The sequence below is a fragment of the Gastrolobium bilobum genome, unplaced genomic scaffold (assembly GCF_033153095.1).
Source record: "Gastrolobium bilobum isolate Gb01-03AN ecotype WA unplaced genomic scaffold, APGP_CSIRO_Gbil_v1 utg35049, whole genome shotgun sequence".
NCBI classification, from domain to species: Eukaryota; Viridiplantae; Streptophyta; class Magnoliopsida; order Fabales; family Fabaceae; genus Gastrolobium; species Gastrolobium bilobum.
This window is the reverse complement of record NW_026896872.1, coordinates 1-68,673: the sequence shown is the minus strand read 5'-3', so window position 1 is coordinate 68,673 and position 68,673 is coordinate 1. Positions and strand designations below refer to the sequence as shown.

Genomic DNA, 68,673 nt, shown 5'->3' with positions numbered 1-68,673 from the left:
ATGTATCTCATAGGTGGCAGTCCATGTGACATCTCCTCAGGAACCACATTGGCAAAGTCTTCTACTAATGGCTTAACCTGCAAAGAAATGTTAGAAACACTAGAATTCTGTTCCATCATCATACAAGCAAATATCTCAATGGTATCGACAGATTCCTCTTGGAATATACTCTGGACATAGTATTTTTCATCTTCTCCCTCAAATCAAAATGACCCAAGGCCATAGTCAGTCCATCATTCTTGAAAGTGTAAGTATTTTTGAAGTCATCATGTTGTGTGTTCCTATCAAATTGCCACGGTCTCCCCAACAAGATATGGCACGCATCTATTAGAATCACATCGGTATACTTTTTATTGATAGAAAATTGCACTAAACACCTCTTGTTCACCTTCACCCCACTTCATTTCTTTAGCCAAGAAAGCTTGTACGGTTGTGGGTGTTCCACCATTTTCAGTCTTAACTATTCGACCATGGTATTAGAGACTAAATTCTCGTAGCTCCCTCTATAAATGATCATATCACACACCTTACAGCTGCTGGTGCACTTGGCGCAGAATATATTGTGTCAGAGCCATAAGTCATTGATGTGCCTCTGGCATGTTATATTTTTCAAGTCAAAAATAATAAGAATTTAGTCATAAAAGAGAATTTTCTGTATATTAATCATTTTTATTATTTAGTTTTTTTATTTCAGTTTATTTTTTATTTTTTATATTATTTTACAGGTTAAAGCAAGAAGAAATAGGAAATTGAGGAAAAATTCAAAAAGGAAAGTGCGCTACCCGCGCGGAAGGTGGTGCTACCCGCGCAGGAAAGCAACGCAGTGCAAATTCCAGAACTACAGCGCGGGTTCAGCGCCACTGTGGCGTTACTCGCACGAACTTCAGCATTGCAGTATTGTTTCCAGAGAGTTGGCGCGGTTGCAGCGCCAACTTGGCGCTACCTGCGCGAACTTCTGCGGAAGTCAACTTCTGATCGTTTAAAGGACGCGGGCACATCGAAATAGGGGCATTTTTAGTACGACAAAGGAGATATTTTCTAGCATATTTTGAACTTCGTTTGGGTCACAAACCCTATGTGAAACCTTTTTACGGTGGATTGATTATTTTCCCTCATTTATTTTAATATATTTTATTTTTACCCTGTGCGTATTGTTTATTATTTCTGTTAGACTTGATCAACCTAATAGGAGAAAATAATTTGGGAATTAGTATTCGTAATAGGAATATTGGGGTTTTGATTTCTGAAAGGGGGTAAAGTGACAATTTATGCATGCTCTAGGGATAGACTTGTGTGAGCTGCAGTCGTTTAATTTATCATGGTTAATGATTAATTTCATGCGAGATTGCAAAGGAATTAGGGTTCTAATTGGATTGAAGGGTTAGATTACCAAGGGATTGAGATTTAACTAATTATGTTTAGATGATAATTTGTCTGAGTTATTAAAATTAATGAACATTTTTAAATATCCAAAGTTTAAAGCAGGGATCATATGGTGCGTGTACCTTAGCTGCAATGTCTTTTATTATTCTCTCAAAAATCCAATTTATTTTTACCATTGCTTATTAGATTGAAAATTATATATTTTAAATATTTGTCTTTTTTTTTTTTTTAAATATTTGTCTTTATTTTATCATTTATTCACTATTTTCCAAAACAACCGAATCTTCCAACTTAAGGGGACTGATTATTGTGGTACTTGGATTACAATCCCTGTGCAGACGATACTTTACTTATTCATTATATTACTCGTACTGTCGGTACACTTGCCGGTGAGCATCAAGTTTTTGGCGCCATTGCCGGGGATTGTTAATTCCAATATTATAAATAATCGTTTATCTTTGAGATTGGATTTTTATTTTTATTTTATTTTATCTTGTTCTATCTTGTTCTGTGTTTTACAGGTGCTACTAACAATTTTTTTCTGAGTTTTATGCGAGGTATAATTGCTCCTAAAGACTTTGTGATTGATCCTGAAATTGCAAGGACTGAGAGGAGATTGAGGAAAGTTGCCAAGCAGATAATTTGGGAGGAATTCAAGAGCGTACCTGTACAACCAATACAAGAGATGGCAGATAATAACAATGCTGATGGAACAGACCACAATGCAAATAACCCACCTCCAAGATTGTTGGACACCATTCTGACTCCGATATTCAACAGGCCAAATTCAAGTATACTTAGGCCGGCGGTGGAGGCAAACAATTTTGAGCTGAAGCTAGCTCTAATTACTTTGGTGGAGAGAGCTCAGTTTTTTGGTGCTGAGGGTGAAGACCCTCATGAGTTCATAGATCGATTCCTAATGATTTGTGATACTACTAAGCACAATGGAGTGTCTGCCGATGCTATCAGGCTCATACTGTTCCCTTTTGTTGTTAAGGGAAAGGTTCTTAGATGGATAGAAAGGCATCCAGCCAATAGTATCATGACATGGGAAGATTTGTCAACCAAATTCTTCGCTGAGTTCTTTTCTATGGAGAGGTACAACCAGCTGGTGAATGAGATCACCAACTTCCTCCAGCTTGAAGGAGAATCATTGTGTGCAACCTAGAATAGATTCCAGGAACTTATTAGAAAATGTCCGCACTATGAGGGAGAAGATCATAGAAATGTGGCAATCTTCTTTAATGGCATCTCTCCTGAAACAATGTTGGTGCTTAATAGTGCAGCTGGAGGTTCTATTCGGTAGAGTACATCTGAGCAAGCTCTTGATTTAATCAAGAAATTGGCCAGAAATGAGAATGAGAGCTTACCGGTTCAAGCAAGAAGAAGAGTGATAAAGTTGGAGAGCAATGATGCAATGCTTGCTGAACAAAAGCTGTTGTCCAAGAAGTTTGATAGTCTCAATGAAAAGTTTGAGAAACTGCGAGTGTCCAAAGTTCAATCAACTTCGGTGGTTTGTGAATATTGTAGAGAAGCTCATGAGTCTAATGAGTGCCCTACTCTAATGTGTGCTTATCCACAACATGTGCAAGTGAATGGGGTTTGGTATGAACAGAAGTCCCAACAAAATTTTCAAAGAAATCAAAACTTTGCCTCTGGGAATAATTTTCAAAGAAAAGGTCAAGGAGGTGGTCTTGACTATGGTTCCAACAACTATTTGCAACCTCCTCCTATTCCACAAAAGGAGCCTTCTGAGCTGGAGAAAGCTATGTTACAGCTTTCTAAGACTACAAATGACCACATTCTGACAACAAATGATTTTATCAATGAGGCTAGAGCACACAACAAGAATCAGGATGCTTCTATCAGGAACCTGGAGGTCCAAATTGGTCAATTGTCCAAGCAAGTTTCTAAGAGACTTACAGGAACATTTCCTAGTGACACTATTGTGAATCCCAAGGAGCATTGCAAGGCTATAATGACCAGAAGTGGTAAAGTGCTTCCATCTCCTGAGGTTGAAAAGAAGCTTGATGATGCAGGTGAGCCTGAAAAAGAAATTGAAAAACCCGCTGAAGTGGTGAAACCAGTTGTAAAAGAAAAAGAAAATGAGAAAGAACAGAATGTGATTGTTAAGAAGAAGCATGAGATGAGTCCTGGTTATGTGAGAGCCATGGCACCTTATCCTGAAAGATTCAAGCAGGATGCTCAGAAGCAGCAATATACCAGATTTCTTGATATTTTCAAAAAGTTGCACGTTAATATCCTTTTTGCTGAGGCTCTGGCTAATATGCTAAATTATGCCAAGTTTATGATGGACCTTTTATCAAGAAAATACAAGTTGCAAGAATACCAGACTATGACACTCACTGAGGAATGTAGTGCCATAATACAAAAGAAGTTTCCTCCTAAACGTCATGATCCTGGGAGCTTCAATATTCCAATTGTTATTGGTAACACTAATGTTGGCAAAGCTTTGTGTGATATTGGGGCGAGTATAAATTTGATGCCCTTGTTTGTGTGCAAATCTTTGGGGATATCTGAGCTCAAGCCTACTTAGGTTTCCTTGCAACTTGCTGACAGATCTTTGAGGAAACCCACTGGTATAATTGAAGATGTACTTGTGAAAGTGGACAAGTTCATTTTTCTAGCATATTTTGTGGTGTTGGACATGGAAGAGGGAACTGAAAAGCCTCTTTTGTTGGGTAGAGCTTTCTTGGCTACTGCTCGGGCTATGATTGATGTTGAACAAGGGAAGCTCGAGTTAAGGATGAATGATGAGACCATCACCATCAATGTCTTTGATTCTATGAAACAAGCTTCTGACAAAAATGATTGTTTCAAACTTGATGTTTTAGAAGAAGAGAAATCTTCAAGTCAGGACCTTGATGAAGAACTTGAGGAATGAGATATTGTTCCTTTTGAGGAAGAAAAGAGTGTTGTGTTTGAGGTTCTTGAGAAGAAGGATTCTGACAAAGAAGATGGTGCCCTAAAAGTAGAGTTAAAGGAGTTGCCTGAAACTCTTAAATACATCTTCTTGGGTGATGAAGAGACTTACCATGTCATCATTAATAAGGAGTTGTCTTTTGAGAAGAAAAGGAGGTTGATAGAAGTGCTGAAGGAACATAAGACTGCCATAGGGTGGTCTATTTTTGATTTGAAGGGTATAAATCCCTCTTTTTGTACTCACAAAATTCTCACAGAGGATGATGTCTAACCTGTGAGGCAACCTCAAAGGAGGCTTAATCCTACAATGAATGAGGTAGTGAGAAAAGAAGTGGTGAAACTTCTTGATGCTGACATGATCTACCAGATTTCAGATACTGCTTGGGTGAGTCCAGTTCAAACTGTTCCAAAGAAGGGAGGCATCACTGTGGTCCACAATGAAAAAATGAACTAATTCCGACCAGAACTATTACTGGTTGGAGGGTGTGTGTGGATTACTGGAGGTTTAATGTCGCCACAAGGAAGGATCATTTTCCACTTCCTTTTGTGGACCAGATGTTAGAAAGACTGGCTGGGCATACTTATTATTGTTTCCTGGATGATATTCTGGGTACAACCAAATCCCAGTAGCACCGGAGGACTAGTAGAAAACAGCCTTCACTTGCTCGTTTGGAGTATTTTCATATAGATGGATGTCGTTTGGTCTATGCAACGCACCTACTACGTTTCAGAGGTGCATGCTCTCCATATTTTCTGACATGGTGGAGAAAAATCTTAAGGTATTTATGGATAACTTTTCAGTTTTTAGCTCTTGTTTTGATATATGCTTGCATAATCTAACTAATGTTTTAAAAAGATGCCAATAAACTAATCTTTTACTTAACTGGGAGAAATGTCATTTTATGGTACAAGAGGAGATTATATTAGGGCATAAAATATCTGGGAATGGGATTGAGGTTGATGAAACAAAACTCATGTTGATTGAAAAACTTCCTCATCATGTTAATGTGACTAGTGTTAGAAGTTTTTTAGGACATGCTGGATTTTATAGGAGATTTATCAAAGACTTTTCTAAAATAGCTAAACCATTGAGCCAACTGTTAGTAAAAGATTCTGAATTTAATTTTGATAATGCATGTCTGAAAGCTTTTAATTTGTTGAAAGAAAAGCTCACTACAACTCATATCCTTGTAGCTCCTGATTATAGTTTACCTTTTGAGCTTATGTGTGATGCTAGTGCTTATGCAATTGGTGCAGTCCTTGGCCAACACAAGGATAAATTGTTACATGTCATATACTATGCTAGTAAGATTTTAAATGAGGAACAAGTAAATTATGCCACGACCAAAAAAGAAATGCTAGCAGTAGTGTATGCCCTGGACAAATTTAGGTCTTATCTGTTGGGTTCCAAGGTAATTATTTTTACTGACCATTCAGCTATCAAGTATTTGATGACTAAGTAGGATGCCAAGCCTCGTTTGCTAAGGTGGATGCTCTTGTTTCAAGAGTTTGACTTGGAGATCAGAGATAAGGCTGGTGTAGAAAATAAGGTGGCTGATCATTTGTCAAGAATTCAGGAGAAGGAATTGCAAGATGGTCCAAAAAAAGAAATAAATGACACCTTCCCTGATGAGAGAGTGATGGTTATTTTGTGCCTCCTTGGTTTGCAGATATTGTCAACTACAAGGTGATAAAAGAGTTACCTCCCAACTTTACTAGGCAACAACAAAAAAAGTTTTGTGGGATGAAAGGAAATTTCACTGGGATGACCCTTACTTGTATTTCCAATGTGTTGATGGAATCATACAGAGGTGTGTGCCATAGTTTGAAGTACATGAGATCTTGTGGCATTGCCATGCATCAGATTACGGAGGCCACTTTGGAGGTAATAGAACTACTCAAAAAGTTTTACAGAGTGGTTATTATTGGCCTACATTATTTAAAGATGCTAGGGACTATGCTGAGAGGTGTGACAAATGTCAAAGAGCTGGAAATATTTCCCGCAAGGATGAAATGCCTCTGAATAGCATATTGGAGGTAGAACTTTTCGATGTGTGGGGAATAGATTTTATGGGGCCATTTTCCTCATCTTATTCCAACAAATATATCTTGGTGGCTGTAGATTATGTGTCTAAGTGGGTTGAAGCTGTTGCTCTTCCCCCCAATGATGCTAAAGTTATGGTGAACTTTCTGAGGAAGAACATCTTCACTCGGTTTGGTGTTCCTAGAGCCATTATCAGTGATAGGGGGACACACTTTTGCAATAAACAGTTTGATAGTTTGCTTGCGAAGTATGGAGTGAACCATAGGGTGGCTACACCTTACCATCCTCATACTAGTGGGCAAGTTGAAGTATCAAATAGAGAGTTGAAGAGAATTCTTGAGAAGACTGTTGGAAATTCCTTCTAGGATTGGGCAAGAAAGCTAGATGATACGCTTTAGGCGTATAGGACTGGATTCAAGACTCCAATAGGTATGTCTCTTTATCAATTGGTGTATGGGAAGTCTTGTCATTTTCCTGTGGAGTTGGAACATAGAGCTTTATGGGCTACAAAGTTCTTGAACTTTGAACCAACAAAAGCTCTTCGGAAAAGATTACTGCAACTGAATGAGCTGGATGAGTTCAGATTATTTGCATATAAGAGTGCCCGAGTTTATAAAGAAAAGATAAAAAAAGTGGCATGATAAAAAGATCAGCCCAAAGGAATTTGAGCCAGGCTAACAAGTGTTACTGTACAATTCTCGCTTGAGACTGTTTCCAGGCAAGCTTAAGTCTAGGTGGGCTGGTCCATTTGTGGTGAAGAAAGTATTTCCTTATGGATCAGTTGAGATATCTCCCTTGGATATTGATAGACCTTTCAAAGTTAATGGAGCTAGACTCAAGTTTTATCAAGGAGGACCTGTGAGGAGAGACAGTGAGACTCTGTCTCTCAGAGGAAACAACACTTGAAAGAGGTAAACGTCAGACTCATGACGTTAAACAAGCGCTCATTGGGAGGCAACCTAATGTAGAGTTTAATAAAAAAAAAACGGGCGCTACCCGCACCAGTTTGGCGCTGTTGTAGCACCAGAATATGGGAAAACCAGAGATTTGGCGCGAGACCCGCGCCGCGGAAAAGAAAAATTCGCGCGACCCGCACGAATTTCGCTCCGGCTATAAAAAAGGTGCGCACCAATTTTTGTCTACATTCCCCCCCCCCCTCGTTTTCCGTTCAAATTTTCCCCTCTCCCATTTCTCTTTTTTCTTTTTCCTTTCAACTGTCAGTTTTTCGTTTTCTTCGCATGGCTTTATGGGTAAGTCTTCTTTATTTCTTTCTCTTAATTAGTTTTATGATTAGTTATTTATTTAAATGTTTTGTTATTTTTTTTTTTAGTTAGTTAGTTAGTATTAGTTAATTGTTGTTTTCTAGTTAGTTACTGGTTTCTCTTGCACTTCTTGTATGTTGACTATTTAGTTTAAAATACTGAGTTGAATGCTAAGATGAGTTGACATTCTGTTTTCTGAATTTTATTCCAACTATTGAATTTTTCTATTTTTTTTCTTGAGATATAGTTGGAATCAAATCTGGGAATGGTGGTTTGCTATATACTTCCTGTTTGATTACTGGTGATCTAATTGCTCTATTGTCATTCTATGTGTATTGGGAAACTCTTCTTGTTTTCAGGGCTCGCAAGCTGGAAAGTCTAAGAAAAAAATTGGTGGTACCAAGAGAGCTAAGACTTCTGCTTCTGCATCTTTTGATGATTTCCGGTTTGTTTCTGCGGAAGCCCAGGAAAGGTATTTTGACAAATATGCGAGCAAGAATTTGATCAGGGAAAGAAATATTTGTTTGAGCATGCATGAGGATAATCCATCATGAGGACTATAATCAGAAGGCAATAGGAAGTTCTGGTAACTTATGCTGAGCCTGCTTCCAGTGTCATTATTAAGGAGTTTTGTGCTAATGCTAATCTGGAAGACTTGGATCACACCAGGATATCCCGAGTTAGAGGGATTGATGTGTCATTTTCTGTTGAGGCGATTGAGAGATTCTCGCAGACTAATTATGGTCTTGCTGCTGGTCCTTGTGAGTATGTTGACCTGTTCAACAGGATGATGCCAACTGTCGGGCGACTGTTGTATAGAGAGGAGATGCATATGCTTGCTGATATGACTAGGAGAGGGATCATTACTCCCTATTCTAAATGGAAGCTTAAGTCCGCTACTGTTCCTGACAAGCTACTAATGAAAGAGTTGACTGTTAAGTGTAGGTTTTGGCATCAGTTTGCGAATTCTAATGTCTTTCCTTCTTCTAATCTCACTGATGTTAATATGGAGCGGGCACTATTATTAAATATCCTGACCGGGGTTGAGAGGTTGGATATATCAGCTGTGTTATCTGATCGTATTTGCAATATGGTGCGGGATAGCAGGAAGGAGCACCTTATGGCATATGCTTCCTTGATATCTCATTTGTGTGTCCAGGCAGGTTTGGAGATTTCTGACGAGGAAGATTTAGATATCGCTCCTGATCCTATTATGAATTATAACACTTATATCAATATTTGTGCTAAGGCTGATCATGAGTTAGTGGCAAAAGCTGGCACTATAGGACTTAATGTTCCTGCATCTCCTAGAGCACCCCGAGTACCTCTTCCACCCCGTGCTCCTGAGATTCCACCAGTTGCTGCTTCCTCTTCATCATCTTTTAGGGTATCTATTCTACCACATGAGCTAGTTTACGAGGATTCACCGAGTTACTTGCGCATGCAGCGCAGATGGAATTCATGTCCATTCATCACAGTTACCAGACTCGCATCCTTGAGGGATTAGCTCAGGCTGGGGGCGTGGATTATGCATCTTACCGGCCACAGTATCCGTTTGTGTCCCCAGCTCCATATTACCCAGTACCTGATGCTGCACATGCACCGATGCATCCAGTACCCCCAGTTCCTCCATTTGCTAGTCATCCCATGTTGCTGAGGGAGATGACATGGAGGATTGATTATATCTCCTTGCTGCTGGAGATTGTTTTATTTTCTTTGTTTTAGTTTATCTTTTTAGAACTCTTTGCTGTTTTATTATGACCATAGGTTGATGTTAGGGTCATTTAGATGATGTAGGTTGGTATATATCCCATACATTCTGATATTTTTATTGTGCAGATTATAGTTTATTCTATATACTGTTGTTTGTTCCGTAGTGCAGATATTTCGCTAATTTTTGGGTTTAACTATTGCTGGGGACATCAATTCTTTAAATCTGAGAATGGTAGGCTTTGGGAAAGCACTTTGGAACTGCAATTCTTTCTATCAGGGGAGATATTCTAAACTCTTGGCATTCTATTTTTAGTTAGTTGTTGGTTTGTGTTGCTCTTATAAAAAAATAAAAATAAAAATTTGGAAATGTATTTCTGAAGCAATTCTCAAGTTTAAATGTGCTTACCCATTTAACTTGCTTGATTGAATCTTAGGAAGTATGTTTGTATGACATTCTGGCATGACATTTCATAGGTATAATTGGATTACATGATTGCTCGTTTTTCTGAATTGGTGTTGTGAAATTCTCATAATGTCTGAGGTTAATTTTCATGAGTCTATATTGATACCATAGCTGTGAGGTTTGAGCTTAAACACTGAATTTTCTTGTTGAGAGACCTCACTATTGTAACACTCTAGAACTTGATCTGTTTCTCTGTAACACATGCATTGGTTGAGATGATTAAGGCATTTTGTTCTTGTTAACCTATGAAATTTTTCCAATGTTAGCCCCTTGAGCCTGAGCTTATGTTGTTGATAAATGACCTGTTGGCCTGATTAATGGCTTAGCTTATATCCATGTGACTTAACCTGATTGAGATTGAATTACTAACGTGTTGAAAATAAATAAATAAATTGAGGTAAACTCCACAAAGGTTAAGTGATTAGGGGATGTATATTTCATTTTTACCCAAAAAGAAAAAATTTACTTACGCATAAAAAGGTGGCTGAAAGGAACTAATTCCTGAAATTATGTGGGAATGTTAGTGGAACAAGACCATTGAATTGAATGTGCTAAATTGTAAGAGTATCAGTTTTTCAATCTCATTGTTGTTTTGAGCTACTATCCATATATTCCTACCCTTTAATCCGGCCAAGATACAACCTGTGAAGTCCTTTTAATCAATTGGTGCATGTGTCTGATTCTTCATTTTTGAGAATTTTGAGAATATGATCAAGCTTATGGTAGTGTTATAGCTGTGTTGGATTGAGTGCTCATGATACCCTAAACACTGAGTGTTGAGTGAATATTATTTATCTTTGTGAGGGGTAATCAATGTAGACTGGTATCTTTAATAAGCTGATGACATTGTTGGAAATTTGTGATGTTAGACCAGTCATGCTTAGTATATTGTGTCTGAGAGTGCCTGTGTATTGTTATGCTGGATTAATTGTTTATTTCTTGGGTTGAGTCTTGTTCGTTGCTGGGGACAACAACGTTTAAATCTGGGAATGATTTGATGTGCCTCTAGCATGTTATATTTTCCAAGTCAAAAATAATAAAAATTTAGTCATAAAAGAGCATTTTCTGTATATTAATCATTTTTATTCTTTAGTTTTTCTATTTGAGTTTATTTTCATTTTTTATATTATTTTCATTTTTTATATTATTTTTACAGGTTAAAGCAAGAAGATATAGGGAATTGAGAAAAATTGAAAAAAGGAAAGTGGCGCTACCCGCGCGGGAAAGCAACGCAGTACAAATTCCAGAACTATGGTGCGAGTGCAGCGCCACTGTGGCGCTACCCACACGAACTTCAGCATTGCAGTATTGTTTCCAGAGAGTTGGCGCGGTTGCAGCGCCAACTTGGCGCTACCCGCGCGAACTTCTGCGGAAGTCAACTTCTGATCGTTTAAAGGACGCGGGTACAGCGAAATAGGGGTATTTTTAGTACGACAAATGAGAACAAGGATTCCAGAAAGAGGAGAAGAGCAGAGGATCGTTCTTCGTTTTCTCATAGTAATTTTATTTTGAATTTCTCTCTTTTATAATTGTATGTCAGCTATGTCTATGGCTGGCTAATTTCTTTTATTGTAGTTAGGGTCACAAACCTTATGTGAACCCTTTTTACGATGGATTGATTATTTTCGCTCATTTATTTTAATATATTTTATTTTTACCTTGTGCGTATTGTTTATTATTTCTGTTAGACTTGATCAACCTAATAGGAGATAATAATTTGGGAATTAGGATTCGCAATAGAAATATTGGGGTTTTGATTCTGAAAGGGGGTAAAGTGACAATTTATGTATGCTCTAGGGATAGACTTGTGTGAGTTGCAGTCGTTTAATTTATCGTGGTTAATGCTTAATTTCATGCGGGATTGCTAAGGAATTAGGGTTCTAATTGGATTAAAGGGTTAGATTACCAAGGGATTGTGATTTAACTAATTATGTTTAGATGATAATTTGTCTGAGTTATTAAAATTAATGAACATTTTTAATCAATCCAAAGTTTAAAGTGGGGATCATATTGTGCGTGTACCTTAGTTGCAATGTCTTTTTTTATTCTCTCAAAAATCCAATTTATTTTTACCATTGCTTATTAGATTGAAAATTATATATTTTAAATATTTGTCTTTATTTTATCATTTATTCACTATTTTCCAAAACAACTGAATCTTCCAACTTAAGGGGACTGGTTATTGTGGTACTTGGATTACAATCCCTGTGGAGGCGATACTTTACTTATTCATTATATTACTTGTGCGATCGGTACACTTGCCGGTGAGCATCAGTCATCATAAATGATATTAACATTCAACACCCTATAAACAACCAAGGATTCACCTGAATCACTGTAAATAATCTAACCTTATTCAAACCCATCCGTTTTATCTTCTTCGTACTCATCATAGGTGAGGCCTATATCATTGGTTGATGTATTGACAAGAGTAACATATTGTCAGTTCGAACAATCAGTAGCGAAGTCGCCTAAACCCTGACACTTGAATCACCTCTTTACCGTAGCACCTATATTTCCTGCTCCATCACAAATTGATTCTTCTTTCCTCGTTGGTTTAGGGTTAGAAAAAGGCTTCCCTCTTTTCTTTTACATTGCCCTTCTACCTTCAAAGACATTCGATATACATCCTTGTATGACCAATACTGTTGTAGTATAAGACATCCGAGGTCTCAGTTCACAATCCTCCCAAGTAATGAGCAATCAATTGTTCGTCCTCCTCTGTGATATCACATCACATCCGAAGAGATTAAATTCAGCAGTGTAGTGTTCAACCTACAGGTCTCACTGCTTGAGATCGAGGTACTCAATAAATGACTTTTGCCAGTAGCGAATATGCAAGAATTTTTTTTTTGCAACAATTTCTTAATCTTATCCCAACTCTTGATCTTTGACTTCCCTTATCTGTTTCATTGCTTCTTAACGTGTTCCCACTAAATTGAGACATTCTTCCTCAGTTTGATAGCAACTAGTTTTACCTTCTGGTCTTGTATCAACCCTTTGATTTCAAAGACCCTTTTGATAATGTGTAACTAGTCGATAAACTCATCTGAATGAGTGGCACCTTCAAGTTTTGGGATCTCAATCTTCATCCTAATATTGGCAAAAAATGATTGATTGCCAAGTCGACTTCGTCAATGTCGATCCTGATTACATAATGGGTTTTCACTCATTTCTTCAGTATGAGACTATCTTTCAGACTCCATTCCTTCATCTGACTTATCCAAATGCGTTAAGAAAAATAGTTGTTCGAGCTCCTAAATTTGCCTATCTTTTTCTACCAATGTAATGTCTCGTTCGTTAATGTATGGTTGCTAGTTGTCGTTGGGGCTTTTACCACGTCCCCTATCGTCGCAGCCTCGACCTCGCCATCCATGAGCTCAACCTTGTCGGCCGATGTTCTATTCAACCATTTATGCGACAACCAGATCTCTGATTACCAAATAATGCTGAAGCAATAACCAATTGACTAAACAAAAAGAAAGACTTAACACAAGGATTGGAGAAAACTATTTCTCCTTTCTGAAATTTATTTAACTAAAACAACCAAATAAATATAGCGTTCTTAATGCCTTAAATAGCCGGAACAAAATAAAATAAAACCCAAACAGAATCAAAGGGATTATATGCAATCAAAAGAGATACGCACAATCAATGTATACTTAAACAGAATTAAAGACTTAACAAAAATATAAATAACTGAAAATTATTGAAAATTCCTAAATTATGAAAAAACCCAAAAACTATTGATTGCCATGACAAAGCGACAACTCATGCTCAGAAGCCCATTTCGATTCACCTGTCTTAATTTGAGCCCGATCAAAGTAAGTCACCCAATGCATCAGTTTCCATTATGGGTGGATCCAGTGAACACAAACTCTTTCTTTGGTATCGGGCTAGGTCTCATCTCTAGCCTATTTATATTGGGATTAAGCCCCATGAGTCATCATGCTCCCATTGCAAAAAGACTGTCATTTTGGAATAGGTCGTAGAGAGGAAGATCCTAGAACATCAAGCATCAAGTTGCTTAATTTCTTTCGACTTTGTGAAGGCCCAATAAGATACGCACATTTAGGGGTGTAAATGTGTCTGAAGTCCTATTAAGGGCCTATGGCCTTACCTACGTCGGGTCAGGATTGGACTATTATATATAGTAAAATAGAATAAGCTCATATTTTTTAAAAAGGCTTTCTAGAAAGTAGATCATAAGCTTTCTTTTACAAGGCTCGACCTATAATCCTACATGTTGACTTATATTATATTGTTTATTTTAAATAAAGTAAATAAAATTATTACTTTAATGATTTTGAATAATAAAATAATTTTTTTTTTAATTATTGAATGCCTAATAGGCTTAAGTAGGCTATCAGGTCTAGACCAAATCTTTCGTTTTTCAAATATAGGTATGACCAGACTTATAATTTGAGCAAACACAAAGCTAACAGATTAGACTAAACCTAAAGTATTTTATACAATCCTGACCTATTTAAGTCAAAGTCTAGCCGATCCTAGTCTATTTTTAACCCTATGCACATTTACACATTTGATTCAATTATTATTTGGTATTTCATAATCATGTCTTGTCACCCATAGTGTAATAAATTAGTCACGAGCAATCAAAAAAAGTAATTAAATATCATAAACTCCTCTTTGGGCAAAGTATATAATATATAATGGGATAGGATATTGTGACACCCAAGTTATGTTACACCCATGTGACACCCAATCAATCTCACCGTTAGATCGCTTATGTTGATCCAACGGTTATATTTATTTCCATTTTTGTATGGTCATGATTTCCCAAATTTAAAGTGGAAGCATTAAATATGGGAAATCATAACCATACAAAGGTAGAAATAAATATAAAATATTAAATTTGGAAAATCATGACCATACAAAGATGGAAATAAATATAACCGTTGGATCAACATAAGCGATCTAACGGTGAGATTGTCTGGGTGTCACATGGGTGTAACATAACTTGGGTGTCACAATATCCTATCCCATATATAATTATTTTGAAGAGAATTATATATAACTGTCTAAAATTTATCCCATTTGGAAAAATAAATTTTATAAATTATACATCTCCATAATTCTAACATAAATGCATCACATGTAAATTCAAAAAAAAAAAAAAATCCCCTTTAGACGAATGAAAAAGTTTCAATTACATGTTCCATCAACACAATTTTATCTTCATTTGTATATTAAAATCCCCTTTGAGCAGATATTTAATATATAATAATTATTAAAAATAACAACTCTTAAATCAAACATGCTTAAATAACATGAAACATTTTTACGACATGTGTTTCACAAGATTATATTGCAATTGTCAATCAAAAAAAAAATCTCATTCAATATCAACCACAATTATTAAAATTGTGCACCAAAATATAATAAGTAGGAATGTCTTTGTTTCACCAATGATATCACACTAACTAATATACGCGAAAGCAAGTTTCGTACTATTATATTAAGAGAAAATAAAAAAATAAAGAATGACACTATGTGACACAAATTTTGGTTACTGTTCAAATACCATCAGACATACGAGAAGATGCTCTTTTCCCTTCTTCTTTTTTAAATAATGAAAAGAAAAAATGTTTATCCTTTTAAATGACACAACTTATATCATTTCATTCTCACAAAGAGGTGAGACTCACACTTATATTTTTTTGTCAACACTCTCCTCCTTTATCTATTTCTCTCTCTTAAAATGACACAACTTTACATCCTTTAAAATGACACATACTTTACCCATAATAAAAAGTGCTTTGTGTTTGCGACAAATCAAAAATATATTATTAAATTCCATAGTACTTTTTAAGCACCCAATACGCAGAATTAAATATATTACACAAACTTAAATATTACATGATTAATAAGGTATGCACATTTATATATTTAATGTAATTATTATTTGATATTTTATAATCATATACAATAATTCAGAATTTTTAATTTTTATCATGCTAGGCTTCCTTTTTGTAAGATTTGGCCCAATCATGGAGCCGAACTCATAAATCATAATACTACGAAAGGAAATAAACTAGCCATAAAATCAAACGTTTCTTATATAGGAGGCCCAAAATCTTGATTACACTAGTCACTAAGGTGTGTTGCGTACAAGAGAAATTTTTTGGTGGCCGGGAATCATGATTAATGGAAATTTAGTAGAAATTGAGTTTACTTGGAATCTTACGAAAGAGGTGTTTGGTTCGCCAAAATATTACCGGGAATATTGGGTAAAAATTACTGATTCCATATTTGGTTTAGAACGAAATATGACTTGGAATATGAGGTTATTTTACAAAAATAACCCCAAACTATTTTTACTTTTGTAATTGATAGATTGGGTCTAGATTTTTATGTGTATTGGGGTATTTTTGTCTCAAAATTTATTGTTGTGCTTTCTTTTTACTTGGTATTCTGATTGGTATTCCGAATTACCATATTATTTTTGGTAATCTGAATAGTGACTTTTCTTTATAAATCAAATTACCGGTAATCCTTGAATATCCGGGAATCGTAATTTATTCCTTCTACCAAACGTGATAATTACATTTACCAAAAAAGAATTACCGATAATCCTCTTTAAAAACTTGAAACAAACACCCCTGAGTTATGATCAGAAGGTTGGTCCTTTTTGCTTTGGTATATTTAAGCCGTTTGTGAGCTATGATCGACTGCAGTCCCTAACTGGGCTGATATATGTAGGCCTTCAAGGCTTTGAATACAAGATCTATTCTATACTACCAGGTAACTCCATACTCCTTTTGTGAGTTAAATAGCAAAAGTAATTTTTTTTCTTCTCTGAATCAATCCCTCTACTTTTGTTAAGAGGTAAGATTTGATCTCAAGTCTCTGAACCAAATACAAATGATTTTACTAGTTTATCCTTATAAAATAAATTTAAATTCAATATTTAAATTAAAACAACAAAATCAAATATGAAATTATAATACTAGGTCCTCGCACCTCTGATGAAGATGATGGACTTGGTAAAACAAGTATAAAAGAAATACATAAATATGGGGACAAAAACCAAAATAATATATTTTTCTAAATAAATTATCCAAATACTAAGTTTCACAAATTTTGTATAAAATGTCATGTCTTAGAATCCAATGTTAGTTTCAATTATTACTGACAGTGAATTTCTTCCTATGCAGCACGTGACAAACTCATCCCCACAATAGGTCATAAAACGTGATATTTCGGCATGGTATTCGAATAATTTATTTTTAAAAAATGTCAATTTCATCTTTGTCATGCGGTGCATCTCGCCTTAAGTTTACCTATGCCCAAGAATCCACATATTTATGGACAAAACAACCTAGCTAATTCATTCTTTTAGAATTTTTTTCTCAAATAATACAATTTCCAAAGATAATACTAATGTAATGGAGTGAGTCCCACACCCTATTCGTGTGAGAAGCTTATAAGGCAAGTGATTCATTTTGCAAAAAAATTAGCCCTGGTTAAACCATGGTTAATTTTTATTTTATTTTTTTTCAAATATGCAAGATGGTAGTCCAACATGGGAGGCACGCGGGGTTAGTCTCGCATGGTTAAGCTGATTCGCTGCGTTAGATTGATATTATCTTTAAAAATTGCATCATTTCGGTTTTTTTTTAAATAAATAATTTGGTCATTTTTGGGATTTATATTTTAGAGTAAATACCCTTTTTAGTCCATGACAATATCTACGAAATTATTTTTAGTCCCTGGCAAGAAAAAAGGACCAAATTAGTCCCTAAATTTATGAAAAAAGGGTCAGGTTAGTCCTTATGTCAACTCTTCTGTCCCTAATGTGGCCCTTTTTACATACTGTTAGGGACCAATTTGGTCCTTTTTTATTGTCAGGGACTAAAAAGGATTTCGTAGATATTGTCAGGGACCAAAAATGGTGTTTACTCTATATATAAGTTACCGAGTAAGTAATAAACAAGCTTTCGAACATCTATATTTCAAGCTTTTTTGTAAGAATAGTAAGTCTTATCTTTTAGTCACTAATTTATTTCTGTCTAACGATTCATGTACTTAATAAATTAAAACTATTATATACCAATGAAATTAATGACCAAAATTTAGAGTATAATTTATATCGGCGTAAAAATAATTTTGTCCAAAAAACATTAAAAATATACAACTCACTTATTTAAGGGAAATATATTTCTGCAGTTAATGCAGATAAGTTATCTGCATTTATTTTCAAAACTACGTCGTTTTGGTATTGAAATCTTAAAAAATTATGAATATAAAGAATATTATAACCCTGAAATAAATTAAAATTACAAAAACACCATGATTTCCGCCCCAAAACGGCATTGTATATACTTACAGCAGATAAGTTATCTGCAGTAACTGCAGAAAAAACGAACTCCTTATTTAAATAAAAAATTAGTCTCAAGCTAAAAAGTATCGTAAATTTTTTTTAACCTTATTATATATATATATATTGAACTGCAGGGAGTTTATAAATGTATCCTATAATGCGTGAGAGTGAGAGTGACTAAGGTGACTCCACGTTTGTGCAGAGTACAGCGGCTCTGGGGCATGGAAACCTCTATCATGGCGCCTCTTCTGACTCGGGTGTTGCTGCTGTGTCGATCTTGGATTGCACTGCCATGTTGACCGGTAAGGCATTTTGAGGGGTTTTCAAGACCAATTTCTGCTCCTTCCCCGTGAGGTAGCTTGACCGGTCGATCACTGTTTGTCCGCCTGCCCGGTGATGCTTGGTTTTGAATCTCTGGTCGATTATGGTCCTTTGTTTTAGACAGTGCTTGTCCATCATGTGATGGTGCTTGGTTCTTCTGGTTGGTTCACGCTTGGCTTCATTTCTGGTTATTTCTTCTGGTCAGTTCATGAAGGTTGATAATGGCAAGCAAAGCTGGTGCAAAAGCTCTTAGCATGTTGAAAATTTACCGGGTAACTATTAGCTGGGCGAGTAGCTTTTGGTAAATGTGGATCATGAAGTGAAGACCGGTCGGTATGAAGATCACCCGATTGACTTTCAGTTGCTGGAAGTGCCAAAAGAAAACTTTATAAGCTTGAGGAAATGTTGAATACTGGGCATGCCCTTAATTGCTTCATTAGTGAGGAGCAGTGTTTCGTCCGGATTTGGTTTGATGAAGATGCCTCCGAATTGATGTCGCTCATTTGAAGGTAAGATTTTGGTGCCAACAAACTATCAGTGGCGGATTGGTTGAATGGTGGTGTTGATTCGTTGATTTGATCGACCGGATCGATGTCTCTCCTGGTTGAAGATTGAAACTGGGTTAATGGTTGAGCATGTCTGGTCTATTTTTATTCCGGCTGACGGTTGAAGATTGAAATTGGGTTAAGGTTGAGCATGTTTGGTCCTTCTTTTTACTGGTAGAAGGTCGAAGGTTGAAACTGGGTTGAAGGTTGAGCATGCCTTCCATTTCATTTATGGGAAATGAACTTTGCTTTGAGACACCAAGATAGTTTTGCGGAGCGAAACTTCAGAATTGTTATGAAGTTGGTTGGATATTTTCTTGTTGGCCATTTCTATTTAGTTGAGGATTTGCCGTTCTGAGGTTGAACAAAACTCTTCTGGTGTTTTTTTTTTTTTTTTTTTTGGAGATCTGGGTTTGGAAACTTTCAGAAAAACAAGTAAGGGGTCTTTTGTAGTTGAGTAGATAAATGAGAAGTTCTTTGTGGAGAAACATTTCTCAGAGACTGAACATAGAGGGCTGTCTCCGCCATTCAATAACTTCAATAGAGAAATGGTAATCAAAGTTTGCCGTTTCTCACATAGAGTTCATAAATGTATCCCATGAAGAGTGAAGTATGTCAATCTAGGGGTACTATATGCAGCAATGGTAGAGACCAAGGCTCAACATGCGTTTCCCGTGGTGTTGTGTAGGTATATTGCAAGGGAGTGGATCCTCTCATGTGAAAAAGTGGTCATGTTATTTGATCACAACCACTCATTTAAAAATTATACTTTTTTCTCTCTCTTCACTCATCATCAATGAGTGTGGTTGTGATCAAATAACATGACCACATGACCACTTTGTCACATGAGAGGATCCACTCCCATATTGCAACGAGGGAGTGTGTGAAAGTGGCTAAGGTGACTCCACATTTGTGTAGAGTAACAACTCTTGATATGAGGAAGTGAGAAGGTGCCCATTCAATGTGTGAGGGGATATTTAGAGCGAGGTGCCCCTATGAAGCGTGTGAGAGAAGGTGTGGAGAGTCGTCACCTAGCCAGTCTAGCCTTTCTAGGCTAGCATGTTGAACCCGCTGTCTGCGCACAGGGGCAACAACGCGAAGAGAAAAGAAGGGGAGGTCCTATGTGATGCCTTCTATAAGGCTCTAGATATGGACTTTGATATTGGACCTAATGAACTGGACCTATAGATGTGGGCGGAACAAAACACACACACATATAGATATGGAGAAAATAAAAGAAATATAAAAATGGCTTAGGTTAGATTGATTTTTGAGATTAAATTAATGATTTTTGAAACGACTAAATGCATTTTTAAAATTAAAATTCTTAAGCACCTTAACATGAGCTCTTATTAAAATTCCTTTTAAAAATTCTTTGCATGATACTAAACAAAGCTAGAGTAATCACCCCGTAAGCAGACTCTACTTTTGAAAAGCCTCCAACCACCATATCAATTCCTAAATTGAACCCTCATGCTTGCAACTTTGATTAGAGACAATGTATTACTCTCTTGGATGAAAAATTTCTGGGTGGCCAGCCTTTTTGCTTTGTAAACCTCCTCCTATATATGTGAGTAGACTGACTAGCTTGCTTCTTTTTATTTAGGTGGTGTTTGGTTTGGAGCTTTTCAAGAAATATCTATGTTTCTCAAGTATGACTTTTAGAAACACCATGTTTATTTCAACATATTTTCACCAAAAACTCATCTATCCAATTTGTATGGATTTATGAGAAACATAGATATCCGCACTGTTTAGAAACCCAGTTTGAAGGTGGGATTTTTTGGAAAATCGGTTATCTCACTTTTAATGCACTGTTGATTTCATAAAAGTTACCTAATTTTTTCAGTAAAGTTTTTCCCACCAAACAACTTTTTTTTACATTTTTCTACCTATCTCACTTTATCTCACTTTTCAATCATTTCTCTATCTATTACATTTTTTTACTATTCCAAAAAATTTTCCTCAACCAAACGCCCCCTTATAGTCTTATACACCCCTAGATGAAGAGGTGAGACTTGAGGTGGCAGTACGTACTAAAAGATTAGTAGGGTATCATCAACAACTTACTTTACACAAGAGTCCATTTTTCATGAAATAGATTGCCAAACACAAACTAGGGTTTTATAAGAGTTATATTGTAGGAAAAGTGATTGTGTTATATTATAGAGATTCGTTTTGCGTGCCGAAGTTTTTTTTTTTTTTTTGCTGCGGGCCCCACAAAATATTGTGTGTGTAGGAAACTTTTTGTGGTCATGTTAAATGATAGATAATAAACCCCACAAACTAACCAATTAAAATGCTAAGAGATATGAAATCAGCCCTTACAGCAAAACGCTAATCATGGATTGGTTACCTAAAACACACACACACACATATATATATATATATATATATATATATATATATATATATAGGTAAAATCATTTCTGCAACCGCTTTACGTACAACAACGACAGGTGTATGGTTATGATTCCCCACATTTAATGCTTTCATCTTTTGTATGGTTATGATTCCCTACATTTAATGCTTTCATCTTTTGTATGGTTATGATTCCCTGCATTTAATGTTTTCAAGTATATATATATGGCAAGTATTTGATTGCTGCACGTACATCAGCTGCAGAAATATATATATATATATATATTATATATATATATATATATATAGAGTTTGCTTTTTCTACAGTCAATATAGATAACTTATTTACATTGAGCCCAAAATGACGTCGTTTTGAGGTAAAAATCAATGTATTTTTAATTATAATTTTTTTCAAGGTTATAATAGTCTTTTTCATTATAAGTTTTTAATTTTTTAACCCAAAACGACATCATTTTGAGAGAGAATGTATATAACTTATCTATATTTACTGCAGAAATATTACAGCCATATATATAATGAAGCCAAATCATTCCTCAACTATTTCGTGAAAGTAACTTCCCGAATAATCAACATTTCTCCTTTCAGAATAGATAACAAGAAAGATAAAATTCTCAAAATGTTAAGTCACTAAAAATATTCTACTGAAGCTACTAGTCTTAACTTACCAATAACATATATAGGTTCACATATAATTTTGAGGGGAAAAAAATTAAAATATTATTATTTTAATAAATAATTATGAATATTTAGCTTTTGTGAAACTATTTACAGATATATAGCATTCATTCACACTCAATTTGGGCGTCAATGATCACGCCTAAGCTAGGGTTTAGATTTTAGAATTTTATGCTACGTGCCAATACCAGACGATTCACGCCTAATTTAGGAGTGAATCATCTGGTGTTGGCACATAGCACAAAAAAATCAACTTATGAACCGTAAAACTTTGGAAGATCATAAGTTTTAACTCAAGTATCTGAATCAGGTATTTTTTTTTGATTCCATATAACTTTTCGAGTTCTATGCAATGACACCTCATTTGAAATATTTTATCTCTCACAAACACAGTTTGAATTTGCAACAATAGTATTATAAAAGCGTTTAAACCCAGAAACCTTTGAGTTCTTTTCAAACTAACATCAAACACAGTTTTCTTTTTAAAAATCTTGAAATTGTAAAAAATAGTACAAAAAGCAAACATCTAACTTTGTTTAATAGGTAGTGCGTGAAGAATGACGTGATTTTATTTTGCAAGCTCCTCCACATTCATCGAAGAGAGACAGGAGCTCGCATACACAAGGAGAGAGTGTGTATGTTCTTTGTTTTTGTTGAGAAAATAATGTGTTCTCGTTTCGGTAGTCTCTTTTTAAAACAAAAATTAATTGATGATTTTTTTGGTTTGAAAGTCTAAATTAGATGATTTTTTTATTCCACATAACTTTTTAAAAATAATTTCAAAACAATTATATATTCATAATTATTTATTAAAATAAAAATATTGTAATTTTTTGGCCATAATCTTGAGTAGCCGTTAAAGAGAAACACTATAATTATTTGTCACAATGTTAAGGCACGCTTTGATGTTTTGGTAAAAGCCGTGGACCACTTTCACATTCACAAATGCATTTGTTTGGATAGCTGTCTCTCAATAGGTGGCATTGGCAAATAAAGTGAGTGTGATTTCTATTCAAATTTGGTTTGAAGTGCTAAATAAATAAATAGGGTTTTATTAGTGTTATGTAACATAATGTAAGTGTTGTTTCTAATTCTCACATCAAAAGAGAGAGAGAAAGTGGAATGATGAAAGAGAAAGAAAAATATGTAAATCCCACCTCTTTAATGTGTGTGTAAGAAAGTGAAGTTATATTATGTTAAATGATAAACATAAAACCCAAATAAATAAATAAATAACTAACTAACTGAAGGGGTTGGAATTGTGCAAGTACAAATATTTACACACTAGATGATAAAAGGAAAGCATCTCACTTTGATTTTCATATATGTTTTTTTAGAAAGAATTTAAATATTTTTATTTTTGATTTATTTTGCACTTTGAATTAATTTCGTAGATTAACTCAAAAAATCAAAATTTGTACGAACATGAAGAGAGTCAACTTACCTAAAAAATAATAATTAAGATTGAATTAACTAAAATACATATCGCATCACTTTACATATATGGAAAAAATAATCAACTTAATCTACAAATTCTTTTACTGTTAATACCAGGTATAACACGTACTTATCCTTGGCAAGGAAAAAAAAAAAAAAACGATTTCTTTGGGCAAAGAAGTACCTAATTTGAGAGTAGTAAATACTAAATAGTAAAGATTCACTCGCCAAGTACCATTTATCCTTCGCCCTTACAAGTTACAGTACAAATGCAGAACTAGTATGAATCGAGAGAGCAAAGAAACCCATTTCCTTACAATGACCAAACTACCCTCGCCCCATGGCTTAATCCTGACGTAAAAATCCCTCTCTACCTCTATCCTTTCTCGTCCATTCGCACTGAAAGAACCACAATGGACGGCGGCGGAAACAGAGCCGAAGCGGAGCGGTGGCTCTACACCGCGAACAAGCTACTGAGCGCACGCGACCTGCACGGGGCTCGCTCGTTCGCGATCCGTGCCCGCGAGTCTGACCCGACGTTCGACTCGTCTGAGCTACTCCTGACGGTGATCGACACCCTCCTCGCCGGAGAATCGCTGATCAACGACCAGCACCGCGACTGGTACGGGATCCTCCAAGTCCTCCGATACTCCTCCAACATGGACCACATCGCTGCCCAGTACCGCCGCCTCGCCCTCCTCCTCGACCCTCACCGGAACCCCTTCGCCTTCTCCGGCAACGCCTTCTCCCTCGTCCACGACGCCTGGTCCGTCCTCTCCATCCCTGCCAAGAAGGCCATGTACGACAGCGAACTCCGATTGCTCACCACCCCTCTGCCGCAGCAGCCTCAACCGCAACCGAAGAGAAACCCTAGATCTAGGGACGGCGCGACCGAGTCGAATCGGCAGAATCACGAGTCCGCCGAGTCGACCCGGCAAACTCGGACTGCCGGTGCCGAAACGGAGGGCGACACGAGCTTCTGGACCTCGTGCCCGTACTGCTACGTTCTGTATGAGTATCCGAAGGGGTACGAGGAATGCACCCTGCGGTGCCAGGGTTGCCGGAGGGGTTTCCATGCGGTGGTGATACGGTCACCGCCGTTGAATGGGAGAGATGTTTCGTTTTGCAGTTGGGGGTTTTTGCCGTTAGGATTTTCGGGTGATTCCAAAGATATCAATGGGTTTTCTTCCAATTGGAACCCGTTTTCCCCTTTGTTTCCTTGCCCCTTGAAAGGATCATCCAATAGGAAACCTCAGAAGAATTGGGCTTACTATGATGACGCCGCCACGGCCGCGTTTATTGAGATTTCTGACCCTAGCGAGGATGATTCTGATGATGGGGACTGGAGAGGAGTTGGTAAGAAGAAGAGGAGGAGGTCAAGGATTGAAAGGAGGAAAGGTTATGGCTATGGTAGTGTTCATGGTGGTGCTGCAGGGCATGATAATGTGGGTACTGGTGGGTCTGCAGTGCCAAGTGGTGGTAAGGCAGAGTCTAGTAAGAAAGCTGCATTGGCTAGTTCCAGGAGGAGGGGTGCAGGAAACTTGGATTTGAATGTGGAGTTCAGTAATGAGGTGGAGGAGCCTTCCCGCGGGGCGCGTGATCGAGAAGGGAACACAACTGGAAATGCTGAGGATAATATTGAAGGGATTGGGTTTTTTGAGGGTCTTGATGAATTCCTCAATAGCTTACCCATTCTCAATGTTGTGGCAGATGATAAGGTTAAGGGTCATTAGTCTTGTACAATCCTTTTTTTTTGGTTGTTGTAGAAGTAGATGTTGTTACTTGTATGCTTGTACTTGTAGTACAAAATGATGCTGAGCTATTGTGAATTCTTGGCATTGTTAAATTTTATAATAATTTGCGGCAGTATCTCCTTACTTTTTAGTTTTTAACTATTTGAAGAGGATTGCTTCATCTCAGGTAGATTGTGGTTGTACTATTGAGGAAGGATATATTACTGATTGATGTTTTGATTAAGTCACAGATATAAAGCGTGACTTGATTATCTATTGCATAATAGAGCTTGAGTTTTATTTGCCTTTCTTCCTAGGGTTCTGGTTCTGTTGTTTTCTTCTTGGGTGTTGTGTGGTTTCCTTCTAGTTTTGTAAGGAAAATGTTTTCAGATAAGCAAGTTATCTCTTGTCTGCTGCTTCTCTTAGTTTGACGTGTTAAAATGTTGGACCAATGAAATAGGTTGATAGAAGCTGTAATTCTGTCGAGAAGCGTTTATCCTGTTGTGTATGCTGAGGTGACCCTCTGTATCATGTTGTATTGCATATATCTAGTCATGTTTTCCTTTCATCACATCATTGCTAGTCTGTTTGATGCAGGCTTAAAAACATATAGTGTGGTTTTGAAAGGTAATTTCAGGGTGTAGTGATACCTGTGAGGTCTTTGGCATTGTCAACTACTCATGCAGTTTCATTGTGCTCGTGGAAACACGTTTTTAAATGGTTTCTCTACCTGCCTCAGCATTTTCAAAGTGCTAACATACCTGTGTTTGCTTATGAGTGCAATATGGCATTTGTACTTTTATGTTTACGTCGAATTGCTGATGTTGTACCAGGTTCTGCTTATCTTGTCTTTTCAAATGGTAGGTACCCCCTCCCCTACTTGTGCTTCTATTCCCTACAGAACTAGACTAATAATCTCTGCATAAAAAATTAGTTTTGATGATGATTTTAAAAGCTCACATTTGGTTCTGAATTCTGATGAAGCATCTTGCCAGGTTCTATCATCAATCTATTTGGAGTCCTTTTCTTGATATTAAGTATAAGATGATCAGAATAAGCTATACTTTCTTTCAGCATTTTAGACATAAGGAGTGTAATAATTTTAGAAACTAGTCATGAACAGGAATTATTGAAAGAATGACCTTCCTTTGTTAATTGTTTTTTGTTGTAGTTGGATGTGGTTATTATCTTTGCACCGATGGCTTTTTTTCTTTCCGCATTAAGAACTTTTGCATTTTCAGTTCCTATATGGAGAGTTCGTAAATACTAGGTCTAAGCAAATTATATATCTATTTGCTAACAGATAGAAAAAAATAGAAATACTAGTTACTGGTTATAACATTTGTTAGATTCCACCAGTTATAGGAATTGATTATAGTCACCTCTAATCATGTATGAGTTCTTCCTCACTAAATCCTTTACTACAAGCATGGTCCACAAGTGGACATGTCATAAGATTGTGACAAGTTCTACATGTTCGATTTTGTCATGTTGATTTTCCTTCTTTAGTCTTCCGCATATAAATATGCAAAAATTGCTTGTAGGCATATTTTACAATTAAGTGTTTTACTTTTTAAGTATTTATGCTGTCTGTTAGTTTGGTATTTTTTATAAGAGGAAAAGCTTCATATGAATAGCAAATAAAACGATATGTTCTCTTTGTCCCAGCAAATTTCTAATGTATCTTGCTATGAACATGAATGACTGTGATAGATCTCGTAAGCAGCTAATCTACTGTTCAAGCATGTTAAAATTATATACTTTTCATTATTCTGAACGCTTATTTACTAAAAAATACTAGCAATTAGTTTGTTTCTTATGTGTTTATCGATTCTGTATACGGTCATACTGGTTTTGGTTGCTACTTTGGCTTTGCTTTACCAAGAAAATAATTTGGTAATCTGTGTGTGGCTTCTTTTGCAGATAAAACCTTGTCATAAAGGAATGTTTTGTCGGTGATGTAATGAAAAACTTAGTCGTGATCTGTGTGTTGCTCTCTCTCTCTCTCTCTCTCTCGCCACATATGTAATGCTTGAAGTGGAGTTTGACATAACGGTCAGACACTCAAATTGCAATTGCAAACTAAAACTCTTACAGATTTATACAACTGGTATTTGACCCGAATGCACCCTGCGTAGAGCGGGAGCTTTATAGCTCCAGATTGCCCTTTCCATTTGCAATGCTTGTCTTTGAACCTTGTGGACTGTTGTCCTACCTAAGTTTTTGTTGACAACTTGAAGGTTATCAACCTGGCTAAGTAACTTTCAAAGCTCAAATGTTGGAAGAAACATGCTGTAATTAGCTTCGGTAATATGTGCAGCTGTAGGTTTACACTATGTAGCACCGATACTGACACAGAACACGTGACACGATACGACACGACATTCCGACACGTTAATTTTAAAAAATGTTATATTTCGACACGGACACATTTTTATATTAAATAATATTTTTAATTTATGTTGCGTATATTATATTTAATATTCAATAATTTATCACAAAATTAAAACTAAACTTATAATATTTATCAATTTTACAAAGAAACATAAGATATCCCAAATATTTATATTAAACTCAATAAAATTGTAATAATAATCTAACGAATCTAATAGTTGGAACTAAAAACTCAACGCAACGCAACCTTTAAACCTTTTTTTAAATTTCTATAATGCGTGTTGGAGTGTCGGGGAGTATCGGAGAGTCAGAGAGTGTCGAAAAGTATCGAACACGACACGTCACATCTACCGCCTGGAATCTGCTATGCTACATCACCTAATCCATTGATTCTAACATGCACCTTAACACCCAAGGCGCATTGATGCCCTAATCCATATTACGATGGAAGCACCAATCATTTTTGTGACTCGGATGTTGGAACTTGTAACAGGGGATTGAATCTTATTGTGAATTGACAACTGTATAATTAAATTTTAATATGTCAACTCAAATTTTCAAATTCAAGAGTGCGTATTTTTTCAAAAAATGATATAAAATTAACATACAAAATTATAAAAATGAAATTATGATTTCAGTTTTCCCATAATATATTATTGAAAAGCATTATCTTATAGTTTAAAAGATATATTATGCTCAACCTTTCACAAATCTTCTATTTTCAGCAAAAGGGAAAAGAAAAATGGTACCAAAATGTGAGGGGCACACACATTAAGAAGGTTGGTGGATGTCGAACTTCACTGGATTAGAGGCAAAAGAATTAATATATGAAATACAATTTATCATATTTAAATCTTTAGTTTCTTCGTCTTTCCTGGAGACAATTTTGCTCACTTAAATCTTTTCTTTCCTGATCTAAACAACTTTGCTCACTCTTCAAAACTGTCCCAACGCAAGCATGGTTGTTTTTTCTTTTCAAAGTACATGGAATAAATGATTTTTAAGTAAAACTATAATGGAATTTTTAAACTATTTTTCATGGTAGTTTATAAAAGACAGAGTTAGCAACAAGTTTTTGGTTATATATATTATTTCTTAAAGGGCATAGGGTAATGACGCATGGGGTACATACGACTGGTTTGTAGCACCTGCTTAATACATTGCTAATGAAACGTATGATTGCAGGACATTGATGGGACCTCAACATCATCAGCACCACTTTCATTGAACTATTCTGAAACTAAAGGTTTTACAAATCCAAGATCATAAGTAAGGCTCGGACTCAAGCTTAATTAAAATTGTTGAACCTCCAGTGTCTTCGGAGGACTCGTGGGAATCATGGCTCCGCTCGTACTAACGTACTAAGATTATATCAAATGTTAAAAATGCAATTATTTGATATATGCAAATGAACCCAAAAACTAAATCATTTGTGATATGATCCATTCCCTGCATTCTTCTTTGCTCTGCAGAGGACAAGATCTCTCATCATATAATTGGAAGCTGAATTTGGAATGATATATTAAATTTGATAAAACATATTAACATAACAGCTCAAGCTACATTAGAAGTTGAAAATCGTGGAAATTTCTTCATAGAAATTATAATACTTAGTTCACAACACTTACAGATGAAAGAAGTATATGACAATCAATATGAAATAGTAGTACAATCGATTGAAACAACCACAAATTGAACATATACTAAACCATGACAACCACTGTAACGTAGCTACAACAAATTACACAGAATTCGAAATTGAACTAAATCACATCACACCCAACAAATAGCACTGGACAACAGCCGCTTAAGACACGAGACAAGACAACTAAAGGCATAATTCAAACTTATGGCATGGTGGTTGGAATAGCTTTAGGAATCTCAGGGAATTCAGGGACTTTAGGAAACTCGGGCTTTGGCAATTCAGGGACTTTAGGAAATTCAGGTACCTTAGGCAACTCGGGCTTTGGTAATTCAGGGACCTTAAGCTCAGGCACTTCAAGTACCTTAGGCAACTCAGGCTTTGGTAATTCAGGGACCTTAGGTTCAGCCACCTCAGGCTTTGTCAATTCAGGAACCTTAGGAAAGTCAGGCTTTGGGAATTCAGGGACCTTAAGCTCAGGCACCTCAGGCTTTGGCAATTCAGGGATATTAGGCAACTCTGGTTTTGGCAATTCGGGGATATTAGGCAACTGTGGCATAGGTAATTCAGGGACATCAGGTAAGACAGGCTTTGACAAAGGTGGCAACTCAGGTTTAGGTAGCTGAGGCACTTCTGGCTCTGATAATGTTAACTCTAGAAGATTGCGTGCTGCGGCAACCATTGTGAGACTGGTCGTTGACAATAAGGTAAGAACCAGAAAGGGAAAAATCATTGTTGACAAAATGCAGGAAGCCATATTTTAATGAAGATGATACCAAGAGCTTAAATAGCGTAATAGGTTTGGAGCTCTTTGCAAAAGGTTTTGATATGCTCAGTGAGTGTAGTATGCAGATGTTATATGTGGGGCTTTTATAGGCGTAATTGTGTAACTCAGAGATGGGTAAGCAGGATGAGGTGGTGGAGTTGTTTAGTATTGGTAGTTCAACTTCTTACCTATACAGTATCTCTTATAATAAACTTTAATTTGAACCATTGTTGGTCAACAGACCTATCTGCATTCGAATGGAATGAAACCTATTTGTGACCTTTCGGATTAAAAATCCCTTTATCCTTGAAAGCCAATGTTATCAGCGACAAAGCTACCTCAATACTGAGGATTGCTAATTATGTTTGCCAATCAAAATAATTCCTTTAGCTTTACTAACTGCCATGTCAACAAACCAGATTCATCCTCAACCCAACAAACTATAATAAAATATTGTCTATGAAAATTAAATTGTAGAAACTGATAAGAATATTAGCGAAAGACAAAATCAATCTCAGAAAAAGTCAAAGACTAGATAACCAATAAGCAACCATATTGGCACACCTTCACATCTCTATGTATGTATATACAACCCAAACTTTCTAATAGGCTTTCCTACGAACAAAGCAATACACATTAGATTGTAGTACTTGTCATTCAATAGAATTTAAAAAAAAAAAAAAAAAAAACCCTAAATTGGTAAGAGACTTCAAAGGAGAGTTTCTATCAAACAATCATATATTGCTGGCAATGGGCATAGGATAGCGACACAAGGGACACATATGACTAGTTTGCAGCCATTGCACAATACATCGTTGGTGAAACACGTGATCGCAGGGCATTGCCGAGACTGCTTTGCCTCCATTATCACCAGCTCTCACAACGAACTCTTCCATGAAGATAGGACAGTACTCATCCAGTTTCGTAACCTTGACCTTCTTCAGAGAATGAATAGCATTCTTGGAAGCTGGAATCATTCTAAAATCTTGTGCGGACTCTTCCATCATTGCTTGCATGACATCATCGTATTCCTCGTTGTCCACTATAATGAACACTTGCACATGGAACACTCGATAACCCGAATCCGAAGGTATTGCAAATGCAAGGTTGTTGTCGAATAGTTGTTGAACACTACTCATGATGCTTGGAATTATCGCATCAGGCACTCCAGAGGGAATGTTTGGGTGTGATAAATGGGACCACAGAAAATCTTGACCTTCTTGGGAAAAGGTTTGACAAGCTATTTCTTGACAAGAATGGGTCAAGGTTGTTAGGCTCCTAAGTGCGTCGTCGGAGTTTGAATCATATAAGCAAAAAAGAGCTTTGATGTGGAATTTGAACTGATCAGTGGGGGTATTAGCTATTTGAGCACTCTGCATTTCCAGAAAGGAAGAGAAGAAAAACTAACTTTGTATATTTTCATTCAGTGTGTAATTGGTACAAATGATTCAGTATATAAAAGCACCTAAGAGAATCTGTTGTAACAAACTCATGGTGACGTGGCTACAAAACAGGAAAGAAAAGCTAACAGGTGCCAAACAGAAAGCAATGCTGACAAAATGCTAGCCGAATACAAATTGCTAACAGAATACAATCAAAAAAAGAAAAATATGTAATACTGTAATACTCCCCCTCAAGATGGGGAGTAGATGTTGATAATCCCCATCTTGCAGAGAAGATTGGAAAACTGTGATGGATGCAAAGCTTTTGTGAGGATATCTGCTAGTTGATGAGAGGATTGAACATGAAAAGTCTTGAGTGTGCCACGAACAATGCAATCGCGGACAAGGTGACAATCAATCTCAATGTGCTTTGTACGCTCATGGAAAACTGGGTTTGCAGCAATATGTATGGCAGATTGATTGTCACAAAACATGTGTGCAGCAGAAGGGTGCGAAAAACCAAGATCTTTGAGAAGATTAAGTAGCCATAGAATTTCACAAGAAGCACGAGCCATGGAACGATACTCAGCTTCGGCAGAGCTACACGAAACAGTATTTTGCTTCTTCGATTTCCAGGATATTAGAGAATTGCCAAGAAAAACGCAGAAGCCAGAAACAGAACGTCTGCTATCCAAGCAGGAAGCCCAGTCAGAATCGCAAAAAACCTTTAGTTGAACAATTGAAGAACAGGGAAAAAATAACCCCTGACCAAGTGTGGCTTTGACATAAGCCAGAATCCGATGAGCAGCTTGGAGATGGGGGACCCGAGGAGTAGCCATAAACTGGCTCAAGTGATTGACAGCAAAGCATAAGTCAGGTCTAGTGATGGTTAAGTAGAGTAATCTGCCAATGAGTCTTCTAAAAATAGTGGGATCAGGTAGAAGATCCCCATCATGATTTGACAGCTTCGAATTAACTTCCAATGGGGTGGATTTTGGTTTGCACCCAGAGAGGCCTGAATCCTTTAAAATTTGGAGTGCATAATGGTGTTGGCATAGGGAGATACCCTTGGAGGAACGAGCAACCTCCAAACCCAAAAAATATTTGGTTGGACCATGATTTTTAAGCCTAAACTTGTTGTCCAATAGAGATGTAAAGTGCTGCACTTCATGAAAATTGTTAGAAACAACAAGTATGTCATCGACATAAACTAGCATGGCAGTGAAAGAAGAGTCTGAATGCTTCACAAATAAGGAATAATCAGATTGGGACTGTGTGAACCCAAGAGAGAGCAAAGTAGAAGAAAATTTGGCAAACCATTGCCTAGATGCTTGTTTGAGACCATACAGTGACTTGTGTAAATGGCAAACAGCATTGGGAAGAGACTCACCCTTACCATGATAACCAGGGGGTAAAGTCATATATATCTCTTCAAGGAGCTCTCCATGTAAAAAAGCGTTATTGACATCTAACTGAATTAGATGCCAATTTTTTAGTGCAGCAAGAGCAAGGATCACCCGAACTGAAGTAAGCTTGGCTACAGGTGAAAAAGTGTCAGAAAAATCAACTCCTTCTTGTTGTGTAAACCCCTTGGCAACCAAACGGGCTTTGAACCTTTCAACAGAGCCATCAGAATTGTACTTGACCTTATATACCCATTTACAACCAATTGGGGATTTTCCAGGAAGAAGAGAAACAAATGTCCAGGTCTTGTTATTTTGTAAAGCCAATAATTCATCTTGCATGGCAGATTGCCATTCAGGGAGCTGGGAGGCTTCACCATAGGATGTAGGTTCAAAATGATTATGCAGGGAATTAACAAAGGCAGTATGTGTAGGGGAAAGCTTTGAATAAGAAAAAGAAGCAGAAAGAGGATGGGATGTGGAAGAGGAACAAATGTAAGTATCTAAGTGGCTAGGAGGCTTTCTAGTTCTGGATGGTCTAGAAGAAACAATAATGGGGTTGGGAGGAATGGTTGGAGTTGATATAGGCAGTGGGGTAATTGGAGAGGATGAATTTTTGAAAGGAAAAACGTTTTCAATGAAGTTGACATCTCTTGAGATAAAAGTGCGGTTGGAGGCAATGTCAAGGAGTTTGTATCCTTTATAGCCAGGTGGATATCCTAAAAATACAGCAGGTACAGCCCTAGGGGAAAATTTGTGTCTGTGTTTGTGTAGGGTGGAACCATAGCATTGGCAACCAAAAATGCGAAGGTGGTCATAGGTGGGAGGTTTGTGAGATAGGATTTCAAAGGGAGAATTATGAGAAAACAAAGGGGATGGGGTTCTGTTAATAAGGTATACAGCTGTTAACACACAGTCTTGCCAATATTCCAGGGGAATATTGGACTGAAAATGCAAGGCGCGAGCAACATTTAAAATGTGCTGATGTTTGCGCTCTACCACCGAGTTCTGCTGCGGTCTATCAACACAAGAGTGAAATAATTGTATACCCTTGGAAGAGTAAAAATCAGACAAAAGAAACTCAGGAGCATTATGACATCTTATTGACTTGATGGCAGTATTATACTGATTTAAAGTGAGAGCATAAAAATCAATGAAAGCAGAACGAAAATCAGATTTGCATCGTAAAAAATATGTCCAAGTGAAGCGAGATGCATCATCAACAATTGTGAGAAAATATTTTGATCCTTCAACAGAAAAAGGGTGAAATGGACCCCAAATATCACAGTGAATAAGAGTAAATGAAGAAGAGGACAATTTGGGATTTAAAATAAATGGTAAGCGTTTTTGTTTGGCCAAAGGGCAAACGTTACATGTATGAGACGCATCTAAAAATGATGTAGTGTGTAAAACATCTTTCATTGAATTTAAAACAGAATAGGAGAGGTGACCTAAACGAGCATGCCAAAGCTCAGAATTGCATGAATTTACAGAGAGACAGAGGGGTGGGGGAATACAGGAATCAGGAAAAAAATTGGATGTATCAAGGACATAAAGACCTTCATGATGCTTAGCAATCCCAATCGTCTTGGCCGTTATAGGGTCCTGTATCAAACAATGGGAGGAAGAAAAATTAGCGATAAGAGACGAATCATGGGTCAGGGAGCTAATTGACAAAAGGTTAAAACGAAAAGAGGGGACAAATAAAACATTTTGGAGAGTAAAGGAAGGAGACAAAATAATGGAAGCAGAGCCAGTTACAGGGACAGACGTACCATTAGGAAAAGAGACAATAGAAGCAGTGGAAGGAGGTAAGATGGAAGAATTAGAAAACAAGCGAGGAGAAAATGATACATGGTGGGTTGCACCAGTATCTAAAATCCAACAAGAATCAGAAAAAGAAGAAGGACGCTTACCATTGAAGCTTGCGATAGATGGGGAGGAATCAGTGACCGAAGCTAAGGAGGAAGTGACCGGAGCAGCAGAACGTTGGTGGATGAGCGATAGAAGATGCGCATACTGAGACTGTGTGATGGCAGCTGAGGGTGGTGGAGCGTGGTTAGGGTTCACGGTATTGGGGAAGTTAGGGATCGAAGAATGAGGGTGAGGGAATGGAAACACAGAGGAATTGGCTTGGGCTGAGGCATTGGGTGAATGGGTGGGCAAATTGGGCCTAGGTGGCCTGGGCCTGTATCCAGGAGGGAACCCATGGAGCTTAAAGCACTTATCTCTAACGTGACCCTGGTTGTGGCAGTAGGTACAAAATGGGCGAGAACGGCGAGGAGCGGTGACGGCAGCCGTGGTTGGCGGTGGGTTCGAATCAGTTGAAGAAGGACGGTTAGGGGATGTGGATATGGAGTTGAGGAGGGGTGTATCAGGAGAGGTGGGAACATGAATGTTGATTTGGCGTTGCCTCTCTTCCTGAAGAACAAGTGAGAAAACCTTGGCAATTGATGGAAGAGGATCCATTAAGAGGATCTGAGCTCGCACAGAGGAGAAGGACTCATTAAGGCCCATGAGGAACTGAAGGGCATCATGTTGCTCTTGTGAAAGCGAAACTTGTCTCAGACCTCCACAAGTGCACGAAGGAGTGGGAATGTAAGCCTGGAGCTCATCACAGAGGGTTTTTAACTTTGTGTAATAAGAGTTGACATCAAGAGATCCTTGATGAAGAGAAGAAATATATTGTTTCAGTTGGAAGATGCGTGGTCCGTTGGCTTGCTGAAAGCGAGTGCGTAGATCATCCCAGGCGTCAGAGGCATTTGAGAAATAAACCAAGCTATCTGCAATAGCTTTGGAGACAGAATTAAGGATCCAAGAGATGACCATTGAGTTGCACCGATTCTATGCTGGAAATAGGAGATCGGAATTGGAAGGACGGGGAAGAGATCCGTCTATGAAAGCTGATTTGTTTTTGGCAGTGAGAGCCAAAAGCATAGCTCGGTTCCAGGAGCTGTAATTGGTACCATCAAGGGTATGGGTCACAAGGACAAGACCAGGGTGATCACTGCTCTGCAGGGAGTAGGGGCTTGCTGTATCCTCCATTGAAGAAGCACCGGAGGACATGTCAGAAGTCGACGGAGGACGGTTGTTGCCTTGAGCCATCAAAAAGCTCTTGATACCATATTAGCTATTTGAGCACTCTGCATTTCCAGAAAGGAAGAGAAGAAAAACTAACTTTGTATATTTTCATTCAGTGTGTAATTGGTACAAATGATTCAGTATATAAAAGCACCTAAGAGAATCTGTTGTAACAAACTCATGGTGACGTGGCTACAAAACAGGAAAGAAAAGGTAACAGGTGCCAAACAGAAAGCAATGCTAACAAAATGCTAACCGAATACAAATTGCTAACAGAATACAATCAGAAAAAGAAAAATATGTAATACTGTAATAGGGGGTGACCATGAGGTTGGGACGGTGTTGCTGTTGGTCATTGACAGTATAAAGGGTTATGGTTGTTAATCTTGATGTTGTGGGAGAGATTGTATTCTGCATTTATTTGGTTGTAGACTGGTAGTATTGAATGTGATTCTGGAGATGCCATAACAAAGAAGAGACTCAACTATTGTATGACTTCTTGGAATCTTGGGGGGATATACACTTATTATATAGAAGCATGTCTTTTTTATAAACGGTTACTTGATAGTTGTCACTTGTCAGCCAAAGGTTAATTAAGGAAAGATCCTCTCTGAAGATTTAACGAATACTTAATAGTTGTCAGCCAAGGATTAAGGAAAGACACTTTTTTAAGATTTACTGTTGGTTTTGGGGAATTTTGAAATTGCATTTGTGCTGTTTATGAATTAACTGTAGATGAACAAAATTAAAATTTAAAAGCAAGTTGGAAAAAGCCATTTTGGTCTCGTAGAGAATATAAACTCGTTTAAACTCGTTTAGGGAATTAAAGTAATAGAGTGATGCTACCCGGTAAGTCTACCGATCGCACAAGTAATACAATGATAAGAAAAGTATCGTCTCCACAGAGATTGTGATCAAATATCAAATAATCGTTCCTTTTAAGACGGGAAGAGATCAAATAGATGTGACAAATATTGTGGAATTGAGTAATAATAAGAACTAAAATAAAAACGTATTTTTGGAATTTTTGTTGTGAAAAATAAAACAGAGATTGATTTTATAAAATATGAGAAGGCATTATAGCTAGAGTGCACTCACTATATGATCTCACTTTTTACTCTGGATTGATTTAAAATACTCATTTAAATAAATACTCAAATAATTTATTGTAACACCCCGTGTTAACTCGGTTTGATAACATGTCATCGTATTAAGCCACACTTAATTAAAAATGCGGAATATCTTTTTCTTTTCAATTATGATGTCATTAATCATTACCAACTTGCTTACTTAATCAGTTAATAAAACATTGTCTGTATGTAAATTGCAAAAGACAACTAACTGAAATACCTCATTAATTAAATACATAAATATGTCTCTAGTCATGGAACTACAACACGTAGCCCGGACAACCCTGATAATTTATACAACTCAGTTAAACTAAGACATAACAGAAATCAAAGTGGCATGGACAAACCCCATGCTCACCCAAATAAGGCACAAGCCCAACAACAGTCTCAACAGCAGCAACATAATAAAAGTAAGCTAAAGACATAACATCAGCAGATAAATCCAGCATCCAACCATATCAGCATTTAAACAGTAATATCATCAACTAAGCTCCGGCCTCCTGCCGCCAGAGGCATCAGCCCCCAAGTTACCTGAAATAAGCGCCCCAAACGTGGGGTGAGATATCTAAACAAGAAATCTCAGTAAGACAAAGGGTCCTCATGGATCTTCCACCCCAAGCTCACTTACATGTGCAATATAAGTTCAAAAGCAGTTAACAGTATAAGTTCTCAAAATAGTGCAATGTAGCAGATAATCATGTCATGTGTGTTATAGCAATTCTACTGATGAGAGAAGTGTAGGAATCCATCTAAACCCACACGGTACTAGCCATTCGTTGCACCCACCCACAAGACCTCCCCTTGGCCTCCTGTCGGCGTAACAACAAATACATATCATAAGCAATTGCACTTAAAAGCTCATCAGCATTTCAATAAAACAGTACATGAAAACACATCATGCATACAACCATCCCCCCATGGGAAATGATGGAACCAAACAATGGCTAAACCGAGGACACGAAAGCTTACCTCGCAAGCTAACTATCCAATGTCAAGGGTCCACACAGTTCAAGGTCCACACACAGCAGTATCACAATCTGTTTTGGGACCAGCAATCATATTAATAACCATAGCTCATAAGAATAAACATAAAGACTACGTTTTCCTTTTACGTTTTACGTCTTTAGGCTTCTCACAAATCCACAAGCCCTTAATCACTTGATTCTGACTTAGTTTAATTATTACAGACGTTCAACTTCATCAACATAGGGTCCACAAACCCATAGCTCAGTTCTGTATAAACAGTACCTTCACTGTTCACGAAAACCCAGAATATCCGGATATTTGTCGGGGGCATATCCCGATATCCCATATCCGGATATCATATCCGGATATCCATATTCGGATATCCGAAGACCCCATATCCAGATATGCATATCCGAATATCATATTCGGATATCATATCCAGATATTTCGCGACAGAATGCAGTTCTGCATTTCGCGAGATATCCTTCCCAAAGGTGACTCATTTCATGCATACAGAAGCCCAAACATGCGATTTAAGGTGTGTTTAACATTACCCAACCTTAAGTTAGCAACTTTAGTTCATTAAATGCATCAAGGTTCCATTTTTAATCATTAAACTCATGATCAAAGGTTATACAACTTACCCAAGGTTCAGAATAGAAATGGATGATGCTCTTTGTAGCGCCTGACCGCTTCAAGAATCAATAACTATCCCCACATACTAACACGAGACTTTTCAGTGTTCTTTTTTCCTCACTCGCACACTTCCCGGGAAAACTTCCCAGGAGGTCACCCATCCTAGAATTGCTCAAGGTCAAGCACGCTTAACTGTGGAGTTCTTCTGATCCAGGCTACCGAAAAGCAGATGCATCATGTCAGCATAGGTAGTACCAATTAATTCTTATAAGTTATCCCAAACTGTGCAGTCTTATACCTGCACAGCCTTTGGAATCCCTCTCTTTCGGGTGTCGATTCGATTCATTCAAGCATGTAACCCCTCGCTGGAAGCCTGTCAGGAGCCGCTCCTTATTCATGCCTCTTTGCACTGGCGATCACTCCCCGCCCTCGTCAGCGCTCGGGATGTTACATGCCCACCAGCTTCCGCCTGGTTTGTCCTCGAACCACACCGTACTGGATGAGAGGCCCTGCTCTGATACCACTTGTAACGCCCGGCCACTTCAAGAATCAATGACTATCCTTACATACTAACTCGAGGCTTTTTAGTGTGCTTTTTTCCTCACTCCCACACTTCCCGGGAAAACTTCTCAGGAGGTCACCCATCCTAGAATTGCTCCAAGTCAAGCACGCTTAACTGTGGAGTTCTTCTGATCGGGGCTACCGAAAAGCATATGCATCTTGTTAGCATAGGTAGTACCAATTAATTCTTATAAGCTAACCTAAACTGTGCAGTCTTATACCTGCACAGCCTTTGGAATCCCTCTCTTTCGGGTGTCGATTCGATTCATTCATGCATGTAACCCCTCGCTGGAAGCCTGTCAGAAGCCGCTCCTTATCCGTGCCACTTTGCACCGGCGATCACTCCCCGCCCTCGTCAGCGCTCGGGATGTTACACTCTTGGAGCTCACTTGGATCTCCCAAAGTCCAGCACACACAAGCACACGAAAATGGCACACCACCAAGGTTCTTTCTCACCAAAAATGACTTCTTGAAGCCTCCAATGGCATGAACAAAGGCTCACACCAAGGGACACACCAACTCAGCCCCTGAATACCTCACTAGTAGCATCTAAACTCAGAACACAAGGCTTTTCTCCCACACAAATCTCAATCACACCCAACCATAGTGTTTTGATGAAGAAAGGGTAGAGAAAGGTGGTTACTTTGGAGGTTTCTAAGTGAAGTTGAAGGTGACAAGAAGGAGAGGATGATCATCAGCCACAATGCCTCACGTAGAGTTAATAGTATGGCCTAGGGTTGTGTGCAAAAGTTGCATTTATAGTCACTTAGGAATTAAACACACAGTATTAGTGCTAATAGCTACGCTTAGCATCTTAATCCCAAACTTTGGAATCTGAACCTACTCATTTTTCTAAGATTTATCATATTTTTATTTTATTTTTCGCAGCAACTTTCTGGTACGCGCTTTTCCATAGCCAGTATCAGTTGTGGCACCATTTCTCAGTATTTTAACTTAAAACTTGTTTTACAAGTCCTATATATTATTCTAGGAATTATCATGCACTTATTATAATTTTCTGAGATACTTTTTCGGTACGCATTTATACCGAGTAGCAGAACCGGTCTCTGCACTTTTCGTCAGAAAAGCTACTTTCAGCATTATCACCCACTTACTATAATTATTTAATCCTCATAATAATTATTAGGGTCAATTATGGAATCATTTCCTAATTTCTCATAATTAATTAATTAACTTCCTTAATTAACGGTGCAAGTTCTTACATTCACCCCACCTTTTTAAGGATTTTGTCCTCAAAATCAGAATATACATGTCTCTGAAGTCGGGATACTGCCGGAGAAGCTCGTCCTCTCGCTCCCAGGTACACTCTTCAGGAGTTCTTCCTGTCCATTATACTTTGACCATCGGAATGATCTTGCTCCTCAACTGCTTCTCCCCACGATTGAGAATCTTGAGTGGTGCGACGAGAGTTTTCAAGTTCTCACGAACCTCCACATCATCCGGTTGCACCACGTGCGAAGGATCCGCTACATACTTGCGAAGCTGAGACACGTGAAACACGTCGTGGATGTTGGCCAAGTTCGGAGGCAAGGCAAGCCGGTAGGCAACAGGTCCTACTCTACTAAGGATCTGGTATGGCCCAATAAATCGCGGGCTCAGCTTCCTCACTCCAAGTTCCCGACCAACACCGTGACAGGTGAAAGTCTCACAAACACTTGCTCACCCTCACTGAACTCCAGTGGACGATGCTTAACATCATAGTAACTCTTTTGGAGATTCTGCGCCTGCTTCAGCTTTGCTCGAATCAACTGGATCTGCTGGGTAGTATCTTGGATAAAATCCAAGCCAAACAACTCCTTCTCTCCAACCTCAGACCAGCAGGTAGGAGTACGACACCTCCTACCATATAACGCCTTGTAGGGTGCCATGCTCAGGCTAGCATGGAAACTGTTGTTATACGAAAATTCAACCAACGGATGGTACCTATCCCATGCTGAACCCTGCTCCAATGTGCAAGCCCTGAACATGTCCTCAAATGTCTGGATGGTCCGCTCAGTCTATCCGTCAGTCTGAGGGTGATAGGCTGTACTCAGTCTCAATTGAGTTCCAAAAGCTTCCTGCAGTGCCTCCCAGAACCGAGATGTGAACTTCGGGTCCCTATCACTAATGATACTCTCGGGCATCCCGTGAAGCCTCACGATCTCGCGAACATACAGTTTGGCCAACTGCTCTGTAGTGAAGCTCACCTTCACTGGAAGAAAATGGGTAGACTTTGTCAATCTGTCCACAGTGACCCATATAGAGTCACAGCCAACCTGAGTCTTCGGCAAACCCACAACGAAGTCCATGGAAATGCTCTCCCATTTCCATTCCGGAATCTCAAGAGGTTGAAGCTTACCAGATGGCTTTTGGTGTTCTATCTTCACCTTCTGGCAAATCAAACGCTTGGACACACACACAACTATGTCCTTCTTCATTCTTGGCCACCAGAAGTTTCTCTTCAAGTCTTGATACATCTTTGTTGCACCAGGGTGGACAGTAAACTGGCCTTTATGGGCCTCTGCCATAACCTTTTCGGTCAAAGGACCCCGAGGAACCACAATCCTCTTCTGAAAGGTCAACAATCCATCCTCGTTCCAAGACACACCGTCCTGGTTCCTCACATAATCTAGGCACTCTCTCTGCATTTGCGCCTCTTTGATCTTTTCCATGAGCTCATCCTCCACTCGTACGGTTTCCATTTCGAGAAGTGTACCCCCAAACAAAGAGGTCACTGTCAGATCTCGAAACTGCTCAATGATATCGTAATCACCCATGGTCAAACTAGATAGACTCACGGATTTCCGACTCAAAGCATCAGCTACCACATTGGCCTTGCCAGGATGGTACCTTAACTCAAAGTCGTAGTCCTTCAGATATTCCATCCATCTCCACTGTCTCATGTTCAGCTCCTTCTGATCAAACAGATATTTCAAGCTCTTGTGGTCACTGAACACAGCAAACTTCATCCCAAACAGATAATGCCTCCAAATCTTGAAAGCAAACACAATAACAGCCAACTCCAAACCATGAGTCGGGTAGTTCTCCTCATGAGGCTTCAACTGCCTCGAAGCATAGGCGATCACTTTGCCCAACTGCATCAACACACAACTGAGCCCTTTTCCGGAGGCGTCGGTGTAAAGCTTGACTTCCTCAGCAGGATCAGGAAGGACCAACACATGTGCAGTAGTCAGTCTCTCCTTCAACTTCTGGAAACATTCCTCACATTCGTGAGTCCACACAAAAGGAGTCTCCTTCTGAGTAAGGCGAGTCATTGGCAGAACCAACATGGAAAATTCCTTGATGAACCTCCGGTAGTACCCTGCCAAACGCAGAAAGCTCCTCACATCAGTTACCATCTTGGGCCTCTCCCAATCAACACTGCCTCAATCTTGTTCGGATCTACTGCAACTCCTTCTCCAGAAATGACATGCCCAAGAAACTTCACAGACTTGAGCCAAAACTCACATTTAGAAGGCTTAGCATAAAGCCTTTTCTCTTTCAGCACTTGCAAGACAATCCTCAAGTGCTCCGCATGTTCCTCCTCAGTCTTGGAGTAAATCAATATGTCGTCAATGAAGACGATCACAAACTGATCCAGGTACAGTTGGAAAATCTTGTTCATGTAATCCATGAACATTGCGGGTGCATTGGTGAGTCCAAACGAAATCACCAAATACTCAAAGTGACCGTATCGTGAACGAAAAGCGGTCTTCGGGACATCCTCCGACTTCATCCGAATCCGATGGTATCCGGATCGGAGATCTATCTTCGAATACACACAAGCACCCTTCAGTTGATCCAACAGATCATCAATGCGCGTAAAGGGATACTTTTTCTTGATTGTCACCTTGTTCAACTGTCTGTAGTCGGTGCACAATCACATATCCCGTCTTTCTTTTTCACAAAAATGACCGGTGCTCCCCATGGAGATACACTCGGTCGAATGAAGCCCTTTCCTGCAAGGTCCTCAATGTGCTTCTTCAGCTCCGCCAACTCTGGTGGCGACTTCCGATATGGAGCCAACGACACGGGCCCCACACCAGGCAATAAGTCAATTGAGAACTCTATCTCCCGCTATGGCAGAAACTCAAGAATATCCTCAGGAAACACCTCGAGGAATTCCCCCACCACAGGAATGCCAGTGATATCCTCTTGTGTCCCACTCACCAAACCTCCCAACATGACATAACTGAATGCCCCTGCTCGCAAAGCCCTCCTAGCCTGCAGCAATGAAATATATGGCGAGGAACTAGTTGTGGAATCACACGGAGACATCACCACTCTCTTGGCACAACAATCAATCAATGCACAGTTTCTGGACAACCAATCCATGCCCAGAATAATCTCTAAGTTGGCCATCGGCAATCCTATCAGATCCACCGAAAAGTCACGGCCATCCCACTGAAACACGACATCTCGAAGCACAGTGGAGGTATCACACTCTTCTCCGGTGGCGGTGGTAACCCGCAACGGTGGAGAAAGCACATACATAGGCAACTCAAGCCCCACAGCAATCGGGGTAGCAATGAATGAATGTGTAGCCCCAAAGTCAAACAAAACATCCACAGATGATGCACCAATGGTAACAGTACCTCTGACTAGGTTCGGAGCTCGGTTCGACTGCTGCCGATCTAGTGTATAAACTCGCCCCATGGCATGTGGCACATCTGACGCTGCTGTAGGTGGAAGGGGAACATCTGCAATGGAACTGCACGAACTGCTGCAGCTCTTGCCGTCGATGACAGACAATCTCTAGCATAGTGGCCCTCCTTGCCACACTGGAAACATATGGTCTGACCGGTAGCACACGAGCCCAAATGAAACTTCCCACATCCCGAGCATCTGGGAGGAGGAGGTCTCGCTGTACTCCCCTGAGTCGTAATCCTCTTGAACTGATTCGGCGCTTGCCTAGCCGCCAACTGCTTTCCTTTGCCCTGACCAACAAACTTTTCGTCCTTCCATGAACTGGAACTACCAGTTCCCTTCACATCAGCAATCTTAGCCCTCTTGGCCTTACTCGTGATACAGACATCCTCGATGTCCTTACACTGCTGCGCCAAAGTACCGAAGTCCCTCGATGCAGCTCCAGCAACATGCTCAGCAATCACCTCACTATGTCCCCTGCAGAACTTAGCAGCCAAAAAGGTCAGAGTGGGCACAACCATATGAAAGTATGTAAACTTCACCAGCTCATTAAACTTGGCCAGGTACTCGTCAATAGACATCAAGCCCTGAACCAATCTATCAAATACCCCCTGCTTCCTTTCCTGTGCATCATAGGGGAAATATCTGCCTAAGAAGCAGTCCTCGAAGAATGGCCACGTTATGATATGACCCTGCAGCTCATAAGCCTGAGAGGTGTTCATCCACCACTCGTGTGCATCTCCCTCCAGCATGTTAGTGGAGAACATCAGCTTCTGCGGGTCCGAACACTGCATGTCCCGAAATATCTTCTCCAATGCCTGCAACCATCTAGCAGCAGCAATGGGATCCAGTGACCAGTCAAAAGAAGGTGGCTTATGCTTACGGAAAGCATTCAGCCGACGGTCTAAAGTATCGCGGTCCTCAGCAGGCACCACATAGGGCTCCATCACCCAGGTAGTATGACCAGTTCCCTTAACATGGCTTTGGCTCTCCTCCTACAGACTAGGTGGAGGTGGAGGAAGTGGTGGCGATGGAGGTGGCGGTAGACGGAACTGACCCTCAGCACGGCCAGCCCTCATCTCCTCCAACATGACCCTCATCATGGTCATGTTCGCCAGCCTGTTCGCCTCGAGAACATCTTCAGTGGCTTTCTGGTTCACCTCTCGCAAGGCGTCCATCATTGCCTGGTTGGCCAATCTAGTGGCCTCCTGATCGGCTAACCTTGCCGCCTGCATCTCAGCCAATGCAGTCAAGACTGGATCCAGTCGATCCTCATTTGTCTCTTGGTTTCTCTGGGACCTTACCATGACTCTGCACAAGTTACACAAGAATGAGTTGATCAGGCCCACGCTATGTGGTCACACATACATCATCGTAATAATAACCCATTAGAGTAAACACACAAGACGGACACACGTCCTAAGTTATTACAATACATACAGGCTTTTCCCTAGAAAGTGCTCTGATACCATAAAATGTAACACCCCGTGTTAACCCGGTTTGTTAACATGTCATCGTATTAAGCCATACTTAATTAAAAATGCGGAATATCTTTTTCTTTTCAAGCCATTAATCATTACCAACTTGCTTACTTAATCAGTTAATAAAACATTGCCTGTATGTAAATTGCAAAAGACAACTAACTGAAATACCTCATTAATTAAATACATAAATATGTCTCTAGTCACGGAACTACAACACGTAGACCGGACAACCCTGATAGTTTATACAACTCAGTTAAACTAAGATATAACAGAAATCAAAGTGGCATGGACACACCCCATGCTCACCCAAATAAGGCACAAGCCCAACAACAGTCTCAACAGCAGCAACATAATAAAAGTAAGCTAGAGACATAACATCAGCAGATAAATCCAGTATCCAACCATATCAGCATATAAACAGTAATATCATCAACTAAGCTCCGGCCTCCTACCGCCAGAGGCATCAGCCCCCAAGTTACCTGAAATAAGCGCCCCAAACGTGGGGTGAGATCTCTAAACAAGAAATCTCAGTAAGACAAGGGGTCCTCAAGGATCTTCCACCCCAAGCTCACTTACATGTGCAATATAAGTTCAAAAGCAGTTAACAGTATAAGTTCTCAAAATAGTGCAATGTAGCAGATAATCATGTCATGTGTGTTATAGCAATTCTACTGATGAGAGAAGTGTAGGAATCCATCTAAATCCACACGGTACTAGCCATTCGCTGCACCCACCCACAGGACCACCAAGGCCTCCTGTAGGCGCAACAACACAATACATATCATAAGCAATTGCACTTAACAACTCATTAGCATTTCAATAAGACAGTACATGAAAACACATCATGCTTACAACTATCCCCCCATGGGAAATGGTGGAACCAAACAATGGCTAAACCGAGGACACGAAAGCTTACCTCGCAAGCTAACTATCCAATGTAAGAGTCCACACAGTTCAAGGTCCACACACAGCAGTATCACAATCTGTTTTGGGACCATCAATCATATTAATAACCATAACTCATAAGCATAAACATAAAGACTACGTTTTCCTTTTACGTTTTACGTCTTTAGGCTTCTCACAAAGCCACAAGCCCTTAATCATTTGATTCTGACTTAGTTTAATTATTACAGACGTTCAACTTCATTAACATATGATCCACAAACCCATAGCTCAGTTCTGTATGAACAGTACCTTCACTGTTCACGAAAACCCAGAATATTCGGATATTTGTCGGGGGCATATCCAGATATCCTATCCGGATATCATATCTGGATATCAGAAGACACCATATCCAGATATCAATATCCGGATGATATCTAGATATTTCGCGACAGAATGCAGTTCTGCATTTCACGAGATATCCTTCCCAAAGGTGACTCATTTCATGCACACAGAAGCCCAAACATGCGATTTAAGGTGTGTTTAACATTACCCAACCTTAAGTTAGAAACTTTAGTTCATTAAATGCATCAAGGTTCCATTTTTAATCATTAAACTCATGATCAAAGATTGTACAACTTACCCAAGGTTCAGAACAGAAATGCATGATGCTCTTAGAGCTCACTTGAAGCTCCCAAAGTCCAGCACACACAAGGACACGAAAATGGCACACCACTAAGGTTCTTTCTCACAAAAAATGGCTTCTTGAAGCCTCCAATGGCATGAACAAAGGCTCACACCAAGGGACACCCTAACTCAGCCCCTCAACACCTCACTAGCAGCATCTAAACTCAGAACACAAGGCTTTTCTCCCACACAAATCTCAACCACACCCAACCATAGTGTTTTAATGAAGAAAGGGTAGAGAAGGATGGCTACTTTGGAGGATTCTAAGAGAAGTTGAAGGTGACAAGAAGGAGAGGCTGATCATCAGCCACAATGTCTCACATAGAGTTAATAGTATGGCCTAGGGTTGTGTGCAAAAGTTGCATTTATAGTCACTTAGGAATTAAGCACACAGTATTAGTGCTAATAGCTACGCTTAGCATCTTAATCCCAAACTTTGGAATCTGAACCTACTCATTTTTATTTTATTTTTCGCAGCACCTTTTTGATACGCGCTTTTCCATAGCCAGTATCAGTTCTGGCACCATTTCTCATTATTTTAACTTGAAACTTGTTTTACAAGTCCTATATATTATTCTAGGAATTATCATGCACTTATTATAATTTCCGGGATACTTTTTCGGTACGCATTTATACCGAGTAGCAGAACCGGTATCTGTATTTTTCGTCAGAAAAGCGACTTTCAGCATTATTACCCACTTACTATAATTATTTAAGCCTCATAATAATTATTAGGGTCAATTATGGAATCATTTCCTAATTTCTCATAATTAATTAATTAACTTCCTTAATTAACGGTGCGAGTTCTTACATTTATCATCTAAAAAAATTATTAAATAGTTAACCCTTAGTTCCTTGCACGATTAACCCTTTAACCCGAATTGGAACCCTAATTCCTTGCAATGTTCCTCATAGAATTAAGCAATGAACACGATAAATTAAGCATTTGCAATCAGATATACGTCTATTCCTAGCATGCATACAAATTGTTATCCTACTCCCTTTCAAGGTCAAAAACCCCAATATTCCTATCTAGGGTTCTAACCCTCAAACTATCATCAACTATCAGATTTGATCAGTTCTAACAAAGAGGATAGAAATTACGCATAGAGTAGAGATAAAGATAAATATATAAACGAGTAAAAGTAAATCAATCCGTTGTAACAAGGGTTCACATAGGGTTTGTGACCCTAACTACAATAAAAAGTACCTAGCCAACCATGGAATAAATGATCTTAAGTAAAACTATAATGGAATTTTTAAACTATTTTTCATGGTAGTTTATAAAAGACTTACTTAGCAACAAGTTTTTGGTTATATATATAATTTCTTAAAGGGCATAGGGTAATGACGCATGGGGTACATACCACTGGTTTGTAGCCCCTGCTCAGTGGCGGCGGAGCCACGTTGTGCCTGGGTGTGGCCTCGGTCCGGGTTAAATTTTAACAAATTGTATTTATCATGTATAATTATATAATTAATTATAATTTGGCCCAGTCTAAAATTATAATTTGCCCCGAGCTAAAATTTGTGATTTGGCCCTATCAAAACAAATATATTGGTGAGAAATTTGAGTAAATTGTATTAAGTTATGTGTTCCATTTCCATTTATATAAAAAAAATTAAAATATAGGAAAAACTTCAAAAAAACCCTTATAACTTTCTTCATAATCATTTACCCTCTCTTCAAAATTTTGAATCATTTACCTTCCTAATTTAAAGTTTTTTTATCATTTACCCCCTAACTTAGGGGGATAAATGATAAAAAAACTTAAAGTCAGGGGATAAGTGATAAAAAAAAATTAAATAAAAATGTAAATGATTCAAAAAAAATTTGTGAGGGGTAAGTGATAATTAAGAAAACTAATAGGTTTTTTTTGAAGTTTTCCCTAAAATATATTCAATAAAATTTAAAAATATTCAATAAAATTATAACTCTTTTTCATGCTACCTGCTCAAGCAAAAAAATAAATATACATATAATTATTTGGCCCGGGCTCCGGTTGGAGCCTGGCTCTGCCACTGCCCCTGCTTAATTCATTGCTAATCAAACGTATGATTGCAGGATATTGATAGTGTTGGGAAATTCGTTCCCTCAAACTCCAATGTCAAGTGGGTCCAGGGGAAGCCCGTGGCGGGGAACCACCACCAATGAGCTAAGGCTACACCAACCGTAGCAAGTGGATCTGACATCATGTCTCAACCCAAAACCTTAAGGCATTGGGTTCATGGGTCCTTTCACTTATATACTCTTCACTTAGCTCATTACCAACCAATGTGAGACTCATTACACTTGAATATCTATGGGACCTCAACATCATCACCACCACTTTCATTGAACTATTCTGAAACTGAAGGTTTTACAAATCCAAGATCATAAGTAAGGCTCGGACTCAAGTTTAATTAAAGTGGTTGAACCTCCTGTGTCTTTGGAGTACTCGTGGGACTCATGGCTCGCTCGTACTAACGTACTAAGATTATATCAAATGTTAAAAATGCAATTATTTGATATATGCAAATGAACCCAAAAACTAAATCATTTGTGATATGATCCATTCCCTGCATTCTTTTTTGCAGTTCAGAGGACAAGTTTTCACAACATAAAATTGAAAGCTGAATTTGGAATGGTATATTAAATTTGATTAAACGCAATGACATAACAGCTCAAGCTACATCAAAAGTGGAAAATCGTGGGAATTTCTTCATAGAAATTATAATCTTATTTAGTTCGCAACACTTACACGTGAAAGAAGGATATGACAATATTTTTTGTTTTGGTGAAATTATTTGATGAAATTATAATACATTTTTGTTTTGTTTAATATGTCATGCTACTACTAGCTCAATTCAACTTACAAAGTTACAACATTAAATATTAGCAATATATATTCAAAGATAAAATGAGTTACTTATTGTGGAGGTCATTCAATAACAATGGGTCTCCAAGTACATGAAGTAATTCAAAAGTGAAAAAAAGTAAAATAAAATAAAATCACGTTCGCGTATTAAAAAAAGAAAAAAGAAAAAAGAAAACACCCGTACAATAAATAAATAAACAACATGTAAGTAACATGATCTATATCCCTTAAACATCACAAAAAGCAGCTAATCACAGGAAGCCAGAATGCAACTCCAGAATAGAGATTAGTGCTTATCCAACTCAAGCAGATCGAGGAGCTTCAGGGGCTGGTGGTTGAAGGTGGTGGAGAGAAGAAAGGGATGGTGGGAATGGTGGGGATTGAGGGAAAGTTTGGCAGTGAAGTGGCAGGGAACGGTGGCAGAGTGACCTTAGGGACATTTGGAATGGTGGGGATGGTTGGAAGAGAGGGCATAGTAGGCAAAGGAGGAAGATTTCCCTGAGGCAATGTTGGCATTGGAGGCAAAGGTGGCAATGTTGGTTTTGGCAAACTAGACCCAGATGGAGTTGTCTGCAGGAGATGGCGTGCTTCTATGCCAATGTCCATGCTTGAGAATGAAATAGCAATGAAAAAAGCCAAGATCATGCAACAGTGAGAGGTCATGGCTACTTGAATTACAAGTCCCAGTTATCCTCAGTACATGTATCCTGAAGTGAACTTTGCTTTGAGGAAGTGTGCATATTCCAGGACTAGTGGCTGGCCTTTTATAGAGAATGACTCAAACCCTTTGAGATTTTTTTATTTTTATTTTTATTTTTCCTTTTTTAGGTCGCCTTCCTTAGATTAAACAGCTTATTATGTTATTGGACTACTTTGTTGTTGTTGGTGGTGGTTGTTGGCTACTACAAGGGTGGGGATTCAAAAGTAGGTTATCAAACGTCTCTCTATCTTTGAATAATTCAGCAGAGGGAAGAGCAATTTATTACATACGGGTTTACTGTGTGTTTGGTAATCCAACCTCACCCGTAGCTGCTGTGAAGCCACCACAATTGTTCCCTATGTCACCCTTTTATCCTGAAGTGATTTGCATATAATGATGATTTTATTAGCACTCAACGATTCACTTCGGTAATATGTGCACCTGTAGTTTTACAGAACCATTCTTGCAAATTTATTGATTTCAAGGCGCTCATCAATTCACTTCGGCTCCAATCTTGTCTAAAGGAAGATGTACTGCCTGGAATCTGCTATGCTATATCATCTAATCCATTGATTATAACACGCACCTTAACACCCAAGGTTCATTGATGCCCTAATCCACATTACGATGGAAGCACGGCCAATAAAGCACCAATCATTTTTGTGACACGGATTGTAACTCCCCGTTCTAAAATCGGTTTGTCAACATTATGTATGATATTAATCGCCGTTACAATCGCAGCAATTGAATTATACTACAGATAAACTTTTTACTTTTTCGTTAATAAACGTTTCTGCTTAAAATCAATTCTGTAATTAAAATATTTCAAAAACTAAAATCATAACTTAAATAATATGCAGAACACTTAAGGTCTATTTAAGTATGCCATACATCGCTCCCATAAAGTGCCAAGTAGTCCACTTAGACCAACAAGGCTTAAAAACTTATTTTTATTGATACTCAACACTAAACATCGTCAATTTTTATTTACTCAAGAAATTTTATACTTCCTCTGTGGTTCTCATCTCCACTATGTTATAGATCTCTTTATTAGCACGCATGAGTTCAAATCGCACTCAATTTGAAGCACCATAACTCAAGTTATGAATTTGTGAAGAAAAATATGCTGAATTTCGCAGGGTCCCGCGCATGATAGCGCCACAACACTGACTTTTTCATGTCTTATGGCGCCGTTAGCGCCAACCTACTATTTGGTGGCGTCAAAAGCGCCAACTTGGCACTAACAGCGTCACACATCTGGAGATTTCACTCTACATTAGTATTTCACCCATAACTTGAGTTATACTTATCCGATTGATGTAATCTCTGTCTCGTTAGAAAGCTAAGAAAAAGATATATAACTTTCAAGAAGATCAAAGGATCCGAATCTATCATATATGATATGAAAAAATAGACAACAAGACATGATATCCTTATATTTACATTGATTCTCAATCTAAATATTTTCTTTCACTTAATTGACATTATACAACCACTTCAATACATGATTCTTTGCCATTTAAGACTCACATGATATCCAAATAGGCATACATGCCCTTCCATCATCCATTAGCATATAATTCCATTAGATTAACTATACAATTCAAAATGATAAATATAACATTACATTCATCAATGTATCAATATCTCAATTACACCAATGTTCTTCCAAATTTGTATACATGCCAAAAAACTTAGAGTAACATATTATCAAAGTCTCTATCTATTTATGTAAGGGCTATACAAAATGTCAATAATCATCTCTTTTTTTTCCAAATAGTGGCACTTTGGTCGCGTTCTATTTTGAGGAACATCGACCAAAGTGCCACTATTTGGAAAAAAAAGAGATGATTATTGACATTTTGTATAGCCCTTACATAAATAGATAGAGACTTTGATAATATGTTACTCTAAGTTTTTTGGCATGTATACAAATTTGGAAGAACATTGGTGTAATTGAGATATTGATACATTGATGAATGTAATGTTATATTTATCATTTTGAATTGTATAGTTAATCTAATGGAATTATATGCTAATGGATGATGGAAGGGCATGTATGCCTATTTGGATATCATGTGAGTCTTAAATGGCAAAGAATCATGTATTGAAGTGGTTGTATAATGTCAATTAAGTGAAAGAAAATATTTAGATTGAGAATCAATGTAAATATAAGGATATCATGTCTTGTTGTCCATTTTTTCATATCATATATGATAGATTCGGATCCTTTGATCTTCTTGAAAGTTATATATCTTTTTCTTAGCTTTCTAACGAGACAGAGATTACATCAATCGGATAAGTATAACTCAAGTTATGGGTGAAATACTAATGTAGAGTGAAATCTCCAGATGTGTGACGCTGTTAGTGCCAAGTTGGCGCTTTTGACGCCACCAAATAGTAGGTTGGCGCTAACGGCGCCATAAGACATGAAAAAGTCAGTGTTGTGGCGCTATCATGCGCGGGACCCTGCGAAATTCAGCATATTTTTCTTCACAAATTCATAACTTGAGTTATGGTGCTTCAAATTGAGTGCGATTTGAACTCATGCGTGCTAATAAAGAGATCTATAACATAGTGGAGATGAGAACCACAGAGGAAGTATAAAATTTCTTGAGTAAATAAAAATTGACGATGTTTAGTGTTGAGTATCAATAAAAATAAGTTTTTAAGCCTTGTTGGTCTAAGTGGACTACTTGGCACTTTATGGGAGCGATGTATGGCATACTTAAATAGACCTTAAGTGTTCTGCATATTATTTAAGTTATGATTTTAGTTTTTGAAATATTTTAATTACAGAATTGATTTTAAGCAGAAACGTTTATTAACGAAAAAGTAAAAAGTTTATCTGTAGTATAATTCAATTGCTGCGATTGTAACGGCGATTAATATCATACATAATGTTGACAAACCGATTTTAGAACGGGGAGTTACAATCCGTGTCACAAAAATGATTGGTGCTTTATTGGCCGTGCTTCCATCGTAATGTGGATTAGGGCATCAATGAACCTTGGGTGTTAAGGTGCGTGTTATAATCAATGGATTAGATGATATAGCATAGCAGATTCCAGGCAGTACATCTTCCTTTAGACAAGATTGGAGCCGAAGTGAATTGATGAGCGCCTTGAAATCAATAAATTTGCAAGAATGGTTCTGTAAAACTACAGGTGCACATATTACCGAAGTGAATCGTTGAGTGCTAATAAAATCATCATTATATGCAAATCACTTCAGGATAAAAGGGTGACATAGGGAACAATTGTGGTGGCTTCACAGCAGCTACGGGTGAGGTTGGATTACCAAACACACAGTAAACCCGTATGTAATAAATTGCTCTTCCCTCTGCTGAATTATTCAAAGATAGAGAGACGTTTGATAACCTACTTTTGAATCCCCACCCTTGTAGTAGCCAACAACCACCACCAACAACAACAAAGTAGTCCAATAACATAATAAGCTGTTTAATCTAAGGAAGGCGACCTAAAAAAGGAAAAATAAAAATAAAAATAAAAAAATCTCAAAGGGTTTGAGTCATTCTCTATAAAAGGCCAGCCACTAGTCCTGGAATATGCACACTTCCTCAAAGCAAAGTTCACTTCAGGATACATGTACTGAGGATAACTGGGACTTGTAATTCAAGTAGCCATGACCTCTCACTGTTGCATGATCTTGGCTTTTTTCATTGCTATTTCATTCTCAAGCATGGACATTGGCATAGAAGCACGCCATCTCCTGCAGACAACTCCATCTGGGTCTAGTTTGCCAAAACCAACATTGCCACCTTTGCCTCCAATGCCAACATTGCCTCAGGGAAATCTTCCTCCTTTGCCTACTATGCCCTCTCTTCCAACCATCCCCACCATTCCAAATGTCCCTAAGGTCACTCTGCCACCGTTCCCTGCCACTTCACTGCCAAACTTTCCCTCAATCCCCACCATTCCCACCATCCCTTTCTTCTCTCCACCACCTTCAACCACCAGCCCCTGAAGCTCCTCGATCTGCTTGAGTTGGATAAGCACTAATCTCTATTCTGGAGTTGCATTCTGGCTTCCTGTGATTAGCTGCTTTTTGTGATGTTTAAGGGATATAGATCATGTTACTTACATGTTGTTTATTTATTTATTGTACGGGTGTTTTCTTTTTTCTTTTTTCTTTTTTTAATACGCGAACGTGATTTTATTTTATTTTACTTTTTTTCACTTTTGAATTACTTCATGTACTTGGAGACCCATTGTTATTGAATGACCTCCACAATAAGTAATTAATGTTATCTTTGAATATATATTGCTAATATTTAATGTTGTAACTTTGTAAGTTGAATTGAGCTAGTAGTAGCATGATATATTAAACAAAACAAAAATGTATTATAATTTCAGTGCATCCATTATTGTCATCTTAGATGCATCCATCCTTTTGGGTTTTGGTTATTTTTTCCTATTATTATTTAATATAAGGTTTTTTATTTTATTTTTTAAAAAGCGTATTGGTCTTTTTTTTTTTTTTTGTCTTATTCAACATGTAATTCGGAAAAGAAATGTGCAAGCCCCATTTTACGAAAACTGCAAAAGTGATGACCGCTCCATATTTCCTCCTATATTCAGTGCACCCTATTTCCTCCTATATCCAGTGCATATTAAGAAAACTGTTATATATTTTTTTATTTCCTCGTCCATAAGGGTTGGTTTGTGGTTTATTATTATCATTATTATTGTACGTTTAAGGAAATTTTATTCCTAAAAACAAACAATATGTAGGGTTTGTTTCTTCTTCATCCTCATATCATCATTACTTTGAATGACAATTGCAAAATAACTTCGTGAAGATAAAATAATGGCTTTTGTTTGATAGAGGACCATTTATACTTATTATGTATTAGATATGTTATTGCTTCATATAAATTGACCTATTTATGAACCGAAACATTCATTATTTCAATGTTTTATTGAATCTGTATTATATATATATAAATATAAATATAAATATAAATAAGGGGTTCATTTTTTCTGCAGTCAATGTAGATAAGTTATCTACATTAAGCCTACAAGGAAATCGTTTTGAAAGTGAATGTAGATAACTTATCTACCTTCACTATAGAAATATTATAGCCAAAAATAAAAGATTTTATTCATATCGATGGAAAGTTCAATTACATTACATATAATTGTATTGTCACGCAAGTGAAATACTTCCTTCAATATTGAGAAATGAAAGTGGTTGAATATTGTTAGATCATGGATGTGTGTTAGAAATGAATTTGTGTTGTTGTTTGCATTTAAAAGTGTGGAAAAATTCAAGTTTGAAAGTGGCCGTGAATGATAACCGGTTTGTAAAATGGGTTGGCCATCTAAAGGAAGAAGAAGACTCATTAGGCCTGTTACGCAAATATCACTTGCGGTGTGAGGAGAGTGAGAGAGAGTGTGCACTCAATTTTATGCCAAAATTCATCAAATTTTAACAGTATGATCCTTCGAATAAATGTGAATTGTTGGTATATTGTTTACAATTTTTCCGCTGCATTATATATTTTTCATGGAATTATTTTATTTTATCTATACTAAGGGAGAGTGTACGTTTTTCTTTAATCTAAAATTCACCATATTTTAACAGTATTGGTTTTATACTATTTGTGAATTTTTTATATATTTTTTGCAATTTTTTCGGAGCATTATTATTTGTATGGAATTATTATGATTTGTTTTATATTTAATTATATAACATATATATATATATATATATATATATATATATATATATGTATATGTGCCCAAATATTGAGAATCAAAATTACTGAAAAATTATTTCAATTTTGTTTAGTGTCATGACACTGTTCATGGTTTGAATTCAGATTCATTATTCTTGTTTGGTGAATTGTTTTTATTTCAACAAAATTGTTTTGTAAACATAAAGTTTTAGTTTCAATGAATTTGCTTACACTATGATGTGGGTTGCTTTTGCTTTTTGAGGAAATTTTCATTTTTGAAATTTTCAATTTTTGGGAAACAATTATTAAATTTTTTTGCATTCACTATTGCATGAATTTCGAGAATCCAAAATTATGCCTAATTGTGGCTTTATTAGAGAACTAATTTCTTATTTCACTTTATTGAGTGAATAACTGTTATATTATTATTATCTTTGTACAATTATGAGTTGGTTTCAATGTTTTCACTCTTATAACTGTGGCATGGGCAACTGATCATGGGCTTAGTGTTCCAATATTTTGGACCTTATTTTCGGATATTGACATTTTTTTAGTGTGAATTGGACTCCACTTTTGGTTTCAGTTATAATTTTGAAATTTTTCCGATATTGTGAATGACAATGTTTCATTGCTTTATTCACCTTTAGCATGAATTGTGGTATTCAGATTTGCATATTACTATTTAGTGATTCTTGAAATCCATTAAGACTTTTAGTTACAGTTTCATATTTGGATTTTTAATGAAACACTTGGTTTTGTGAAATCAGTGGATTATTGTTTTCCATTGGATTGAGCCTCTCTTTTCAATGTGGGTTGAAACTTTTGATTGAGTCTCTATATTTTAGATTTTTTTGGACCTTAGAACTATTCATGTACTTATTAAGTTTTGAAATTTCAGAAAAATGGTTTGGTTGCTATTCCAATATTTAATTAGTTAACATGAATTGATCATTTTGATTTTTGTGGGAACTATGCAATTTTTTACTTTTGGATTATTTCACTTATGTGGAATGTTATTGGTCCGTGCTTAAATATCTCTCAATTGGGATTATGTAAATTGAATTTTGATTCGCATTTTGTGCTGTTATTGGTTTTGTTTATTTGACTATAAATTAGGCCTTTATATTATTGGACCACTGTGTCATTTGAAATATATTGTTGGCAATTAAAGAAATAAAAAATATTGTATGAAATGGAAATTGAACCCACAATCACCTAAAAGGTTAGGTTGAATTTTGCCAATTGAACTAATGGCAATTTTGGATCACATAAAGGGTGTGACATTAGTTGTAATTCATCATGCAAATATATTAAAAAAATTGTGATAAATTTTTGAAAATTACATGTGATACCTTCATGCTGGAATCATGGAGATATATAATTTATAAAATTTATCTGCCCAAAAGAGATAAATTTAGGCAATTATATATAATTTTCTCCTACTTAAGCATAATTAGTATTTTTTGTCGTATACTTTAATGTTAAGTGCTGAATTTATATGGCAAAATTTGTTGGTTGACAAATGCAATTTGATTTTTGGAAACACATGTTGTGAAGTGTTTCATTTTCTTAGACACACATGTTGTTAGACATTATTGTTGATCTATTATTTTGAATTATTATCTGTTAATTACCTGCCCAAAGTAAGTTGTTATATAAAATAATTAGAAAAATTGCATGAAGAAATTATTGATGAGAATACATGATTTAAAATATTTATCTGCCCAAAAGGGATAAAATGTTTTTAAACTGCATGTGGTATTATGGTGAAATATGTATAATTTAAAAGTTTGTCTGCTGAAAGGGGATGAATTTTTATAATTGTATGTAATTCTCCTTGCTAAACAAGCAAAACAAAAGAAAACAAAAATAAGGGAGAAAGGATTTAAAAATCAAATTTTATTTCTACTAAGAAAAAAAATCAAATTTTATTTATAAAATATTTCAAAGGCATGCCTTGGCCTTGGAATGGGCTAGCCTCTTATCCTCTTTCACTTTTTTATCCCAAAAATAGAAAGAGAAATGAGAGATCATCCAGTCCAACCACAATACACCTCAATCCACCTAGATAGTGATTAATGACTTTGAAGTCTCTTAGCAACCAACTTCAAATACCATTAAAAAAAAATAGTTGTACCCTATGGATCTGCTTCTAAGGAGAACCCTAAATGTAAGATGAGTCACGAAGGAGTAATAAGTTGGAAAATAAATATTTTGATTATAATTTTATGATTAATGCAATCACATTTGACACCACGAATTTGTCTCTCTTCCCAAAATCCAATTCCTGTAGCCAATAATTTTATTGAATCAAATATAAAAGGTAGTTTAAGTCTCCAAACGAGTTAATTTATATTCTCTAGGAGACCAAAAGTGCTTTTTCCCTCTTGCTTTTAAATTTTAACTTTGTTCATTTACAGTTAATTCATAAACAGCACAAATTAATGCAATTTCAAAATTCCCAAAATCCAACTGTAAATAATCTTGAGAAAGTCTGTCGTTTCATCGACAACTGGTCCACGAGGAACGAGCGGACCAAAATCCATCATCACCCCGTCTGGCTCCCCTTCATTAGCTTCCTCAACTAAATGATTGTTCGCACCACATAATCCTTATTGTTATAGGCGAGATCTAAGTCAACTGACGGATTACTCAGGATCATTTGGGCTATACCATTGTCAAATGATTGAGCATAACAATTCACCAATGCCTCTAAAAGCTCCAAAATTTTATCTTCCACCTTCCAAAGGTCGCTTTATGTAGTCTCAAAAGATTCGTCAGAAAAGTTACTATGATAATAAGCACAGATTTCTTGAATTCAATGAAGGAGAACATATGTTTGTGAGATGATCGCTAGTTACTGGTGTTGGGCGCGCTCCGGGAGTAAGGAAGCAAAGTCTTAGGTTTGTTGGACCTTATCCAATCATTGGTAGAGTGGGATCGATTGCTTATCAGCTTCCCTTACCTCCCTAATTGTCTACACTGCATGGTGTTTTTCATATTTTCCAACTGCGAAAGTATGTTCTTAATGAGTCACATATTGTTCAGCCGGATGATATTGAAATGCAGGAGAATCTGAAGACTCATATTGGTTCATTGTGTATTATTGATAGAAGTGAAAAAGGTTAATGAGTAAATGTATTCGTATGGTAAAAGTATAATGGGAAGGACGAACACCTTAGGAAGCTACTTGGGAGCGGGAGAATAAAATTCTCCGACAATATCCTAAGTTAGTGGACAAGTATGATTCTTAATTTTTTGGACAAATTTTTTTTTTTTTTTTTGATAACATGTGGACAAAATTTTTAAAAGGTGGGATGAATGTAAGAACCCTAATATATGAATAATAATTATGGCCAATTATTGAATGATGAAGACTTATACAAAAAATTAAACGAGTTGATTATAATAAATGTTAAGTGTTAGATTGAGTAAAAAATAGGAGAATATGTAAAAATTTAATGTCAGTTGCTGCTCGCTGACATGCTCGCTGAAGTGAGAAGTTCAGCGAGTAGAAGGCTAGCTCGTTGAGGGAGTTTGCTAAAGCGAGGAGCCCAGCTAGCCGATGCGAAAAATATTTTAAGTGAATTAAATGACACTCTCTTTCCTCATTACTCTCATTCTGCACTAGAAATTGAGTAACCACTAATGAAGAAGGGATTTTAAGCTTAAAAACACTACTCTCTTTATACTGCATGAAATCAATTGAAGTTTGAATGAAAATTGTTTAGAAACCTAAGGAGAGTAAATCCCACCAAAGAAACTTGAGTGAGAACCATTGTGTGAGAAGATATCCTCCTTGGAAAGAGGAGAAAATTACATGGCACATGGTGCTAGGAGGCTTCCATTGCTTGCTTTGATGGTTGAAAGTCACTCTTAGGGTCCTTTTGAGTTGATTTATGGTAAGAAACACGAATTTCCTTCAAGTTTTGATGAATTGGATTTTAGGGTTTTATTTGGAAATTGTGAGTGAGTTGGTGATATTGGAGTTGAATTTGAGCTTAGGGTATGTTATAAAGTATGTTTGTGAAGTAAAATAATCGGTGAAAAAGTAATCAAGCAATCATTTTGGACACCTCCATGTTTAGGCCAAAATGTGCTTGAAAAAGTGTTGACAATATGAGTATTGACGAAGTTGTAGTATGATTGAGGCTTAAGTCATGTTGGATAATATGTTTAAAATGGAAAATGAATGGGGAAATAGATGGAAATGGACCTTGGAGTCACTTGGCATATTTTCAATAAAATACATGAACAAAGTATTGAAATGTTGGTATTTTAAGGTCATGACTTGAATGGGGTAAATGTTCCCATGTATATGTGTTGAGGGATGAAAACTAATGATAGAAAGTAATTGAAATCAACAATTGCATGATTATGGGTTGATGGCCGAAAATGAGACATAGGAAAAGTGTGGATTTCATATATTTTAGGACTTGCAATGTCAAGTTGAGTATTAATTGTTGAGTGTATGGTAATATAGCTTCAAATAAAATGATGAATTGATGTTGGATCAAGCATTGGAAGAAGCTAGTGGTTGAAGCCTTGTTGCTTGACTTGGTGAGACTAGGTAAGTCTTAGACTTGTATGTGTTGTTGATGAATGGTGACCATTATGATAATAATTATTGTGGAATGCAAGTGTTGAAAATGTGCACGAACCTTGTATAGGTGAATTTTGTTGTATAAGTGTTGATTGGTTGGCTTGCTTACAGTACAAGAAAGCTTGGCAAGAGGAAGTTCGCTTTCAGGTAAATTTATGGTCTTAGGGTTAATCCCCTTGTGCGTTCCACCATATTCCAATGGGAGGAATGGTTGGATGATGTGATGTATGAATATGATTGAAATAGTATGCTCATGCATTGTTTGGATATGATATCTATATGTATGGTGTACTATGTATATATATGGTTCTCTGGCTAATAGAATGAGGGCTTTCTCTAGAATGGCTCTATGATGGAGTCTCAAATGGTACGATGCCTAAGAGATTTAATCTATAATGGATGTCTCTTAGAAGTCCCTTTGGATCCGAGATGGATTACCAGTTGGAACAATAGTCCATGATGGACATTTCATGGTAACTCCATCAGATAATGTGTATAATGGATGGATGATGGATGGATAATGTATGTTGTACTATTCTATTGGTATATATGCACATTAAGTGAACCGTTGAGTGGAGTGACCTCCAAGACTCTTGGTTTATTGAGATTGTTATTTCATCCCGTGTTTGGGAACCACGTTTTAGGTACCAAATGTAAGAACCTGCACCGTTAATTAAGGTATTTAATTAATTAATTATGAGAAAATAGGAAATGATTCCATAATTGACCCTAATAATTATTTATGAGGCTTAATAATCATAATAAGTGATTAAGAATGCTGAAAGTCGCTTTTCGGAAGAAAAGTGCAGATACCGGTTCTGCTAGTCGGTATAAATGTGTATCGAAAAAGTATCCCGGAAAATTAAAGTAAGTGCATGATAATTATTAGAATAACATGTAAGACTTGTAAAACGAGTTTCAAGTCCAAATAATGAGAACTGGTGCTAGATACCGGTACTGGCTTTGAAAAGCGCGTACCGGAAAGGTGCTCAGAAAAATATAAAAAAAATATGATAAATCTTAGAAAATTATGTAGTTTCAGAATCCAAAGTTTGGGATTAAAATGCTAAGCGTAGTAATTAAAGTTAATACTGCACGTTCATTCTTAAGTGGGCCTATATAAGGCCATGGCACACATTTCTAGGTCAGAAATGGTGCCTCCTACGTGACATTTTGAGAGCTTGGCTGCTGCCACCCTTCTCCTTGGTCACCTTTGCATGAGAAACCTCCAAGTCTTCACCTTTTCTTCTTTGTTTCACCATCTAAACACTTGGTTGAGGGTGTGTGAGCCTTGTGAAGGAAGTGTGTGTTCCTTTCTGAGTTGGAGAGGTTGTTGGTGAGGTGTTGAGGGGCTGAGTTGGTGTCCCTTTGGGTGAGAGCACTTGTTCTTGGCTTGTGAAGCTTCAAGAAGCCTTCTTTGTGAAGAAATGACATAACTTATGTTGCCATTTTCGTTCTTGGGTAAAGTCAGAACCTTGGGAGTGTCAAGTGAGCTCCAAGAGCCTCTTTGTTCTGAGTTTGAAGCTTGGGTATGTTGTACCAACCTTGATCTTGAGCTTTTATGCTTAAAAATGAAAGCTTGATGCATGTTAAGGCTTAAAGATGATAACTTGCTGTTGGGTAATGTTGAACACACCTTAAATCGCATGTTTAAGCTTCTGTATGCTTGAAATGAACCACCTTCGTTGGATATCTTCGCGAAATGCAAAAAAACTGCATTCTGTCGCGAAATATCCGGATATGCATATCCAGATATGCATATCCGGATATGCATATCCGGATTTCGGGACAGCAACGAACCTGTCTTGGTAAAAATTCAATATCTTGAGCTAAAGAGCTCCAAATCGAGTGCCGTTTGGACATATGTAAAGCTAACACATAGGGCTACAACCCTGTAAAATTTCGTAGCCATTGGATAAGCTGTTTGAACTCAGTGTTAGTTTAAAGTCGCGTCTTGGTTGCTGGAATTTCAGTTGGCAGCAGTCACTTTGCGAAAATCATAACCGAAGCTATACAACTCCGATTGAGACATAAGATATGTCGTTGGAAAGCTTGTGATGTCTAGTTTAACATATTAAAATCTCAGAATTTCTGGGAAATAATTACAACTTCAGTTTTAATAAAATGGAACCTTGGGAGCGATATCTCGCGAAATGCAGAAACTGCATTCTTTCGCGAAATATCTGGATATGATATCCAGATATGAGCTTGGAGATATCCGGATATGGATATCCGGATATGCCCCCGATATATATCCGGATATTCTGGGATTTCGAAGAACAGTAGCTGTGCTGTGAGGACAGTAGGCTATTGGGGGTTTGTGGACCCTAGATTGATGAGGTTGAACTTCTGTTTTAATTAAACTAAGTCAGAATCAAGTGATTAAGGGCTTATGGCTTGGTGAGAAGCCTTAAGACATAAAGCGTAATGAAAAGGCGTTGTCTTTAATTTGTATGCATGTGGTACATGTTATTGATTTATATTTGGTCCATATCAGATTGTGATCTGCTGTGATTGGACTTTGAGCTTGTGGCATTGGATAGCTAGCTTAGAGGTAAGCTTTCGTGTCCTCGGTTTAGCCATGTTGTGGTTCCACATGTCCCATGGGGATATGGTATATGCATGCTGTGTTACATGCTTTTGATGTTTTGGAAATGCTGTTGAGCTATTATATGTTAGTGTCTTGTTGATATGCATGGAGGTGTTCCACCTATACGGTAAGCCTGAGTATGTAGAACATACAAGAGGGTGAGGCTGTGGGTGAGGTGCAAGCGGTGTTCCTTGTACTACATGTAGGGAATAGACGTATTCCTACATTTCTCTGGCCAGTAGATAGTGATTACACACATGCCATAGATATCTGTTGCACTACATAGTTTTGGAACTGATAATGATATAAATGCTTTTTGAACTTATATTGCACATGTAAGTGAGCTTGGGGTGGAAGATCCTTGAGGACCCCTTGTCTTACTGAGATTTCTAGTTTAGAGATCTCACCCCACGTTTGGGGAATGCTTATTTCAGGGTCAGGTAATGTTGAGACCTCAGGCGGCAGGAGGCCGAAGCTGAGTTAGATTGCTGTTATATTATGCTGCCTTGATTGGATGTTGGATTTGCATGCGGTTTTTATGCTTATAGCTTCAGTTTATGTTTTGGAGTTTTATGTTGAGACTGGTTGTTTACTATGTTTATTTGGTGAGCATGGGGATTGTCCATGACGCATAGTATTATTATGCCTTGATTATGTCTTGAGTCTTTTGGAGTTGTAATAATGTATCAGGATATTGTCCGGATTACTTGATGTAATGCCGTGATTTAGATACACACTTTATCTATATATTGAGGTATTTCAGTAGATGTCTTATTGCAATTTACATACAGGCGATATTTTATGAAATTGATTAAGTAATCAAGTTGGTAATTGATAATGACGTCATAATTGAAAAGAGAAAGAATATTCCGCATTTTTAATTAAGCACCGCTTAATACGATGTAATGTAAATATTCCGGGTATACACGGGGTGTTACATTTTATTGTATCAGAGCAACAGTTCAAGGGAAAAGCCTGTATGTATTGCAATGATTAGGATGTTTGGTTGTGTCTGTCTTGTGTGTTTACTCAGTCGAATCTTATTATGAAGATGCATACATGATCACATTGCGTGGGCCTGATCAACTCACAATTTGTGTAACTTGTGCGAAGTCATGGTAAGATCCGGGAGAACACGAGAGACTTCTGAGGATCAACCCGATCCTATCCTGACTGCATTGGCTGAGATGCAGGCGGCTAGGTTAGCCGATCAGGAGGCCGCTAGAGTGGCCAACGCGGCAATGATGGAAGCTGTTCGCGACGCGAACCAGATAGCCGCAGCTGAGGTTCGTGAAGCGAACCGGAGGACCACTGAGGATGTCCTCGAGGCGAACAGGATGGCGAGCATGACGATGATGAGAGTCATGTTGGAGGAGATGAGGGCTGGTCCTGCTGTAGGCCAGGCACCACCGCCACTGCCGCCGCCGCCGCCGCTTCCACCTAGTGTTCAGGATGAGAGCCTGAGTCACATTGGCAGTGCTGCTCATGTCGCCGAGGCGAGGGAGACTTTGGTAGAGCCTGCTGAGGATCGTGATGTGATAGATCGCCGGCTGAATGCTTTCAGGAAGCATAAGCCACCTGTGTTTGAGGGGTCTTTGGATCCTATTGCTGCTGCGAGATGGCAGGAGTCGCTGGACAAGATATTTCGGGTCATGCAGTGTACAGACCCACAGAAGCTGATGTTCTCGACCTACATGCTGGAGGGCGATGCCCATGAGTGGTGGACGCACACCTCTCGTGCTTTTGAGAGGCAGGGTTGTGTTATGACGTGGCCATTCTTTGAGGAGTGCTTTCTGGGCCGATACTTTCCCTATGATGCGCAGGAGAGGAAGCAGGGAGAGTTTGATCGTTTGGTACAGGGCTCGATGTCTGTTGATGAGTACCTGGCTAAGTTTAATGAGCTAGTGAAGTTTGCACACTTCCGGATGGTTCCTCCTACTCCGTTATTTCTGGCAGCTAAGTTCCGCAGGGGACTTAGTGAGGTGATTGCTGAGCATCTTGCTGGTGCTGCTTCGAGAGACTTTGGTACATTGGTTCAGCAGTGTAAGGACATTGAGGATGTCTGCATAGCGAGTAAGGCCAAGAGGGCCAAGGTCGACGAGACCAAGGGAACTGTTAGTTCCACTCCTGTTTCTACTTCCTGGAAGGACAAGAGGTTTGCTGGGAAGGGCAAGGGTAAACAGTTGGCGACTAGGCAGGCGCCTGGTCAGTTCAAGAGGGCTGTTTCACAGCAAGGGAGTTTTGCTAGGCCTCCTTCCACTCCGAGATGTGCGGGGTGCAGAAAGGAGCATGCTGGCCGTTGTGCTTCGGGTCAGTTGATTTGTTTCCAGTGTGGCAAGGAGGGCCACTTCTCTAGAGACTGTCTGTCGTCGACGGCGAGAGCTGCAGCTGTTCAGGCAGTTCCTTTGCAGATGGTTCCGATGGCTTCTACTTCGGCACCTACAGTGCCACCGTCTGTTGAGCGTGTTTACACCTTGGATAGGCAGCAGTAGGACCGCGCTCCGAACCTTGTTAGGGGTAATGTGTCTATCGGTGGTATTGTTGTTGATGCATTGTTTGACTCCGGGGCTACGCATTCGTTTGTTGCTACCCCGATTGCTTTGGGGCTTGAGTTGCCCATGTCTGTGCTTTCTCCACCGTTGCGGGTGACTACCGCCACCGGAGAAATATGTGATGCTACCACTGTATATCGAGATGTCGTGTTTCAGTGGGAGGGCTGTGTCTTCTCGGTAGATCTGATAGGGTTGCCGATGGCTATTTTGGAAATCATCCTTGGCGTGGATGGATTGTCCAATAGTTGATTGATTGATTGATTGTTGTGCCTAGCGAGTGGTGATGTCTCCGTGTGATTCCACAGCCAGTTCCTCGCCTTTTATTGCTACAGGCCAGGAGAGCTTGGCGAGCAGGGGCATTCAGATATGTCTTGTTGGGAGGTTTGGTGAGTGGGACACAGGAGGATCTCACTGGCATTCCTATGGTGAGGGAATTCCTCGAGGTGTTTCTTGAGGAGATTCCTGAGTTTCCGCCACAGAGGGAGATAGAGTTCTCCATAGATCTGTTGCCTGGTGTGGGGTCGATTTCTTTAGCTCCATACCGGGTGTCACCATCGGAGTTGGCAGAGCTGAAGAAGCATATTGAGGGTCTTTCAGCAAAAGACTTCTTCGACTGAGCGTGTCTCCTTGGGAGCACCGGTCATTTTTGTGGTAAGGTAAGAGGCCTTACGCCATTACTTAAGCGTGATGGTGCTCTGTTTGAGGATGTGAAATCTTCTTCAGGGAAACCAAGTGTGTAACACTTAGAATTGGTGGCAAAGCCACGTGTGATCTTGTATATGCGAGGCAGTGCATGTACAAGTAGCTTGTGAGTTGAGTGGTCTCCATGACTCTAGGATTTTATGTTGAGTTTGTTATGCTTCGTAAGTTGTTGGCATGTTAACACCAGGGGTAGTGTTAAGCATGAAATGAGTACCATGAACTGTGATAATAAATCAATGTTATTTTACCTTTGACTAACTCTCAATTTTGCAGATACCATGGAGAGTGAGGTATACCGTTACATAGAGTTTTTACTATTATGTTATTAAAATTTAAAATTTTGCAGGTGTACGTGAAATAAGGTACGTTACTATGTAAAAGAGTTGGTTAACTAACATGTATTGGTGGAATTGAACATGATTATGATTTAGTACTTTGAAATGAATATGAATTTATTTTGAGGATATGGATTATAAATTGCTAGTCTTGTTGAAGTTAGAGTCATGGAATAGGACCCAACTCACTCGAGTGTTGTGTAGATTAGAGTTTGTGGGGTTAGGTCACCCTTATTGAGAGAATGACTGATGATCCCAGAAAATCAGATGACGCCGTGACGTCATTGTGAAACTTCGAGTTCTGATGATGACCTCTATGTTTGAGGGTGCACTTCTCGAGATTGAGACTGTGAAAGTCAGGAATGAGCTTTTGAGGAGAACCAAGATGGTGTGTCGTTGATTGAAGAAGGACATAGCGGTGTATGTGTCCAAGTGTTGGAATTGCCTGAAAGTGAAGATTGAACACCAGAAGCCGTCTGGTGAACTTCAATCTCTTGAGGTACCGCAGTGAACATGGGAAGGTAAGTCCATGAACTTCGTGTTGGGTCGGCCTAAGACCCAGGCTGTTAATGACTCTCTTGGGTCATTGTGGACAGATTGTCTAAGTCTGCCCACTTTCTTCCAGTAAAGGTGAGCTTCTCGTCAGAGCAGTTGGCCAAACTGTATGTGCGCCAGATCGTGAGGCTTCACGGGGTGCCCGTGAGTATCATCAGTGATAGGGACCCGAAGTTCACATCTCGGTTCTGGGAGGCGCTGCTGAGAGCTTTTGGAACTCAGTTGAGACTGAGTACAACCTATCACCCTCAGACTGTGGAACAGACTGAGCGGACCCTTCGGATCTTGGAGGACATGTCGAGGGCGTGCACGTTGGAGCAGGGCCCTGCATGGGATATGTACCTGTCATTGGTAGAGTTTTGTGATTGTGTGTTCCTTGCTAGCCTGGGCATGGGACCCTACGAGGCACTGTTTGGTAGGAGGTGTAGAACTCCTACCTGTTGGTCTGAGATTGGAGATAAAAAGAGTTGTTTGGATTGGACCTTGTCCGATTTACCATCTGTCGGGTTAGATGATCAGAGGAAAGCTGATACAGGCGCTTAGTCGTCAGGAGGACTACGTTGATGTTGAGCATCGTTCACTGAAGTTCGGTAAGGGTGAGCACGTGTTTGTGAAGCTTTCACTGTCACTGGTGTTGTTCGGGAACTTGGAGTGAGGAAACTGAGCCCGCGGTTCTTTGGGCCATACCAGTTACGTGGTAGAGTAGGATCTTTTCCTACCAGTTTTCCTTGACTTCGAGCTTGGACAGCACCCAAGACGCGTTTTTCGTGTCTCAACTTCGCAAGTTTGTAGCGGATCCTTCGCACGTGGTGCAACCGGATGTTGTGGAGGTTCGGGAGAACTTGAAAACTCCCGTCGGATCACTAAGATTCTCGATCGTGGCGAGAAACAGCTGAGGAGCAAGATCATTTCGATGGTCAGAGAACGTTGAACGGGGAGAATTCCTGAAGGGTAATTCTGGAAGAGAGAGGACGAGTTTCTCTGGCAGTATCCCGCGCTTCGGGACAAGTATGTTTTCTGATTTTGAGGTCAAAATCCTAAAAAGGTGGGGTGAATGTAAGAACCCGCACCGTTAATTAAGGTATTTAATTAATTAATTATGAGAAAATAGGAAATGATTTCATAATTGACCCTAATAATTATTTATGAGGCTTAATAATCATAATAAGTG

At 38.2% G+C, this 68,673-nt stretch overlaps 6 protein-coding genes across 6 annotated transcripts; 2 read left to right on the top strand and 4 right to left on the bottom strand.

Moving 5' to 3' along the window:
• The first annotated feature begins 23,769 nt into the window (after nt 1–23,769).
• On the top strand, nt 23,770–27,403 carry LOC133302567 (uncharacterized). Its single transcript, XM_061502371.1, has 2 exons — nt 23,770–25,230; nt 27,169–27,403. Exons 1-2 carry the CDS (start codon nt 23,926–23,928, stop codon nt 27,202–27,204), a joined length of 1,341 nt encoding a protein of 446 aa, XP_061358355.1. The 5' UTR covers nt 23,770–23,925; the 3' UTR covers nt 27,205–27,403.
• Nucleotides 27,404–29,486: 2,083 nt separating this feature from the next.
• LOC133302552 (protein PELPK1) lies at nt 29,487–30,038 on the bottom strand. The gene has a single exon (XM_061502345.1). The coding sequence runs from the start codon at nt 30,036–30,038 to the stop codon at nt 29,487–29,489; it is 552 nt and encodes a 183-aa protein (XP_061358329.1).
• Nucleotides 30,039–30,781: 743 nt separating this feature from the next.
• LOC133302551 (E3 ubiquitin-protein ligase RING1-like) lies at nt 30,782–31,426 on the bottom strand. Its single transcript, XM_061502344.1, has one exon. It carries the CDS (start codon nt 31,424–31,426, stop codon nt 30,782–30,784), a length of 645 nt encoding a protein of 214 aa, XP_061358328.1.
• Nucleotides 31,427–35,676: 4,250 nt separating this feature from the next.
• Nucleotides 35,677–44,800, bottom strand: LOC133302570 (uncharacterized). The gene is made up of 2 exons (XM_061502375.1): nt 44,275–44,800; nt 35,677–35,927 (listed from the first exon to the last, which is right to left on the bottom strand). Exons 1-2 carry the CDS (start codon nt 44,798–44,800, stop codon nt 35,677–35,679), a joined length of 777 nt encoding a protein of 258 aa, XP_061358359.1.
• Nucleotides 44,801–49,949: 5,149 nt separating this feature from the next.
• Nucleotides 49,950–50,427, bottom strand: LOC133302549 (protein PELPK1-like). The gene has a single exon (XM_061502341.1). The coding sequence runs from the start codon at nt 50,425–50,427 to the stop codon at nt 50,086–50,088; it is 342 nt and encodes a 113-aa protein (XP_061358325.1). The 3' UTR covers nt 49,950–50,085.
• A 3,682-nt stretch (nt 50,428–54,109) lies between these two features.
• Nucleotides 54,110–54,587, top strand: LOC133302571 (protein PELPK1-like). The gene has a single exon (XM_061502376.1). The coding sequence runs from the start codon at nt 54,110–54,112 to the stop codon at nt 54,449–54,451; it is 342 nt and encodes a 113-aa protein (XP_061358360.1). The 3' UTR covers nt 54,452–54,587.
• The last annotated feature ends 14,086 nt before the right edge of the window (nt 54,588–68,673 follow it).

Bases quoted from the DNA above. Each gene is read 5' to 3' on its own strand.
- LOC133302551 (XM_061502344.1), bottom strand. From the start codon at position 31,426: ATGCAGAGTGCTCAAATAGCTAATACCCCCACTGATCAGTTCAAATTC.
- LOC133302570 (XM_061502375.1), bottom strand. From the start codon at position 44,800: ATGGAGCCCTATGTGGTGCCTGCTGAGGACCGCGATACTTTAGACCGT. The intron at 35,928-44,274 runs GTACTTTGGCGC...TGATGGCTCAAG, and splicing joins AGCTGCATCGAGGGACTTCG to GCAACAACCGTCCTCCGTCG.
- LOC133302571 (XM_061502376.1), top strand. From the start codon at position 54,110: ATGACCTCTCACTGTTGCATGATCTTGGCTTTTTTCATTGCTATTTCA.
- LOC133302549 (XM_061502341.1), bottom strand. From the start codon at position 50,427: ATGACCTCTCACTGTTGCATGATCTTGGCTTTTTTCATTGCTATTTCA.
- LOC133302552 (XM_061502345.1), bottom strand. From the start codon at position 30,038: ATGGCTTCCTGCATTTTGTCAACAATGATTTTTCCCTTTCTGGTTCTT.
- LOC133302567 (XM_061502371.1), top strand. From the start codon at position 23,926: ATGGACGGCGGCGGAAACAGAGCCGAAGCGGAGCGGTGGCTCTACACC. The intron at 25,231-27,168 runs GTTAAGGGTCAT...CTTCTTTTGCAG, and splicing joins ATGTTGTGGCAGATGATAAG to ATAAAACCTTGTCATAAAGG.